Below are 64225 nucleotides of genomic sequence, written 5' to 3'. Positions count from 1 at the left end.
AGGGCAAATAAAAACAATAAAAGTTTTCATAATTTCAACGGGACTACATGAAAAACGAGTCATGCATCAGTGATTTTGTTTCATTCACGTAATGTCGGCATGATTCATATAGTCACGCATTCAAATCTTCATGTTTAAGAAATCCGTATTTGACAACAACAAAAAAAAAAAAAAAAAAAATCCGTTAAATACAATGAACCAAAAACTCAAGTAAATATCATACCATACACCACCACACATGTATGAATGATCATACCATATACTATTTTTTTTTTTTTTTTTTTTTTTTTTTGTGAACGGATCATACCGCACCATACCATACACCATACAATGAATTTAAATTCACTTGGATCTAAAAGTCCAATGTTTTTTATTGTTAAAAAAGGGTTTAGTTAAGTGTATATATATGAGAGGTTCCCACTTAGACAAATAAAATCCAATGTTGAGTTAAGTGCATAGTTACTGATGATTTTGGTTTTGTAATATCTTTCTTCCTCTCGCATCTGTGTGTTTCAGCAATTCATCATTTCAAAGTTAAACGTCTTTAAACTTTCTCCACTTCATTCAAAAACTCGTAAATGATTTTTATTTTGTCTGAAGAACCATTTGATACCTAAATTTAGTGTATTATTTAAGGGTGTGAAAGAGATACAGTATGGTTAAAACTGATAATTTTTTATCAAATTTGTGTTGAAAATACTCTATTTATAAAACAAAAATATAATTAAAAAAACTCTTTATTAAAGGGATGTAATATTTTCTACAAAAATAAACTAGAGTATAGTGAGATTTTCCTGATATATCTTGAAATAAAATCTTAAATCAAACATGGCATTTATAGTTTGGCCTAAATACATAGGTTTTGAAACATGTGATGAATTAGATTCAATAATGTTAGTAGGCTGTGTGTGTGTGTCTAACGCGATTAGGTTTATGAAGTTAATGACGAGTAGGGTCAAAAATCGTAAGGAAAATCCTCGTGATTGTCCTACAACGTGGGAAACCTTTTGTTATAAAGCAAAAAAAAAATAAATCAGTCACTAATGTTTTGTTTTTTGTTGGGTAGGTATATATAGCCTGTGAATTAAACAACGGTTTAAGCCTTTTCAAACTCTTCTTTTTTTACGAACCACACGACAAAAAGTTATATTAGTTTGCTCTTTAATTTTCTTCCCCATAATTAGGTGCTCTTTACAACATGGCTAGCATCCAGATACCCTCCTGTTTTGTAACTTAAACCGTCTAAAATTTAGCAACTTTTAAACTTATTTGAAATAGGACTGATATAAAACGCTTTTTATTCGAATAAATTTTACATTTTATTCAAAAAAAAAAATTTCTTCCCCGTAATTAGGTGCTTTCATTACCTTCCGACAGAAGAATTAAAATAGCATTTATAATAATAATAAAAAATGGTACTATATCACTTTTAAAAATTTTACGAAAAATTATTATCATTTTTTTACCAAAATATATTTCTACTGTTTATTTATATGCACTTGGCAATTGTTACAGTTTTCTTAAGATATAAGTATTCGTTAATCCATCAAACAGAAGCCATTTTTTTATTTTCTCGAAAGTGAGTTCAATATACAATAGATATGTTAACCTAAAAGAGTAGGAGAGTTTAATTTGTGAAGAAAGAAAAAATGCATGGCAGTTTGATTGACTAATATGAAGTCCCTATAGCTTTTCAAAGAGTCAAAGTATATTTTTGACCCGTGAGACCTATAAATAATATTCCTTACGACAGAATCATTAGATGGGTTAGGTTGATTTTTTTTTCCACTAGAAGTTCGAGAATAGAAACAACTGACGACATATCTAGCAAAATCTTGCATGATGAATGAAACCAAGCCCTTAGCTCATGACTTGTATAGTTTGGTTCTGATAAAAAAAATATCAAAATATGTAAACCATAAACTAAATCTACTATAAAACTATTTACACTAATGTTTTTTTTTTTGTTCACCTCATTAATGAATTTAAAACTATAAAACTATTTACACTAATTTTTTTTTTGTTCACCTCGATAATTAATGAATTTAAAGTAACAATTTGATTACATGATATATGTTCTGAAAATGATTAGGATGTATTGTTCCTTGAAATGGGATAAAAGTAGGCATATATATGATCAGTAAAACTATTGTATTGTGTATGATTTGACTTTCTTAATACTATTGCATCATCATATTTCGATTCAATCTTTGCAATAAGAATAATTACTATTTGACGAAGAATGCTTAGAAGAAACATTAACATCTAAACCATAACGGAATGTATAGAAGAAAACTTAATGAACATGGAATATTTTTGAATATTTTTGTCACACATTTACATCCTCAGAGAATCGAAACAGATGAGTGACTGATACATAGAAAGTGAAGATCACGATTAATTAAGGACATCAAACTTTTTTTTTTTTAACTTACTGTAACCAAATGATTTGACGTATTCACATTGATTAGGCCGAATATTTTAGTATAAGATAAAATTTATATTTTAATATGTCGATCATAGTGGGGAAATGTTTGTTGTTTTGTAGTTGGTTCTCTTTTGATCAAAGTTCTTTACGCCATGGTTGTGGAAAATCTAACTATGCTTAAGTTAAATCTCTAGAATGTAAAGGTGAAAAGAAGTTACAATATCATATTTTAATTGAAATGTGTTAGTAGATGGTAAGATGCTTTTTTTGAAAAGAAAAAAATCAGATTCACCATAAGGAAAATAAGATACCATGGTTGATAATGAAGCAACCCATGAAAAGTTTTTTTTTGGAAACTTGTTAAAGAATATATTCACTTTTTCTTATTAAATATTGTACTTTTTAGTGTTAATCTTTATGTATATAATAAATTACTGATATAAAAATATCATACTGAATATGAATTATGGCATGGTAACAATATAGTAGAATTAAGTGGACTCATATATGTTATGTTTATTTTAATAAAACGATTGTTAGTTTTATGTCATGTCTCCAAATTAGCTGACGGAAACATATATGATTCATAAATAATAAAAACATATATGATTCATACATAATGCTCAGTATAACACATCTTTCCTGTATTGAAACGATATAAACAAAATCAAGTTAAATTACATTTTGGGTACTGTTTTTGTCAGCTGGGAATGATTGATATTGAAGCAACTTTTATTTTTAAAAGCATAAAGACAAATTAATGGTTCTCTTGTAAGATTCACACATATCGTTCTGCCTTCTAGTCAAAAAAAAAAAAAAAAAAAAAGTGAGAGGGCTTCTGATTTTCGAAATTAGATGCAAAAAAAATTAAAAAGAACAAATGCGAAATTGTACAAATCTTCCTTACTAAAAACATTATTATAGTCTTCCACCAAAAGGTCCAAAACAAAAACAAAAACAAAAAATTATTATATATAGTCTCCTCCTATATTTTTGTCCCATATTTATTATTTCGACACCGACGTTTCTCGCCCCTATTATCAGGCAAGTTTTAGAACAATGATGGCAATGAAAAAATCATCAGTATGAATTATTTTGCCCTCGGGGCTTCTTGTGATGACAGTTTCGAACACTGAGTCTCACGTGGCTTCCACGTGGCTGTCAGGCTGTATGAGTATAGGTTTTGGATATGGTCAGCTCGACTGGTTACCAAATTTGAGACGACCAAAGACAAAAGAGAGAGAGTACTACAAGTCTCTTAAGACTGAAACAGTAAAACCCTAATGATTTTCTAAAACCCTTTTGTTGTTTGAACTTTTAGAGAATACAGAATTTTAATGTCTCTTTCTATATTTTTAGCAAAAAGTCTCTTTGTTACTTTCTTTGTAATTTCTCTAAGATAAATTGTTTTCAAAAAAGCACTACAAATCGGAATATGTACTGCATGCATATCTCATATATATCTACGCGAAAAATTGGAATAAGCATTGTTTATTATCTTTTGAAACGTTGTCACATTATACACAACAAATATGAAAATATTGCATTACAACTTTTGATTTTCTTAGAAGAATTAACCGTGTATATAAAACTATTCATATGAATCATATGAATGAATTCTTTTCATTTGTGATTTCTCGTACGGTCCGAAGTGTCTTTGAAGTTTCATAGGAAATTAGTACTTGATTATGTCGAATATTATCTATATTGCTAGTGATAATTTAGTGTTGTTACATCAAATATTCTAATTTAGAAAAGAAAAACAACATGTGTGTACGATATAAATTGATCGTGTTCAGGAAAAAAAAGCAATGAGATGCCTAAGAAACTAATATTTTAGTCATTAAAATAATATTATATAATAACAATCTTGATCAAACAATGTATTTATCATTTACAACCAAAAGTAAAAGAATTTGTACTTGATATGGACTCCATACAAATTGTAGAAAGAGAGTATAGAATATAAATGTTCCCATTTATTTGGTGGAGGACCAAATGTGGACCAAAAAAATAACTTAGCCAATCGCATCTTAAGGCAATCGAGGAGAAACTACATGGCCATGCAACTATAGTGTGTTTCATTTACTTTGAAATTCATTTGGTCCAAATTTATCTTCAATTCCCTTTAAACTAGATATACACAACACAAGGATGAAGTGGGGAATTCACTTGATAATATTATAAATTTGAACAACTATAGTTATTTAGTATTTACTTTTCGCTATATCAAATTCTATTTATTGTGGCAAGACCTTTAGAATAGGTCTTCACTTAGTTTTTAAATAGTACTTCACACTCTTAAAAACCTCTACGTACAATCATTTCGACGAATTATGTTGCATAATGCATAGTCGACGTACATATCTCAAATGTAAAAGTGATTATTGCTTACATGATTCGTCTTTTTATATGGGAAATCAAATTGATAGTGTTATACTTAACAAATCACTCTTGATTGGTCAGTGTCGACATGCATAGCGGTCATAAGGTAAATAATATTTTGATGATATGTTAGTGTGTAGATCAACATTCGTTTTAAGTGGTTGATAAGAGAGACTATAAAATTTCAATCTCCGAGTCATCATTCCAATACGAGTGTTCTATAGATTAGTTGCTCTCTTTCATGTCCTAATCGTCTAGGGTTCAAATCCAAACCAATGAACGTTCTAGTCACATCATTTAGAAATATGTTATATCTATCGTTTTTCGTATGACCAACACTTACAAATTTATTTTCATTGGATATATACAATCAAGTACTACAATGCCTACACATTATTAGTATACAATAAAAATACACGTTTAGCCCGAAGCTACAATTGTTTTTTTTTTTTTTTTTGGCAATCTCACTTATTATTTTCATAATACAAATATATGAACAATATTGGGCTATTGTAATTCTTCTTGAAGGGGATAAGTCAAGCCCATCAAGTGCCATTATACAAAATTTATCATGATCAAGTAGGGCTAATTTTATTTCTTCTTATGGTAGATAAATTATAAATATTCATGATTTGATCTAGATATATATATATACTAGATGAGGATCCGCCCGATATCCGGGTTTAAAATTTTTTAAATTAAATTAAATTTAATAAAAATATATTAAAATTTGTTGTATATTACTAATAAATTTTATTTTGTTATAATACATTGATTTATATCCATTTACGAATCTTTTATGTATGTTACTATTAAAAATGTATTTTTTACATCTAAATATACTCTATGTTACAAATAAATTCTTTATCACCACCTAGAAAATGTGAATATGAACACATTAAGCCAACTACAATATTTTATTTTCACTTCTGTATAGTATTTTATTTACTAAAATTGTTGGCTCAAAAAACATTTTGAATAAAAATATATTACATAATATACTAATCAATGATGTATTATCACAATAATGTATGACCACCATGGAGAAAAACCTCGACTCCACTCTCATCCCTTATGGAGAGAGCCTTGCGTCCAACCTCCTCCACCATGGAAAGAAACTTGGTTCCGCCTTCCTCAATTGGGGAGATAACCTTGCGTCCAACTTCCTTCACCTCCCTTGGGGAGATAACCTTCTATCCAACCTTCTCCACATAGAGACAACTTCGGCTCTGCCTTCCTCCTGTGTGGAGAGAACATGTTCACGTCTTTTTTCTATCTCAAAATGGGTTGCTCCGACAACCAATGAAAGTAAAAAACTTTTTTATAATGTTACAAAATCTTTTGATAGTAACTAATATTAAATTTCTCAATGTATTCGTGAAAGTAACTATGCAGAAGTGAAAGTAAAATAGTTGACTTATTGTGTTTATATATTGCATAATATACTAATCGATGATGTATTATCAAAATAATGTATGACCACCATAGAGAAAACCTCGGCTCCGCCCTCATCCGTTATGGAGAGAACCTTGTGTCCAATCTCCTCTACCATGGAGAGAACCTTGGCTCCACCTTCCTCCTTTGGGGAGATAACCTTGCGTCCAACCTCCTCCACCTTCCTTCCTTAAGGAGATAACCTTGTGTCCAACCATCACCACCATAGAGAGAACCTCGGCTCTGCCCTCCTCCTATGTGGAGAGAAATGTTCACGTCTTTTTGTTATCTCAAAATGGCTTGCTCTAACAACCAATGAAAGTAAAAACATTTTTCCAACATCATAAAATCTTTTTGATAGTAACTAATATTAAACTTCCCGATATATTTGTGGAAGTGTCTTTGACACACCATGATGTAGCATCTGTCTTTGTAACGCCTCAACCACCACCTTGATTAGTGAGCTTATGTCCACTCACAGTCCATGGGCCCACCTTCCTAAGTGGGCCCTACATCTATTCCCGGTCCGTGGACCCACTCATATTCGATGGCCGGTTTATTACGTTTGGGAGACTTTAAAAACTTGTTTACTGATCCTACAAATCAACAAATTTCTGTGTTTTGTTCTCACTCGCACAGTTCCGACAATCATTTCTAGGAAGGTCACCCATCATGAAGTTTGACCGAAAAAATAATTGCATTTTGATGACATATGTGGCCAAATCAATTATTTTAAACCTTTTTGTATACCAGGGTGTCACCGTCTTTAAGCTCCTATGGATCTGTCAACAATGATTTATGTTTTTCCAATCTATCTATCTATGTTTGTTGTAAAATTGTGTTTAATTTGGCTATTTTATCTATCTGTTAGGTTGATGAGCTTCTACTCGTTATCTCTCTTTGGGATTGAATGAATAATGGTAATATTTATGTTTGAAAAAAAAGAAGGGTTTATGACAAACCAATCAAGGTTGATAAATTAGAAGAAAATTAATTTGGTATAATTAAAGAAAAAAAATAAAATTATAGGCACGGTAATATATGAATCCCAAATAATGAAAAGACAAAAATATAAATTAAAGAAAATAATCTAAAAATACTATAATAAATTTTAAAATACAATATTAGGAAAAGAGGACGCATATATTTATCTTTTTTTGGGCCAACATATTAACATTACATATTCCAAGTTGAAAAAGGAGAAAGTATGAGAAACTTTTTGTTTAAAAAATTAGAATTTTTTTTCCTCCCATTAAAAAATATTCCAATTAAACAAAGTTAAAAGCAGTGTTTTGAATAAATTATTTAAATATGACCTACGTTTATATAGAATTGAGTATTTTTCAAATCTAGATTTAATAATTAAATGTAAAATTTCCTTAATACAAAGTTGAAAGCAGTGTTTTGAATAAATTATTTAAATATGACCTATGTTTATATAGAAGCAAGTATTTTTAAAATTTAGATTTAATAATTAAATGTAAATTTTCCTTAATCCATTTTTCTATATTTTTTTTAGAATTAATAACTTAAAATTAAAAATATAATATTAGAATTTCGAATTTTATGAAATATATATATAAAATCTCCTTATAATTATTTAAAATACTTTGTATTTTTTTATAAATTCTGTAATTTTTGATAATCATCTTTTTACGTTATTAATATTTTTTAAAACAAAATATTTTATTTTTATTGTAATCAAATTCTATCTATTAAATATTAATATCTACACATGTCAAAATCTTGTTAATGGCTAACTTTCAAAACCCAACTTTATATAATAAGATTCCCAGTTGAAAAAGAAGAAAGTATGAAAAAATTTTGGTTTAAAAAAATTAGAATTTTTTTTCCTCCCATTAAAAAAAATATTCCAATTAGACAAAGTTGAAAGCAGTGTTTTGAATAAATTATTTAAATATGACCTACGTTTATATAGAAGTGAGTATTTTTAAAATTTAGATTTAATAATTAAATGTAAATTTTCCTTAATCCCTTTTTCTATATTTTTTTAGAATTAATAACTTAAAATTAAAATATAATATTAGAATTTCGAATTTTATGAAATATATATATATATATATATCTAAAATCTCCTTATAATTATTTTAAAAACTTTGTTTTTTTATAAATTCTGTAATTTTTGATAATTATCTTTTTACATTATTAATATTTTTAAAAACAAAATATTTTATTTTTATTGTAATCAAATTCTACCTATTAACTATTAATATTTACACATGTCAAAATCTTGTTAATGGCTAACTTTCAAAACCCAATTTTATATAATAAGATTACAAGAGATTATGCGTTAAATTGTTATTTTTTTCTCTTTTCCTTGGGTAATCTCCATGTAAATGATCTTTTAAAGCAAAGTTTATGTTTGCGAATCACTATTTGTTTTGGGATATATGTTTTTTTTTTTTGTAATATATTTAATACAATAGTTAATACATGTATCGTGATATACAATTTTAGATTAATGTTGAAGCTTTTTTCTCTTCTAAATAGTATCGCTATATGTTTTGTGATATACCATTTTTATATAGAAAATGGAACATATCATAAATTTGATTTTTTTCTTATATTGTTACTTTTGTTCTTGGTTAATTTCTTGTAATTTTTTGTTCATTTTATATTACTATCTTTCATAGTTATCTTTTAAATAAAACACTTCTCTTCCAAATGAGTTATATTTTATTGGCAAAGTTTATGTTTGCCAATTACTATTTTTTTATTTTTTTTTACCTTTTTAGTGACTAACACAAATGTTGAAAAGAGAAAAAACAATCAAGTAAAAAAACACATATATGTATTCTTCTTTCACATTGCTTTTTGAGGCTCATTTTAAAAACTTATAGAATCGCGCAATCGAATTAGTGGTTTAGGTTCAAGACTAACGTCTGGATTGAGATTGTCTCAGTTTTAATATTACTGCTACCGTCAAAACACTTTGGATTGGAATAACATCACTTCTAACATCAATTCTAATTGCTAGTAATCAAAACACTTTCAACTATTATTATTGATGTTCTCATAGTCATATTGGTGGTAGCACTAATTCCCATATTCATTTTTGGCGATATTTTTCTTAGAATTAGGCTACAAGAAATTTTTCTGTTGAACAAATTTTCCACCATTGGATCTTACATCATGTAATAAACTAAATATGTAAAAAATATCAAATGTTATATAAAAATATCACATGAACATAAAAATAGAATAATTTATAAGTGAATAGAATATTTATAAGTAAAAATAATTTTTAATGACTTTACAAATATCATATGAACATATAAAATGAAGTCCTCCTGCTTTTCATACTTTTGGATTAATGACTTTAGCATCTCCATCCATAAGAACCTCTATTTTTAAAAAAATATATAAAATTTGATTATTTTAACATAATTTAGTTATAGAATTAACCTTAAATTTTTAAAACTAAACCAATATATGAAAAACATGAATGTGTTTCATGGAGCTTTTAAAAGCATCTTAAAAGTTCTTATTCAAGAATCCCTCTTCACTCCTTTTTTTTTAATATCATATTATTATTATTATTATTTTTTGTAAGAAGCCATCTAACTAAACCACATAATAGAGAAGCTTTTACATTAGTATCATAATGTTTTTTTTTTTTTAATAAGAAAAAAACGAAAATTGATTTCTAGATATGCTAACTGTAGGTATTAAAAGTAACCGATAGCTAACAAAGCCTTTTAAAGAAAATCGGGCTAATGAAAGCCTTTGAAAGAGAGGCTACTAGATCAAAACCCATCAAGTTACCTCGAATCAAGTGTCTAACCAATACGCCGCCGTTTAGTACCAAAATGACGAAATTAGCCCTTTGACCGTTTAGGAAAAAGTCTTTGAAACATTATAAAATTTGGAGAAGCGAGAAGCGCGTCGGCTGAGAGGTAAGAGGAAGAGACTCAAAAAGACGCAATCGAGGAGAGAGCGTGACGATTCTTCTCTCTTCTCCGGCGAGTCTTATGTCTTCTCTTCCTCTTCGCTCCGCCGGCAACATGGAAACCCCTTCCATCCCCGCCGCCGTTCCACTCCAGGCACCAGAAGACGCCACCGCGGATGTTTCCCAATCGCAATCGCCGTCACATGAAGTTGATTCGTTACCAGTTACTGGATCTTCCGATGATGTTGTTCCCTCCGAGATACCTTGTTTATCTCCGTCGGATGATGATTTTGACCACGAGCGAAATAGCGCCGAGGATCGCGATCAGGATCACGGCGAAGGTGATAATCTGGTTGAGACCGACGTTGCTGTTGTTGTTTCAATCGATGAGTTGAAGAAGAAGATTATTAGACAGGCAAGTGATTTTTGTTTCGCTTTGTAATAGACAACATTGATTGAGAAATTTTGAAATCCTTAGAACATTCTTACGGTTTTGGGGTTATTATTGGTAAGTTCTTTTGTAAGGTAAATTGCTGAATCTAGTGTGTGTTTTACTTGGTTGCAGGTTGAATACTACTTTAGTGATGAGAATTTGCCTACTGACAAATTTCTTCTGAATGCTATGAAGAGAAACAAGAAAGGTTTTGGTGAGTTTATTTTTATTTCACTTGGAATTAGGCATTAGACCCTTGATTTTATGCTAGTTTCTGAGGCCAACTTTGAGGTATTGCTATTGTATTATGACCTTTCTGATACTGGAAAACATGTGTCATTGAAAAGTGTGAAACTTTGTGACCATTGCGTATTGAATAGAGAAATTGCCACTGATATACGAAAGTGGTTACTTTCCTGTACTTTTTATTGCAAAACCATGCAAAGGAGTATTTTTTTTAGGAATAGGCATTAGACCCGTGGTTTATGCCATTTTCTGAGACCAAATTTTGAGGATATGCTTATGTAGTTACGGACTTTCTGGTATCTGAAAGCATGTATCATTGAATGTATGAAACTTTGTGACCATTACGTATTGAATAGAGAAATTGCATCTGTTATACGATAGTGGGTGCTTTCATGGACCAAAACTTTTTCTTGCAAAACCATGTTAAGTAATATTTTAGTTGGCTAAATCCGAATTACTGAAAAATTATTACTTGTTTATGGAATATAGTAATTTTTTGCTTATGTTAGCTTCATAATTTCATAGCCGTTGGAGTGTGGAACTGTTAAGAACAATTTCAATGGCTTTCTTTTCATTGTGCAGTTCCTATTGCTTCCATTGCTACGTTTCATAAAATGAAGAAGCTTACACGAGACCACGCTGTGATTGTATCAGCCTTAAAGGAGTCATCTTTTCTTGTAAGCTTTTTTGCAGTAGTTACAACTTACAAGTAGTATTCTTGGAAGTTATTGGAGTAATCAAATTGCTTCCGAAATGTCAAATCATATACAGAGGTTGAGAATCTGTTTGGTCAACCTGCAGGTTGTTAGCTCTGATGGGAAGAAGGTAAAGCGGCTGAGTCCTCTTCCTGAGATCAGGGATCCAAAGGTACCTATTGCCTCAAACATGATTCTTCTGACTACTGTGTTGCGCTTTTGCTTCCTTTGTAGCGTATTTGTTACTGATTTGTGCTCCATAGATTTTCACTGTTTTGGTAGAAAATTTGCCTGAGAATCATTCAGACGAGAATATTCGGGAGATATTTGGTAAAGCTGGAAGGTGTGCCATGGCTCTATCTTTCTTTTTTATCTAGTTACTCATTTCTCCTGTTTTATCCATCCTACATACTAATCAACATTTTTCTGCAATTGTAGCATAAAAAGTGTTTCCATATGTGATCCAAATGCTGCTGAAGAACCAGAGAAGGGTTGTAAGAAGGAAAAATTCATCAGAACCAGGGTATGAAACTTCGTGGAGAACTTTCTTTTTTGTAATCACAAGCATATAGTTGTATGTTTATGTGTAAGTAATTAGCCTCTTCTTCTTTGGCTATAGTTACATGCCTTTGTGGAATATGAAACGGTGGAGGCAGCAGAAATTGCGGTGAGTGTCAAAAAAATCTTAAGACCAGTATATTTTCTCTTTTCTAAGGAATCGGTGTGGTTAGCAACTTTTACTATTCGGTGCAGGCAGCTACATTAAATAATGAGCAAGACTGGAGAAATGGGTTGCGAGTTAAGCTTCTTGAACAAGCAGTAAGTAATCTATGAAGAATCCATTAATTTAAACACATATGGAAACAGATTATAACTTTGTTAATCGATTAATTATTCATCATAGGGAAAGTTTGCACAGAGAAGACCAGCTAGGAGGGAAGTCGATAAAGATAAGGATACTACAGGCCGTGTTCATGATCAAATTGGTGAAGAGAAGAACAAAAAGACGCGTGAACATCAGCCTCACCGTCACCATCATTCTGATAATCCTGCTGATGATGTAAGTTCCATCTTAATACTATTATTATTTGATCTCACCTTTCACGACTTATTTCAACGCTGTGCCATTATTCAGGATCCAAGAAAGCTGTCTATAATTATGTATTGTCTTTTAACCATTTTCAGGATGGTGGCAATCATCAGAAGGAGAAAAATGGAAACAAAGGCAGAGGTGGAGGACAAGGAAGGCGACAGAATCATCAAGGTGGTAACGGATTTGGTATTTTTCTTAGAGAAAGTCCATTTCATTCCACTTCTTGTACCTAAGGAGAGGAAAATATTTATTAAAACCAACTTTTTTTTGTATTTTTTGCCACAGGACATGGAACAGCACCATCAACTTCATCATCTTCCCATCATAATCATCATCCCATAGAGGTCTCAAAGCGTCCACCTGGCCCGAGAATGCCTGACGGGACGAGGGGGTTCACAATGGGGCGTGGTAAAGCGATCCCTCCTCCTCCCACATCTGCTCAAACCAATCATGAAGTTTGATCGGTTTCTCATCTCTGGTTGTAAGTGTGAAACATGTATGTAGTTATTAGAATTAAGATGTTGTTGTGGATTTGGGTTCCCTTTTGGCATATTCAAGTCCTCCCAAATCTTCACTCTGGTTAGTTTTGTGTTGTAAGTTTTGGTGAATGAAAAAAATGATCCATTTTATAAAACTAGAAAATATCACTTCATTTGCATTTTGTCTTATTGTTTTTTGCCCTTTAATTTGCTAAATTTTGTTGATTCCATTCAAGCCAACTCCATCTTTTGCTTGCTCTGTTACGTTTCCTGCTCCTCAATGTGTCTCTACGATGCAGTATTCAAACTCCCGGCCTGGAAAAATACATTCTCATCAACAAAGTATTATCTTGAGATTTTTTCATCTTTCGTCTTCACAAAGATGCAGCTTTTTTTGAACATGTTGCTGCAAACTTAGCAAAGCTCATTTGGTATGAACATTATTTTTTATTTGTTTCCTCTTTTCTCTGCCTCTAGACGCTTCAACGTATTCAGTCTCATTTGTCTCTATTGCTTGCTTTCATCGGAATTCGAAACACAAATTCACTAAATTAGTGGCTTGGCATAGCTTAGGTTTATATTCAAGTTAGGCCTGATTGCTTGCTCTGTTTCGTTTCCTGCTCCTCAATGTGTCTCTGCATCTGTCGTCTTCACAAAGATGCGGCTTTTTTTGAACATGTTGCTGCAAACCACGTTTGGCGTGAACATAAATTTTTGTCTGAATTTACAAGATGAAGCTGTTCATCATTACAATATCTAACTGGACCAATGGTAAGCCCAGCTTATAATATAAACACAAAGAGAATAAATAAAGAAACTGATCAGCATGGTATGAAACTACCATCTAAACCGTAACCCACTCTTTAGACGGTGGAAGAATCCAGACTGCACAAGTCTTTCTTCGGTTTCAGAAACATGTGGAAGAGTAGTGTCTGGATTACCAAGTCGGTTCTCCGGTGATGAACAGTCGTCTACCAGCTGTACACCCCATCCTTTTATACGGATACTTTTACCTTTAGTTTGCCTAATCCGGATAGCCACATGATCGTAGTTCCATTGAGGTAGAGGAGCATTATCTTCGTTTAGAGGGATACAGTAGTCCAATATAGTTAAGTCGTCTACCTTCCTATCAGGGTAATAAACAGGAACTACAAAATCACTTCTGTCATAATCAACGCTGATCCCAAATCTGTCTTTGAACTCACACTTTACCATGATATGTACTCGCTCCCGAATATTAGTTGTCACTAGGCCAACTCTAATTCTGATCATGAAGAAGGGTCGGGAGAAAGGGACGTGAAGTAGAGGAATGGTCAGAGAGGAGCTTCCACTAGTACGGTGATTGAAATATGATGGCACTTCTTGTTCTACCGCTGAAAATCTCATGGAGTTGATAGTAAATGATTGTTGGCGAAGGACATTTACTGGATCCAAGATGAAGCAGCCCATTAAATTGAGTTCAACTTTGGGGACACAACTATGAGGAAGAAGACAAGAGGAGGCTTCCAACATCTCCACCATCCCACTTGGATAGCCACTTAAATCAACTCTAGTCAATGCCCCACAATCTGAAAAGTTAGCTTTCTTAAGCTGTTTCATGTTAGAAATGTTCATGGATACAGATTTTAGCCTGCTGCAATATCCCATTCTTAGCTCAGTGAGGTTAGTGAATTTCTCGATCCACCAAGGAACCTCTTCAATCCCTGTGTCTACTAGATCGAGCCTTGAGATGTTGGTTGAGATATCAGGAAAGCTCCTCAACCGTGAGCATAAATTGAAACAAAGGTATTCGAGAGATTCGAGGTTGATTCCTGTGGGGAGAGTCTCCAGATTTGTGCAGTTTGTGATGGTCAATCTCTTCAGTTGATTGAGATTCCGAAATGAGTAAGGAAGCTCCACCAAACTTGGGATATCGCTGAGACTCAAATACTTCAAAGTGGGAGACAGCATCGACAGGAAGGGCGTAAGCGGCTGAACCAAATCAACAATTAAGTTTTCAGAGATTGTTATACGTCAGATATACAATTCGGAGATGTTAAAATTTCTACATACCTTCACTCCTTCCCATTCTTTCCCATCACTCGATATATTAAGCTCTGCAAGATTCTTGAGATGTAAATTAGAAGGGAACTCTTCAATGTTTGTATCTAACAGAGAGAGAGCTGAGATGTTGGTTGAGAATTCGGGAAAAGTCTTCAGCTTTGAGCATCCATCGAAATTGATGTAATCGAGAGATTTAAGGTTGAAGCCGGTTGGAATTATTTCCAGACTAGTGCACGATCTCATGAATAATTCCGACAGTTTATTGAGATTACGTATAGAGGAAGGAAGCTCCACCAAACTCTCGCAATCCTCAAGATTAAGTGTCTCGAGATTTGTAGCCATGGAAAGATCTGGAATTTCTTTCAGGTCTGATGATCCCGACAGATCCATTTCTTTTAGATATGTAAGTGACTGTACGCAACAACAATTAAACACAGAGCTCAGAAGATATTAACAAAAAAAACACTAAAATAAGAAGCATTATATTGTGACCTCCTTGATCATTTTGATAATAACAAAAGAAATTACTCTGAAAACTTACCACAACTCCTTCCCACAGCTTATCTAGTTTGCTCTCCTGCATTTTGATCTTGATAAGGTTTTCGGGACGAAAACTAGAAGGCATGCATCTCATTGGAAAATTGGGCCAGCACAATAGTTTGAGAGTAGGGGGCAAATAGTCGAAACTTTCAGGCAAGTGCAATTCCTTCGACAAATCAATTTCTAAGAATTGGAGATTAGGCATCCCTTTGAAGGCACTCTCATGTACATCCAACTTTTTGTTCTCAGTTGTATCCAGTGATATACCTAAAACCTTTTCAGTACCCTGATAAATATGCATGATATTAATGAGAAAGAAACAAACCCATACAATTCATCGTTTATGAACAGATGGCATATATTGAGTAATGAAACGAGCATTTTATAAATAAATAAATGAAAAAAACTTACAGTGCCTGCATTGAGTACATGACATATATCTTTTGAATCCACCAAAAATTCCCGTTTTCCAGGCTCGTCAATGGACTGCATGCGCACAATATTTCTACCCATTTCCTGTAGCAAGGGTTGCATTTTCACTTTACCCCTTCTTTCATGGATGAGTGCCTTATCAACTAGATGTGTTAGCCCAATATTAACTTCCATGTTACTATCTGCGAGCAACAACTTGATGTCTGTGACGTCCACATCATTGAAAAGACATGTGATATGACGAAATATGGCTTTATCCTTTTCGCTATCTAACCCATCATAGCTGAATCTCAGTGTCTTGTCAATTTTACCATCTAGACTATTTTGAAGCCTTGGCAACATATCCATCCAGTACTCTTTATCCCTCCCTCGCAAATACGAACCCAACACATTTAGACCCAAAGGAAGATTACCCGCTAGTCTTGCTACTTGAACTACGAGTTCCTCGTAACTTTCAGGTGGAGAGTTTTTCCTGAAAGCAGATTGACAAAATATCTGAAGAGCGTGATCCTCAGATGGGAGACGAACCTCATAAATACGGTCAATCTTATGGGCAATCAAAAGATGCTTATTATTCGTTGCTACAATGATTCTACTCCCACTTCCAAACCATTGTGTTTTGCCCGCCAAAGCATCTAAGACGAACTGATCATCCAAATCATCAATAACTATAAGAACTTTGCTTTGTTTGAGCCTCTCTCCCACTGCACCTAGATGATTTATCTTAACGTCCTTTCTCCTCAAAATTACAGATAGGAAGTTTCTTTGTAAATGCAACTTCATGTTCCAGTCATCTGGATTGGCCCTACCATAATTTTCCATACACTTAGACACGAAAGCCCTATCTATAAAAATACTACCTTGGAACCGACTAGAAATCCGGTTAAACAGAGCTCTTGCGATAGTAGTCTTACCAATCCCGGAGGAACCCCATATACCAACCATCCTCACTTCCTCAGATTCCAATTGCAACAAGACACTCATCTTTGCAATATGTTCTTCGATGCCAACAAGGTCTTCAGAATCCTTGGGTGTAGTTGAAAGCAGTTTACCCGAAACATCATTGGCTATTACTTCAATCATTTTTGCTTCGTTATCCCTAATAAGGTGAAAGATAACAATTTTATTTCAACATGTATCCAATTATATTGTATTTAAACATGTATGTAATTAAGCACATAATAGTGAATTAGCATTAATACCAGGTGGAGGAATGAAATCCAAGCCTATTAGATACATCAGTCAACGCTTTCTTCCATTCATTTTTCTTTTCCTCTGTATGTCTCTCGCAAGTCTTCTCAAAGGCCTCTCCAAATTCACCGATTTGATGCCTCACATGGGAAGGATCCAAACAGTAGAAAACTGGTATGACTATTTTATCTTTGCAGTTGACAATCTCCAGTAGCTCGTTAAGACACCAGCTTGAAGAAGCGTAGTTTTTGGAGAAAACTACCACAGCGATCCTCGAATTCTTGATTGCTTGTACAAGCTCTGGCGAGAGAGATTTGCTTCGCTCGATCTCATTGTCTTTGAAAGCGGTGATCAGTTTGCGGTCGAGCTCCTTGAGAAAGTGGCTACGGAAAGTAACGCGGACGTCTTCCCCTCTGAAGCTCAAGAAAACATCATATAGCCAATTGCGAGAAGCAGATGAAGATGCCATAGAGAGAGAATGGGAGGAGGAAACTAAGAGCCAAGATTTGGGAGATTGATAATATAAGATCTAAGTAGTGAGACGTTTATATAAAACATTAACATTGCATCTGAGTAGCAATATCACTACTGTTTCTCGGACGTTTCTCTTGCTAGCTTGACTTAATCACTGCCACACAAGTTTAATCATTTAGACTAGTACATCTGCTTTAAAGACTGACGGCCGAAGGTTCTCAGACTTTTCAGACGCAACTTGACTGATGTTTCCAGTTTGATGTCTTAGTCATCGCTGCACATGGTCACAGAGCAAATGTGTCATAGCCTCTTAAGTCTCAAGTCTTATCCTTTTTGGGTCTTTGTTTCCAAGATAACATTTATTGGCTGGTGGAGTCTTTCAATCTTCATTCCTTCTTAAGACTTTTCAAAGAATTCTTAAGCTTAGCAACTTGCTCGTGAGGAATTGAGGAATTACTATACAGCAAAGAAAGACACGGTCTCACTTTATAATCGAATTTAAGATTATTCCATATCGAACAAATAACATGTTTCCCTTGCTCATGGCCTTAACATTTCTCTGAGAAGCTATATTCTGAAGCAGAAACATCTATGATCCTAACTACGTAAAATTTATTCAGTAATTCAATTGTTTTGACCATCCTATTGATTTTAGAATCAGGGCTGACAGAGAAACGTGTGCAGCAAGCTAACAAAATAGATTTTGTTGAATTACTCTGTATAGTGTATACCAAAGCCGATTTCTATCCATCTTTGTGGAATTAAACCAGATTATAAAATTAACTTTGGAAATCAGACTTTAGAATTCATCATGGACGACACACAGTCACGCTTTGGAAAAAGAAAGTTACAGAGACCTTTTGGCAAAATATCGATCTTTTAGACTACTAGAGAGTTCTAGGTCGTCATAAACCTAACATAGGGTTCAAACTTTAAACATTGGGAATAAGGGCTTTAGGAATTAGCACAAATCTCTTTTTACCATTGGGTTTCCCCAGTTTGGTAATCAGATGCGTTTCTTATACATTTACTAATCACTTAATAAACGCATAACTTATCTATATTAACATTTTTAAAATATATTTTGGATTATATCCTTCTACTAATGGTTATTTAAAATTTTATTTACAATCTTATTCCTTAGAAAATTGACAAAAAATCAAAAACTTAAATATGGTAAATCGACCAAAATAAGATTATTTAGATTTCTAATTAAATATTTAACAATTATCAGTACCAAAATTATTTCCTAATGTTTATATATATGCTCATTTTACATACAATCCACTAAATTTAATTATAATTATATTTTCCACACCAAAAAATTATTACCATAAAATAAGAATCTACTGAATAGGCAAATTTAAAATTAGTATTCAAATCAACTCGTAAAACGCCCAAAAATGTAACATATTTCTATTTCGTGTCCATGTTCGAACCCAAGAATGTCAAAGAAGCTCTCGAGGATCATTTTTGGACTCTTGCTATGCAGGAAGAGTTAGAAGAGTTTGTTAGGCATGAAGTTTGGAAACTTGTACTCGTCCTCCGGATGTAAATGTAATAGGAACGAAATGGATTTTAAAAAACAAGAACGATGAAGAGGGAAATATCACCAGGAACAAAGCTCGACTAGTTGCACAAGGTTACACACAGGTTGAAGGTGTTGACTTCGATGAAACCATTGCTCTAGTAGCAAGGTTGGAGTGCATTAGGTTCTTACTTGGTAATGCTTGTGATATGAAGTTCAAACTCTATCACATGGATGTCAAAAGTGCCTTCTTAAATGGATTCATTCAAGAAGAGGTCTATGTGGAGCAGCCTAAGAGATTTGAGAGTCTTGATTTCCATAATCATGTCTATAAACTGGACAAAGCCCTGTATGGTCTAAAACAGGCAACATGTGCATGGTATGAGCGCCTCACCACCTTTCTGATATGTCAAGACTACGTGAGAGGAAGTGTTGACAAAACATTGTTTGTCAAAAACGATGACAAGGGTCTGATCATCATACAGATCTATGTCGATGATAAAGTTTTTGGAGGGACATCCGATGAACTGGTCAAAGAATTTGTCAAGACTATAACATCTAAGTTGAAGATGAGTATTGATAACATCATTATTTTACTCATATTAGCTATAGTTTTCATATGCATTTAGGAAGAGTTTGATGAGATTTCAAGTATAAAAGGTCTATTATCAAGTATTTCAGGTTTCAACAAGGTTTTATAGCAATTTGGACCAAAAGAAAAGGAAAATACGTTTTAGGAAAGTTTCAGAGCTTTTCAGTACGGGCCACTTTCGAAGACCTTCCCGGACTCATATTTTGACGTGCTTGGTGTCTATGGAAAGCTAAAAAAGTCATATTTCTCCTCGAAGTGGAATCAAGTCAAGCCATTCAGCCATCCGGAAGATATGACCGATTTACCGAGACGTGTTATAAACCGACGTAAGAAGAACCGACCTACGGATGGGCTTTTATCCAAGGCCTGACCAGCGACCATCACGGCGGCCCAGTCCAAGCCTCCTCCATGGTCCATAAGCCTATTTCGCCTCCCCTTGTCCTGCACTCAAGAAAAAAAGACGTTTTTAACCTTACAAACCCTAAATCCAAGACAAAACCCTATAAATACTCTTAAGACCTAGGGTTTCAAGTTGTGCTTCTTTTGTGCCTCTAAGTTCTTCATCCATGCCACCAGCAGCCAAACTAGAGACGACCAGAGACTCCTTTACCGCCGTCGAAGCTCGTTCTCTCTCACCTCCTCTTAGAAGCCATCGCCGAAGTCACCAATCTCTCTTTCTACTCTTTCTAGTTACTTCATACTATCTTTGCTTTGGGATCAAGTTACTTTTGTGACAAATAGAGAAGTCTACTTTGAACCCCTTTTTGTTTATTGATTCACTTTTGATGATATACTTTATAATATCAATGTCGTTTCTTTGCATCATGAGCGAGTAGTTTACTTTGTTGGGTTCTATGGGGTGATTCAAGGGGAATTCATAAGTCCGCTTCAATTAGGTTGTTAGATCTTATTTTCGGTTTTATATTAGAGTTCTTTTGGGACATCTTTATCTTAATGCTTATGCTTGGATTGATCACCAAGTACTGATCTAGAGAACGGGAGCGCTAACCGTGTTATCCTACTTCTCCGAACTAGTGTTATACCGAAGCCTTGCTCGTAACCTGCGTAAGTTGAGTTGCGAAGTTTGGTGAATATATCGAACTTGTTTAACTAGCTGGTTGACATACGTCGTTGCCTGCGAAAGTTGAGTAACAGAGTGTGAAGACTTTAGACTTTCATTCTATGAGAATAGCTTGTTAGTTCATTAGTGTTTCATAGTTGAGAACCTAGACCGAAAATTAGTATTTACTTGTTAGATCTTACACTTAATATTGCTTAGAACCATGAAAACCCTAAGATGACTCCCAAAACGCCCAACGCCTTAGCCTTATAGTTTTAAACCGTTTTATTTATTTGCAATAGTTTTTAGGAAAACCAAAACCCCAATCTCTTATCTAGTCTTAGCCATAGTTCTTTCTCTTTTAATTAAATTTGTGTTTGCTATTACTCTCTGTGGGATCGATCCTAAAATACTACAATTGATTAACTGTGCACTTTCAGTCGTCGTGTAGTCTTTTCAGGTAAAAGATTTGGAGTGAAATTATACACACATCAAGTATGGTAGGAGAACTCAAGTATTTCTTGGGGCTGCAGGTCTGTCAAACTGATTCAGGAATCACCATATCTCAAAGTACATATGCTTTTAATCTGATAAAACGGTTTGGAATGTGTTCCAACAAGGCTGCTAGAACACCCATGAGCACATCAAAGTCATTATCTATAGATGAATCAGGTCAGAAGGTTGATGCTACGCATTATCGAGGTATGATTCGAAGCTTACTCTATCTAACTGCTACAAGCCCAGACCTATGTTTCAGTGTTGGACTATGTGCACGCTATCAAGCGAATCCAAAGTTGTCACACTTAGTTGCAGTGAAGCAAATTATCAGATATGTGAAAGGTATTATAAACTATGGTCTTCACTACACAAAGGACACAAAAACAAGTCTCGTCGGGTATTGTGATGCTGAATGGGGAGGTGCTCTAGATGATCGAAAAAGCACAACAGGTGGAAGTTTTTTCCTTGGAAACAACCTTATCTCAGGACACAGCAAGAAGCAGAATTGTGTCTCCTTATCCTCAACGGAGTCTGAGTACATCACTCTTGTAAGCTGCTGCACCCAGCTGCTATGGGTGCGACAAATGGGATCAGATTATGGTATGTCTATCCCTGCACCTCTCTTGATTATGTGTGATAACAAAAGTGCAATTGTACTATCTAAGAATCATGTTCAGCATTCTAGAACTAAGCACATTGATATTAGGCATCATTTTGTTCGAGAACCAGTTGAAGAAAAACAAGTTATTAGTGAGTATATATCTACAGAACTTCAACTTGCTGATATATTCACCAAACCCTTGGACCGCAACACGTTTGTGCACTTGCAAAAGTCCCTGGGTGTATGTGAATGTGAACTCTAACCATCTGTGTGTGCTGAGACAGGGGAGATTGTATAGTGTTTCATTTTGTTTTCTAAAAAAAAATCAATCGAGGAGTTTTCTAGACTGCTGAACCGTTCATCAAGAGAAATAGCTACCCTTCATGATTTAGAACTGCTGAGTGAGTGACATGTGTGACAGGCAACATGTGGAGGATGAGTAGGAAGCAGTAAAATGCAGAAAGGAGCAGCAAGACGCGCTTTACTGCATAAGATGAAGCATGTGCTTGTCTAAGACTCGAGGGACAAAGGAGAAATCTTGTCATTAACTCGAAAGAACAAAGGAGAAATCTTGCTCAATCCATGGGAGGAATCAATATAGCAACAAAAAAACAACATTGCTGAACATCAAAGCAAAAACAAAAAAAACAATCAAAAAGGAAAAACATCAGCAGCTCATTCATATTGGCTGCAAGGTCACTTTGACCTCCTCCCATTGCAGAAAGGAGCAGTAAGAAGCATATTTATACAACAAAAAACCAGCCTGCACTTTGCTTCACAGTCTATCACACTTCCTCATTTAAGGACTCTCCTGCACTCTGAAGTATGTAGGTGTGAAGACTACTCTAGATGGAACAGCACTTGTGTTGTTATATTATATCAGTTGTTACTAAAATATTTTTGTGTGAAGTGTTTTGTGGACTGTACAATCCTTCCTCGCTTGTCACACACCTTTGCTATGGGAGAGACGGTTGATTTCGAATGTACTGATGGGGATTGGTGTAGTTTTGCGGTTCTCATAGGCTCTAAATTGTTCAGTTAAGCTCGTTAAACTTGTTTTTCTGGCTCTTTCTTTCTTTCTTTCGTTAAATTTGATGCTCTGTTTTGATTAACAGATTTTTCTTTTTTGAATGCGAGGCTTGGTTATCTTCGGTTTAATACCGGTTTACACTAAATTTTGGTTTTGAGTTTCTATTGTTTCAGGTGGTTTAACGGTTCGCTGATTTATGATTTGTATGAATAACTGGTACGCGGGGTCTTAGTCAAAATTCCCCTCAACCCTAACAATACCGCGAACCTATGCATCTCTGAAACGCTTGATTGCGAATCGAATGACGCTGCGAGATTCGGATAGTTCAATTGAGGAGGTGCCGCCAAAGATTCCTTGGCGTTCTCCTTCACCGACGACATTTGTTTCCTCTCCGTCACCGGTCAATTCTCCGTCGCCACCTGCTGCTCCCCAGTCCTCCCAACCCCCAATCAATGATCCTTACCCTGATTTGCTGCGAAATTACTTGAATTCAAGAGGTAAACCTCCGTATGATGCATCGGATCGGAGCAGTATTCATCAGTATCATCAATCAAAGAAGGATGCAGTGGATCCGTCACTTTAGCAGCCGCCATATCAGCCGATGAACCTTCGTTTCCTCACCTCTCAAGGTATTGCTCGATACAATGATTTCCAGCGCAGAGAGGTCCATGATCAAAGGTATGTTCCTCGTGGTCCTCGTGAAACTGCTGATGTTATGCGTGTAATAGAGGAGAATCACCTAATGGACACTGTTGTTGATATAGAGCCGTATGTCAAAGAGGTGGTTTCGGAATTCTATTCCAATTTACACATCTTCGACAATGTGACGCCAGCCCCTTAGTCGATATAGTTACCAAGCTTACCAGCTCTTACGAAAAAGACTCATGTTTATGTGCGGCGGAAGATGTATGAGTTTTTCTCTTCAGATGATCAACAAAGTTTTTCGGACTGGCACTCCAAGTCTGAAACTGACTGAGTCACTCTCATCAAACATGCTCTGGCAAAGTATCTTTCTGGAGAGAAAGTTGTGACTTGGAAGGATCTGTGGACGTCCATGATGTCTAAGACACTGGCTGGGTTGTATCTGATGTGTTGTCTAAATTGGATTCCCTCGACTAACAACTCCAATGTCACCATTGATCGTGCCAAGCTTCTGTATCTGCTTGACAATAAGATTCCTTTCAACTATGGCAAGTTAGTATACGACCAAGTGGAACGAGCAGCTCGGTTTCCTAATCAAATCTAGAATGTCCTACCTTTTCCAAACTTGATCTATAGGGTCCTTCGGTTTCAAAGGGAGATTGACCTTGAGCGATATGAAAAACCATCACCTCGTCCAAAAAAAAATCAATCCTGAAGTTCGTGGGGGTCTAGGTGGTGATGCCAAACTGGTTTCTTTGTCTTTGGACGCTCTTTGGTTGCGGACGTGAGGCACACATCCTCTCTGCTTTTGGATATGGCAACACGCTTTTCAGGTTAGTTCTATTTCCTTATGGTATTTGTTATTAGTATATGTGGTGTTGTTGTGGTTTTTTACTCAATTGTGTCAATCAAGCAGGGGGAGATTATGGTTTTTTCCCTCACTCTTCAAATGATCAGACTCATAGAGTGAATGCTGATAGTGAGGCTCAAGGTTATGAACCGGAAGCTGATGACACTGATGCTGAAGCTGAGCCTATTGATGAAAATGGGTCTGACACCTCCTCTGCTCGTAGGAACTTTGAGGCTGAGTATGATGAAGAGGGTTTTGAAGATGATGTGTCTGAATGATAGAAAACTAGTTCTTGTGGGGGAGTCTAGAACTTAGGGGGAATGATCAGTTGTTTTCTGTTTTGTGCTTTTTGTTCTGTCCCATTTTTATTTTGAGATCTTTCGTGTGTAATGATTAATTTTGAACCATTTTATTTTCGCAATGAAGCTAGTGTTAACATCTTACATACTTTGGATCTTGTTATTGTTGGCATGGTATGATGTGTGCTTGTGAGTGTCCAAGAATTTTTGCCTGCAGGTATGCTTGAAATGACAAATTGAATAAAAAAGGGGGAGATTATGAGTGCAACCTTTATGGGCATCATAATTGTACGAGTTTGCTGGAACAAGGCGCATGCTGTTCCAAGTCAAAGGAGTATTCAACAAGGATTAAATGATGACGTGGATTTGGCGCCAACTGAAGTGATGACGAGGAGGAGATCATGGAGCACATTCTGGTTGAGAGGAAGATATTCTCTTGAAGATTTGGAGGCATCCAAGATCGTGATATCTAACCTAGAAGATTCATGAAGACCCATGACTATAAAATGGAGTTGAGTGGAATCAGCTAGGGTTAGCTGTTTTGAAGTGAAAAAGATTGTGAGAAGCTTTTTCTTGAGAGAGATTAGGTTTACTCTGTATACAGTGAACTAGAAAGATAAGAGAGAGTGTGTTCTTTAGATTTATTCTAGTAAGTGGTAGAAATCTCAGGTGGCAAGCTAAAAGTAATTTAGTTGTTGTGTAAACCCAACTAAGTGAGTTGTAATCTATTTAATCAGATTTCTAATAAAGTGAAAAGCCCAGAGGTTCTGAGTATTTGGTTATAGATCTCGAGTTCATCCCCTTTTCATGTACGAGTCATGACTTGTCGACTAAGACACAATCATTGGTAACGGTCCGTTCGTGTACGACCATAAGACTTGTATATAACTATATAAGGGGGTGTATTGAACTTGCTATATTTGAAGATTTGATGGAATATTAATATTTTAGAATTTTGGGAGATTGAAATATAGTTTTAAGAGATTTTAGTTATTTGGTAGAGATTTTAAATGATTTAGTTAGAAAATGATTTGGGATTACTGAGATTTGGTTATTGAATTTTAGGTGAATTTAGGATCTTTAACATCTTCACTTGTTCTAGTGTTATGTATTAGTGAGATTTCTACTTCTTATGCATGTACACACAGTTCACACTGTAGTTTCAAAACATCTACTTAAAAAGATATAAGAGTACTACTTAATAAAGACACACAATTTAACACAGACTGACACTATATATCAATTTAAGCTCTTCGAGTCATTCAAAATGGAGGAGACATAGATCCGGTTTCCCTTCTACAACCACCTTCTCCGAGAGTGAATAAAACAACCATTTCTCCATTTAAACTCTTTAACAGCAGTTGGCCTCTTATGAAACCCACTCTGCTCGCTATTGGAGTTGATGGCGGACTTGATAACAATGAGCGTATGAGGAGTCTTATAGCATAGTCATACTTCCCAATTTTGTTTCACTTCCATTTCCTTCTGTTGAACTACCAAAGAAGGTGAGGATTTCAGTTGATACTGTAGTGAATGCCGTAGGTGCTGAGCGGAAAGAGCTGTTGGATGTTGGATAATTCCAACTTGAGGAAGAAGCTATCTCCTAGGAAATTGACAAAAGAGATAGAATAGGAAAAAGGAAAAGTTCCTAAAATTAATAAGTTGTATAATGTTAATTCTAATATGTTTAGAAAAAGCTTAAGCCTATAAATAGAAGAGTCTATGGAGAGGTGTTCCGTAAGACTTGAGAGAGATTTAGTTTTGAGAAGTTTCTAAATCAATAAGAGAGGTGTTCTTAATATTTCAAGTTCTTTAAAACTAGATTTGGTATTAGAGTTAAGGTTGTAGTTCCGATCAAAGGCCGTGGAGAAGAAGTTTTTCATAACCAAGTATGGGGGACGAACAGAATCCACCGCCGCAAACCAAGGACCTTGGATCACCATCCATCCAATGTCCGATGTTAACATCGACAAACTATACAGTTTGGTCGATGCATATGAAGATTACACTTCGAGTCAGCGAGGTGTGGAATACTATAGATCCTAGATCTACCAATCAGAAGAAGAACGACGTGGAGACTCCTCTCTTGTTTCAATCCATCCCCGAGTCACTTATCTTGCAGGCTGGAGACCTAGGATCAGCTAAAACTCTGTGGGAAGCCATTTCTGCACGTCACCAAGTTGCAGAACGTGTGAAAGAAGCAAGACTTTAGACTTTGCTTGCTGATCTTGATCACGTGAAGATGAATGATAGCAACACTGTTGATGATTTTGCCGACAGGATCTCAGGCTTGGCATCTCAATCAACTTATTTGGAAGAGAACATTTAAGAACCAAAGTTGGTGAAGAAATTTCCAACAGGACTACCAAGAAGCAAGTATATACATATCGTAGCATCTCTGGAACAGGTTCTAGACCTAAAGAAGACCGGATTTGAAGACATAGTCGGGAGAATAAAAGCTTATGAAGAGCGTGTAGGGGAGGAGACCCGTAATGAAGATCAAAGAAAGCTTATGATATGTTCAAATTAACCCTAGAGCTACTCTCTCAAATTAAGAGATCACTGTAGTACATAGGGATCGAATCCACAAGGACTCTAGACTCACAAAATAGATTTAATAATATTTTAATTAAGCTAAACATAAATATTATAAATAAATTACAAGATAAAACAGAAAATAAAAGAGTTTTAAATTCAGATGGATGAAACGTTAGGCCTAGGAAAATTCTCAAGAAATCATGGAAAATCATATCAAGAAATTAAGCAAGCAAGATTCAAGAATTAAGCACCGTTCTTGAACTCTAAACACAATTGTAAAATAAATCAGTTCTCACTGCAAATATTATCTAAGTTTAAAACCCGAAAATCTAAATCTCTTTGTAAAATCCAAGTTAAAACCAGCAATAAAATCAAGTTTAGATTTGTTCACAAAATCACTAATTCAAATCTCTTTGCAAAAAGTAATTTTGCTCACCAAAAGTTTTTGTCAAGAAAATCAATTATATTAAAAAATTAAAAGAAGAAGCAAAGAAGTTCTGAATCATCTCTGAAGGAGTCTTGATACTTCTCTCCAAAAGTTCTCTAAAAATCTCTCAGGGTTTCGCAAAAATAAAGCTTAGGTCTAATCAATGACCTAAAAATCCTATATATATTGTAAAACACGAATTGAAGCTTAATTGCGAACAAGGGGAATTTCTTGGCCGAATTTAGAAATCTTCTAAACTTCAAAAAGATGAGATTTTCAATTGTCGTCAGAATGACGTGTTGCTCGACACAGGGTCTGCATCGACCAATGAACTACACCAATTCAATACCCCAGTTTGTTTCCTCGACATTGTTCCTCCCGATGCACCAAAATGCTCCAAAATCTACAAATAAGTCGAAGACGTACCTAAACCTGCAAAGACACAAAAAGACTCTAAAATTACCAAAAAGACTATAAATAAGATTTATATAATGGCTAAAAACACCTAAAAATCATGATATATCAATTCCCCCAAACTTAGCTTTTGCTTGCCTGAAGCAAATGAAGAACTTAATATGTGGAAAAGGTTTGAGAATGTGTGTAACACCCCCGAACCGTTCTAGGACTAAGAACGAATCGGAGGCGTCACGTGTGATGCCCATAGACAATCCAACCGAGGTTATTAGAACAAATCTAATACCTTAGTCAGTCCATCCGTGGGTATCGTTCCTCTCGTACACGGCCTAAGGCTTTTAACCCGTACCATGTCTGCGAGTTATGTTAGTCCGGACAAGACTAATATCGAGTGGAACACAAAGCTTTAAAAAAATCTCAGTTCATTTATTAAATAGTTGAAAACACTTACAAAGGATTGGGATCCCAGAGCCTAAGGCCTAAATCGAGCCAATAACAATAAATCTAGTTTTACAAAGGCAACAAACTCTACACCGGTGTCTAGCGTCCGTGCTTTCCCAAAAGGTCTCCCAACTACGGTTACCTGAAAAACAAAAGTAGAATCTTGAGTAATCTAAGATTACTCAGTGAGTCCGAGATCTAACAATCAACAACCCCAAACCCAATCCCCCAAACAACAATCAAGCACACAACAGACAATCAAGCTTAAACAAGCAATCATACTCCATACAGAGTATTCACAACGGAAGCTAACTAACACTACAAACAACATGGCACAGCGGCCATTACCTACTCACTACTAAACCTAAAGGCCTTTACTATTAATTCGACTCTGATTTCCCACAAGGCAATGTCTTCCGACCCTTAGCCACAAAGGCTAGAAGGATCATATGCCTTCCCCAAAACCGTGTACAAGGGACCTATTCTCTTACGGCAAAATTTACTACTTCGTCAAGTAGTGCCCGGTGGTAGCGAACCGCTCCGAGCCGCTGGGACAATCATGACCTCGCAACGCATTAGCCATATAAATGACTAACACCACACTACTTAATCAAGCCTAACATAATGTTAGTACTACTCGCAACAAGATCTACTAACATAAACACGCAATAACAAGATTAACTAACAACAATCAATCAATCAATCAATCAATCAATCAATCAAACAAACAAACAACAAACAAACAATCAACCAAACAAAGTAACAATCAACCAAACAAATAATTAACCAACAACACACACAACGCCCGGTTATCATGCCAATAAATACCGATTATTGACCATGAACAACCAAGCAGCATAACGGCTATACCAACGCTAGCCTAACCTCATAAAATTGCATAAGCAATTTCAAAACATCAAATATATCTCGAACCTATACCAAGTATAGTTCCTAAACCTCACACAAACTTCACAAAATGAAAATAAATCAAGCAAGAATGCTAGATCTAAACCAACCAAACAAATCGATCTAACGTCAAAACGTAGATCTAACTATCATACACAAGTATAAACATGCAACCTCAATCCTAAACTCATACAAAAAATAAAATCCTAGTCATGTGCTACTACACATGCTTCAGTATTCACCTTGGCCTTAACGTCGAGAAAACGACATTCTACCCTTGCTCGCCTATTGATCTCGATCCGACTAGCTTTCTCTAAGGATGGATCTAAGCTTCGGACCGAACCAAAAACTTAGAAAAATATTCTAAAAAGAATAGAAGACTAAGGGTAGAACTTACTTACCGGAAACCCGACCACGACTCTCGACTCGACCAACTTCTACCTGAATCGCCTTCAAAAGCTTAACGATCTAACTAACTATCTAAGAGTGGGATTTTGGTGGAAAGCTAATGAACTAAAGCTAGGATTTTGTGGCTTTATATAGGGAGAGGAGACTTAGCACCCAAGCAAAGGCAAGCACGAGGTGGTGGATAAGCATTATCCAAAGCTTATCCTTATCCACTTTCATCCTTATCCAAACTCAAGCTTGTGCTTATCCTTGGACATCCTTATCCAATTGTGTGGCATCTTGTGGTCAACACACTCCAAGCTGGTGACACAGCTACTTGCACCACAAGCACCTCCACGACAAAGCAGCTTCGCGGCCAAAACTGAATTGAGATTTCTTCGACCGATTTTTACAGTTAAACTCACGTAATGTGGCTTGTCCTTAACCACTTACTAACCTTGTTGTCTCCGTATCCAAACCCGTTCGATCATCGCTCGCTTTTCTCGGCCATAACAGCTCATTCTCGATAAAACTAGTTTTCTCGGTTCAATTGATCTCTCCATCGACCAAATTGTTGATTAACCCTTGATAGCCAACTCCATAACCTTTAGTAAACACTTGATCATGTCCTTTGATCGAGTACGTATCATCTTTTCGTAGCCTTACTGCCCATTGCTACTGATAGTCGGTCCTTCTCTTCTTGATATTTGTCGGTAGCCGATAGAAATCTTTAACTCGCTCATGGCTTGATCTACTAACAACTCCATCAAATTTTTCTTTTCGAAAAGTTTTCCAAGTCTCGGCCGCACATCTATGTTCGCGACCTTCCGTCCGCATACTAGATCAAAATCTGGGGTATTACAACGTGGAAACTCTTTTTTTTTTTATAATAATGTCATGATCATTCAAACCATAATCCATATGTTTAGCAGACAAATCCAAATCAAACCACCATGTACTTCTCTGTAGACATTCGTATCATCCCAAATTCAAACAAGTATTCGAGCAGGTACTCGATGATTAACACGATCCAGGTGATCGAGTGACTGATCGGGTTGATGCTCGGGTTGTACCTGAAACGCAAAACAAACAAGCAGAAGAAGCAAACAAGTCAGTAACGGATTAAAAAACAAAATAAAAAAACTTGATCTAGCAAGTTTTGAAATTCTAAGCGTAACAAAGAATTTAACCGAATGGTAACGACGCCAAATTGATAATAGGATTTTCACTCAGGGTATCAATTCCCTATGCAGTTGTAGTACAAAGGGTTATCAATCTAAATGGTTGTTGTTAGCAGATAGAATGCAATCAAAACTATGCAAGTCTAGCCTAGAGGTGTCAAGCGAGCATGATGCCCGCGGGCTTAGCCCAAACAGTACCTCAGCGGGGCGGGCATGGACACTAAATATTAGGTCCGTTAAAAAGCGGGCCTTGCTGGCTTAACCCAAACGGTTGCGGATTTTAGCGGGTTAAGCCCGCGGGTTGGCGGGTTGGCCCGCGGTCTTCAAATATTTAATAAAAATAAATATTTCATATAGACACATAATTATTTTATATAATTTTAAATATATATCTTTTAAAAGTATGTGGTAACACAAATAAATTTAATGTAAAAAATTAAAACATCTATAAAAATCAATATAAACATTAATTTTATTGAAAATTATTTTTAAAATTATTATTTATTAATTTTTTAAAATATATATTATTTAGGCCTCGCGGGCCAGCCCACTATCTCGCTGGACTTAGCGGGATGGGCTTGGACATAACTTTTATGATTTAGTGTAAAAATGATTTAGAAAAGCTGCTCTACACTACTACCAAGTGGTGAGTGATCCAGGATCCAAAAGATTCAGCCATCTCAAAGTCGTATCTTTTAAAGAGAATTGGAACAAGGTCAGCATGAGGTAGTCATATGGAACTCCATTAGACCTTGTCGTACTGGTCAACCTCTCAAAGGCTTCAATGTGGTCCAACGGGCTCTCTGATGCTAGTCCATTAAACACTCGGTTCTGAACCAGACTGATGAAACTATGCTTTATCTCGTAGTCTTGTCTTGCAGGAGAAGGGGGTTGAATCACATATCGATTCGCAAAAAGCCTATTGCTAGCTTCTTCATCTCTCAAACTGGCACGCCTTGCTTGCTTGTGTAATAATGACTCATTGGGGGTTAGGCTGATGACCATCTGCATTTTGTCCATCATCCATCTTATCAGCTTTGGCTTTCGCTTTTCTCTTTTCTCGTTCAAGTAGGGCTAGTAGCTCTTCGTTACGTAGGTTGCGCAAACCAATAGACTTTTGGTTTCTTGTTTGCAGAAACCTGAAACACAAAGAGAAAGAGCACAAGATCTAATTAGTAAATAAAACATATCTTAGACTAAACTTAAATCTAGAATCTCAAAGGCAATTGTTTTGTTCCCCGGCAACGGCCCCAAATTGAATTGCAAAAGAATAACATGGAGATGAAAGAATAACAAATCAATGATGAAGAAGACATAATTGAATTGCAAAAGAAAAGATTAGAAGGGTTCATAATTCTTCTCTAAAGTGTTAAAAAGGATTAGAGATCTTCTCCCAAAGCTTATAAGTACTCAAAGGCTGCATAGAATAAAAGTTATGTCTCTGGAGGCCGAGCCTCTAGCTTAAATATTAAAATAAAACCCTAAAAGTAGGTTTAAAAAAAAAAGTAAAAGTTGCTTCGGGTACGGTATCAGTCAGTCCTAAGTGAAGATTGGTCGATCCTAGGTGCTTCTTATGCGTCTGCTCAATATGCTTGTTAGAATGATCAGTTTTCACCAAATTAGCTCCAAATTTTCATTCCAAAACATTCAATTTCCTTCCAAAATAACTTAGAACTTGTACAGACTCACAAAGGACTAAAAAGACTATAAAAGAATTCAATAAAATACTCAAAACAAATGTAAAAGTTATGGTTAAAATCCTATAAAATACGGACACATCAAAATATGTCTATCAAAACACAATCCACTCAGTGTGGCAAGAAAGAAATACTAGGAGACACGGTGAACAACCAACGCCTACGGAGAAGCTAGTCAAACTCATAGACAAGAAAATCTGGAACCGGTTAAGCACTATCTCGGAGGATGGAGGCTCGAAGTATGAATGTGGAATCCAAACTTGGTTTGCATTAAAACTGAGTAGCAATTAGAATGTTAGGGGAACTTTTTTTTTTTTAAACGTTATTTTTTGTTTGAATATAATTTAACATTAATTCAAAAATATATATATATATATACTCTAACAATACTGATGAGTGTCTCGCTGCATGTCCTCTTTTGATCTTGTTGTTCCATAATATCCGGCAAAACAACTCATTGCAACATTAACGCATTGTGGTCAGTTCATTCTAAATGCTTACACGCATTGACTTCCTGCTTCTTCTTCAAAAAGCGTATACCCCATATTGTCTTCAATTCGGCTACACCGACATGTAGAAAACGGTAATCCAGTTGTCAGTTATACAAAAAACATTGAGAGATGAATATTAAATTAATATTGTTACCCGCATTCGCTTCGTGCTTCTCTCTGTCTCTACATTAATGTTATCTCCAGCCTCTTCACTGTGTTCAATCTCATTAACAAGTTCTTGAAGAGGTGTATTGGCTTCTTCGGCTTCAGAAACATGTGGATTACCAAGACGGTTCTCCGCTGATGAACAGTCCTCTAAGAGTCGTATACCCCATTCTTTTAATTCCAACGTAGATGTCAAATGTCCACTTATATGAATCTTCATATCCACGTGATGGTAGTTCTCTCGAGCGAGATGAGCACTGTATTTGTGTAGAGGGATACGATAGTCAAATATCAAGAGATCAATACCCTTCCGTGCTTCCATCATTCGATGTCGGTGAGCAGATGAATTAAATCTGTTGCCAGATATGCATTTGAAGCAACTATCTACCCGGATGGATACTCCATATAAACCAGTTACCACCAGACAAACCCAAAATCTGAAGAACGGTTGAGAGAGTTGTGTGGGAGGTAGAGGGATATTGCGGAGAATAGTGGAGGTTCCAGTATTACGGTAAGTGAAATATGATGGCACTTCTTCCCCTGAAAATTTGATGGAGTTGAAAATAACCGATTGTTGGTGGTGAAGGACAGTTTCTGGATCCAAGTTGAAGCAGCCCAAGAAATTTAGATCGAGTTTAGGAAGAGAAGAAGAGGCCTCCTGGGAGACTGTGTCAATATTGTCTGCTTCCATCTCCACCCTATACCCACTTGGACAGCCACTCAAATGAACTCTAGTCAATGCCCCACAATCTTTAAAGTCAGCTACCGTAAGATGTTTCAGTTTAGAAATGTGTAGGGATACACATTTTAGCCTGCTGCAACCTCGCATATACAGCTTAGCCAGGTTAAAGAAGTTCTCGATCTGCCAAGGAACCTCTTCAATCCCTGTTTCGTCTAGATTGAGAAATTTGATGTTGGTTGAGATTTCAGGAAAGCTCGTCAACCGTGGGCATCGTTTGATTTCAAGGAAACTGAGAGATTCAAGGTTGATTCCAACTCCGGGAAAAGTCTCCAGATTTCTGCAGTTTATGATAGTCAACTTCGTGAGTTGATTGAGTTTCTGAAATGAGGAAGGAAGCTCCACTAAACATGGCATATTATCGAACTCCAAGGTCGTCAAAGTGGGAGATAACATCCTCAGGAAGGGTGTAAACGGCTGAACCAAATAAACAATTTAGAGATGTTAAACAAACAACTTATATTAATTATGCCAGTTCTTGGCTAAAACTCATACATCTCCTAGAGACTTTTTAATATCTCTCCCAGTTGGAATCAAATTCGTGTCTTCCTAGCTAGTTGCCAAACTCCACTTTAGTTTTAAAATAAATTCAACAATAACATAATATGTAAAATGTAAATAACATATATAATATATGTTATTCAGAATTTTTAAATCTATATTATTATTTTCACAGCAACTTTAGCAAAAAAGGCTTGAAGTTGAAAATTATTTACATTTCATGCCATTGTAATTTAATGTTTTTTTAAAAAAAATTATAAAACAAAAAAAATCAATTCAACTCTTTTCCATTAACAAAAACAAAGATTTTCTAATTTGTCTCCCTATTAAATCTGAAATAAAATTTCCAAATTTCATTCTCCTAAAATCTCTCTACAAATTCTTTACAATAATCGATTTTAAAATATAAATTTATGAGGAGCCTATAAATCAGCTACATTTGATTTTCTATCTTCCTAATTAATCACCACATTCGATTCTAAAATACAATAATTTTTTCCCGAATTTCTATATATAAAATCTTATAAAAAAATTAATGACTTAAAATCAATCAAAATTAATCTAATAATATAAACTTGGCATATTCCCGTATATATATTATGCGATTTTATAGTTATTAATTTGTTTTTTATACGATTTTTATATATAGAAATTTGGGACAAAATTATAGTATTTTAGAATTGAATGTGGTGATTAATGAGATTAAGTTGAATATGTCCACCTATAAGTTGAATATATCCACCTATAAATAATGTTGACCCCTATTCTCAAGTTAGCATCACCAACAACATAAAAAGATGCACCTATTTGCTATGCTCATTTGGCAGCTGCACATATACAACTGTGATGAAATATGTCGAGATGTCATGGAGGGATCACCAAATCTGGAGCAGTCCCTATGCCTGCCATCATCCCATGCCACAGCTGAATGATAAGGTTGTGACCTCTATGTTCTTTTGCTGATGGAAAATAGTCTAAAGTAGCTGACTTTTAAAAGTTTTTATGCTTTATAAATGTATCTCCCCCTCTTTTTGTTTACTCTTCTCTGGATTCAATACCTCTTATTTTATTTTTGGTCTATCCTTCAAATTCATGGGGCTATATAGCTTCACGGGTTTGGATTAGTATTAATGTAAATTTGAAATATCATTATGTTGGTACTACAAAATTATTCATTAAAGTATTTATCAATATTAAAATATTAGACATATTTAATTAACTTGATTAAATTATTATTATGTAAAAATAAATTATTTCTCTGTATACTACGGGTTAAATCCTAATATTAACTATCAAAATACACTTATACAATTTTAAACACTAAATAAAACAAACAAATGCAGCTTATAATTTTCATATTTTAGTTTAAATGTATCTTCTCGCGGTGTACCGCGGGTTAAAATCTAGTATATCTATATAATACTAAAGAAATAAAACAATCATATTTAATATACTTATGTTATAAATTTGAGTTGTGTTATAACTTATAACTATAACTATTTTCAAATTATACTTTGAATGTTATCATGTCCTCCTTCGTTCTGGGAATACGACAACTACTACTTTGATTGAAAAATTAGAACGACTGCTGAAAGGCCTTATACAATTCAAGAGAAGGAAATGATGGTTGATGTCCATTGCCTACAAGTTTGGTGGCATTATCTCTTGGGATCCCATTTCTCAATCCGGATGGAAAATTTGGCAACGAGCTATTCTCAATCCTAGAAGAAACTATCATTTGTGCTATTGAAACTTGGTCAAGTGTATAAAATTAGAGTCAACGACAATGAATTTTTCATAATTAAAAGTGTACGTTCAAAGAGGTTTAAGAAAACGTTAAGTTCAGAACTACATACCTTTACTCCTTCCCATTGTTTCCCATCACTCACATGTTTTGAAATGTGAAACTTAACAAGATTCTTGAGATCTAAACTAGGAGGGAATTCCTCAATGTTGGTTGTTCCGTACAGATTGAGATATGAGACATTGGTTGAAAATTTCGGAAATTTCTTCAACTTCGGGCATTCATTGAAATAGACGTGGTCCAAAGCTTTTAGGTTGAAGCCGGTCGGAAGAATTTCCAGACTTTCGCAGTCTCCCATGTCCAATTTCAACAGTTTATTGAGATTTCGTATAGAGGAAGGAAGCTCCTTCAAACTCCAGCAACCCTCAAGATAAAGTTTCTCGAGATTAGTAGCCATCGAAAGATCTGGAATTTCTTTCAGGTTTGAAGATCCCGACAGATCCATTTTCTTTAGACATGTTATTGACTGTAGTCAACAAAAATTTAACACAAAGCTTAGTAGAAATTACACATAACCTGACATGATTTTGTCATCCAAAAACTAAAATAAGCATTCTGACCTCCCTCATTAATAATAACTTGAGAAATTATCCTAATTATAAAACTTACCACATCTCCTTTCCATAACTGATGTAACTTGCTATCCCGCATTTTGATCTTGACAAGGTGTTCAGGACGGAAATTAGAAGGCATACATCTCATTGGAAATTTCTGCCAACGCAATAGCTTGAGTCTATGGGGCAAATAGTCAAAATTTTCAGGCAAGTGCAATCTGCCTTCTTTTTGAAAGTTCTTCTGTTCAATTTTTAAGAAACTAAGATTACGCATCCCTTCGAAGGCGCTCTCATGTACATGCAACTCATCAATCTCACTTGTATCCAGTGATAGACCTAAAACCTTTTGAGTACCCTGAAAAATATAATATTAATGAATAAGAAAGAGACATACACTATAAAATTCATCGTTTATGAGATGATAAAAAAAACTTACAGTGCCTTCACTAAGTACATCATATATATCTTTCGAATCCACCAGAAACTCTCGTCTTCCAGGCTCGTCAATGGACTGTGTGCGAACAATTTTTCTGCCCATTTCTTGTAGCAAACGGTGCATCTCCACATGACCCCATCTGACATGAATGATGGACTTATCAGACAGGTTTTGCAGTGCAATATTCACACCCAAGTTACTATCTGCGAGCAACGACTTGATGGTTGTGACACTCATATGATTGAAAAGACATGCGATATGTCGAAATACCGCTTGATCTTCTGCGCTACCTAACCCATCATAGCTGATTCTTAGTACTTTCTCAATCTTATCGTCTAGACCATTCTCAAGCCTTGGCAGCATATCCATCCAGTACTCCTGATCCCTCCCCCGTAAATACGAACCCAAAACTTTAAGACCCAAAGGAAGACTGCCTACATGCCTTACAACATCAACTACAAGCTCTCTAAAACCTTCGGGTGGAGACTTTTTCCTGAAAGCAGATTGACATAACATCTGAAAAGCTTGCACTTTGGTTGGGAGACTAACTTCATAAATATGATCAATCCCATGAGCCCTTAAGAAATGCTTATTATTTGTCACCACAATGATTCTACTCCCACTTCCAAACCATTGAGTTTGACCCACCAAAGAATCTAAGATCACTTGGTCATCCAGATCATCAACTTTCTGGTGTTGTAGCCTCTCTCCTAGTACACCTAGATGATCTATCTTTATGTCATGCATCCTAAGAACTTCCGAGAGGAAACTCTCTTGTAAATGTAACTTCATGTTGTGATCGTCCGGATTGGCTCTAGTATATATTTCTCTACTCTTATATACAAAAGATCTGTCTATGAATTTGATAACTTGAAAATTCCGAGAAAGTTGGTTAAACAGAGCTCTTGCGATGGTAGTCTTACCAATCCCCGAGGAACCCCATATACCAACCATCTTCACTTCCTCGGATTCTAAATGCAACAATTCACTCATATTTGCAATATGATCCTCGATGCCGACAAAGTCCTCAAAATCCTTGGATGAAGTTAAAAGCAGTTTACGCAAAACATCTTTGGCTATTTCTTCAATCATTTTTGCTTCGTCATCCCTAATTATAAGGTGAAAAAAGATAATTTAACAAATATGAAACTTGTATACCAATATATTTCAAGATATATCTAATGAATTATAAGAAATCATACCATCTCGCAGAATCAAATCCAAGCATATTAGATACATCAGTCAGTGCTTTCTTCCATTGACTTTTCACTTCCTCTGAATATCTCCTGCAAGTCTTTTCGAAGATCTTTCCAAAGTCACCGATTTGATGCCTCACTTGGGAAGGATCCAAACAGTAGAAAACTGGTATGATTATTTTATCTTTGCAGTTTACAATCTCCAGCAGCTCGTTAAGACACCAGCTTGAAGAAGCGTAGTTTTTCGAGAAAAGAACCACAGCGATCCTCGAATTCTTGATGGCTTGTAAAAGATCAGGCCAGAGAGAGTGACCTCTCTCGATCTCATTGTCTCTGAAAGCAGTGATCAGTTTGCGATCGAGCTCCTTGAGAAAGTGGCTACGGAAAGTAACGCGGACGTCTTCCCCTCTGAAGCTCAAGAAAACATCATATACCCAATTATTACTGCGAGATGAAGATGAAGAATCCATAGATAGAGTGAGAGGAAGAAATAAGAGGAGAAGTAGTGAGGTCGTTTTGGTGACTCATATAAAACAATAATATAGTAGCAATTTCACCATTGTTTCTCGAACACTTTTCTAGCTAATTTGACTTACTCGCCGCCACACAAGTCTTATCTTTTCACTATTCGAAAAACGAAAAGTCTTCAATATCGCTATGGTTTCTTACACATTTCAGACGCAACTTGACGTATGTTTCCAATTCACTCTCAAGACATTTAACATTTCTGAGAAGCTCTAGTCTGAAGCAGAGACATAAAAGACCTAACTACGTAAATTTATTCAGTAATTTAATTGTTTTGACTATCATACTGATTTTATAATCAGTGTTGACAGAGAAACGTGTGCAGTAAGCTACCAAAACAGATTTTGTTGAATCACTTTGTATATCAAAACTGATTTCAACCCATCTTTGTGGAATTTAACCCCGATAATACAAGTTCAGAAATTAGATTTAGAAACGTATGTGTAACATCAACTTATCTGCTGTGTATAGACAAATAACATTAGATGATGGAAGTATTTCATTCTTGGGTTGTGCTTTGCTCAACTGTTCTGCTGTGTATCCTTCCACCATTTTGTAATCAGATGCGTTTCTTAAACATTTATCATCACTTCATAAATGCAGAACTTATAACTTAAAATTGTATGAATACACATTTTGCAAAATGATAGTTTGGTTTCCAAGAGTTTTCTTCTCCTACTACACTATTTTTGAATTCTAATATCATAATGATAAAGATGATGGATTCCTTCATGATCAAATGATGTGAACTTTGCCATCGCTGATCATCACTTTGTTATCATCTTGCAGTTTCTGCACAAATTCCACAATAGAGTAGAGTTATGAAGAAATTGTATAAAAAGCAAAAGAGTGAGAAAGCTTTTTTATTGATTTGTGATTTACCTCTAGGAGAGCCATTATCTCATCTGCAGAGTAACGAGAAGCGCCAACTCCATTGTTGTTGACAACAGTCTCTATATCTGCAATAGAAATGTCATCAAGCCTGTGTGTCCTCATGTGCTGCCCAAACACTCGTTCAAACACTTCAATCCTTGCTGCAGAGACCGTGCCACTGAACTGCTCTACTGGAGGTTCATCCACTTCCATTGGATCTGCAGTTTCACTGAATTGACCAGCAAAAAGAAATAAAACAATGTATATTAGGTTTGAGAAAAATGTGATATGAGTTTCCAGGGAGGAGATCAAATTAGTTACCTGTCGACATTCGCAGCGTCATTCTCTGCTCCATCTTCATTATTACTACGTTGATTGCCTCTACGGCCACTTGGTGTTCTTTCTTGTTCTGTTTGTTCCCTTTGACGTTCCTCTTGCTCGCGTTCATCCATCTCTGTTAATTCTTGATGATATATTGCAAAGTTCATAAGCTTCAAGGCAGCCTCTGCATCGGTTTTAGTAACCTTTCAAAAAAAAAGTTATTACTTTAGAGTGAATCTGAAGAGAACATATTCACGACCAGGTAATAAACAGAAGATTGTTTGTTACCTCTCTGCTCAACTTCATTTTGGCATGTGCTGTGGCAAGACGGATTATTGTCTCCAGAGTTCTGGCTGTTATCGGAAGAGTACCTCCAGTCTGCAGAAATGTAGATGGTTGTGTCAGATACAGGTTCCCAAGACAAAGGCAAAACACTCAATGTAAGGTAATGTTATGAAATGAATTACCTTGGTATCGGAACCTGCATTTCTGAGATCTGCATATGCTTCTGCAATACGTTCTGATGCCTGCAAATTTAATAACAAAAGAGAGATTTTAGTGATAAAGATAATCAGATACGTAAAAATTGATATATTTGAGTTCAGTGTCTCACTTCATCAGTGAGCTTTGGCGTGATACGGTGCTTGGCATAATGAATGTACTTCTTCAAGAACTTAATCGTAAGGGTTTTGTCATATGTTTGGCCTCTTTTCCTCTTCCCATGTAGAGTTTGGTTATACTTAACAAATACTTCACTCTCACCATCGTCCTCTCTCGTGTATGGCAAGCTTCCATCTGGCCCTGCCTCACCTATGATCAATCAAAAGACATATATGTTTCAAACCGTGGGTTGTGAAATGTTTGGTAAACCACAGAAGCATGATTTGTAGGCTACCTCTATCGTTTTTGTAACGATGCATGCGCAAGACATGTTCTGATATCAGGCGGTCGACACCAGCATCCATTTGATCCAACACAATAAACAGTAGATCAAAACGAGAAAGCAGCGAGTCTGGAAGTCCAATGTTCTTTGTTGGAGTCAGTGATCTGTCATACTGCAGGAGCAAGAGTAAGATATTAGAACAAAGGGATACTAGTCAGTAGAGTCAGCAGATTAGGACATGTTATGTGCGGACTTACAGTTCCATATATGGGATTTGCAGCTGCAACCACACTGCATCTAGCGTTCAGTGATGCATGGATACCGGCTTTTGCTATGGTTACAGTCTGTTGTTCCATCACTTCGTGTATAGCAACTCGGTCCTGATCGTTCATCTTATCAAACTCGTCAATGCACACAATACCTTTATCAGCGAGGACCATTGCACCAGCTTCTAGTCTTCGCTCCCCTGATGAAAATGAGAAGTTGATTTTTCTGAGAAATAGCACTATGACCTTTTCCAAATTTTGGTTTTAGTTTTTGAAACAAAAAAAAATGTCGAAACGCATCTGTGTGCGTTTTACCTGTTTCTTGGTCAGAAGTCACAGCAGCAGTTAACCCAACACCAGAAGAACCACGACCTGTGGTTGATATAGCCAATGGTGCAATATTCATTATCGCTCTCAGAAGTTGAGATTTAGCAACAGATGGATCACCAACCATCATCATGTTGATGTCTCTGAAAGCACCAAATTTTTTTTTAAGTGGAGAAAGAAAAAATCACTTAGACAAATAGTATCCAATGAACCGAAGCTGAAATCTGTTTTCAAGAAAGACTTACCCTCTCAAGTGGGTACCATTCTTGAGGTTCTTTTCAACACCGCCAAGCATCAGTAAAACTACTGCTTTCTTTATCCAAGTGTGCCCATAGATAGAAGGTGCTAAGGAACGAGCCAGGAGATCAAATGCATCATCTCTGCCTGCAATCTTTTTAATGTACTGTAGGTCTCGTGGTTGGTATATAGGTGCATTTGCTTCTTTGTTGAGCAGAGCGATATTATTGGCTATGAGGATAGTCCTACACAGCAGAAAGAGCTTGGTCAACGTTATCGAGGTGAAAATAACATTTTGAACTTAGGGATGTGTGAGAGAAAACGCACCTAAAGACTCCATTTACACTACCCTTGCTTTTCCCTGGAAGAGCTTTGTAAATTCCAAAAATAGCGACTCGATCTCCTGGCTTGCATGAGTCAACAAGGTCATCCTCAGCTATGACATCCACGCTTCGTGGGAGCTGACCAGGAGCAGCATTTTCAGGAACTTCTTGAATTGACAAGGTCTGATGATCTTTGTATTTGCACAGCCCATACTCAGTCACCAATAAATTGCCCTTATCATCCTGAAAATACAAACTCTGTATTCAGTAACAGGCAAATCTTCCAGATATAAAGGTAGAAAAACAAGAAAAGAAACATGTAATTACCCTTGTGGGATAGACAGATCCAGTGGGTAAACCCGCATGAGATGTTATGTCTCGATATTCTCGGTTGGTAAATTCACCGGTTGATGGACAAAAGTGTACGCTTTTAACAACCTTTGGCCTCACAAGAGAGCCTGAAGAGAAAGAAACAAAACATGCGTCAGAGATTTTTGAACTTGAAGATAAACAAGAAAACAGCATGAAGAAGGAAGAGGAAAAGAGTGAAAATGCGTACATTTGGTGACAATGCCCTCAACACAGACTAAAGATCCGATAAACTCAGAGAGAAGCTCTCTAGGAGTGACAACACGAGAGACGAAAACACCTTCAAATCCAACAAGGACTTGCTCTCCTTCCTTCAAGTATTTAGGGTCAATACCTCGGGTAGCTTCAGTAGCTGCCTCACAAAATGATTGCATGTACTCATTTGGATTTCTCAGTATCCTATCCCCAAAAAAAAACAAAAACTCCAATTCATAAGACTTATATATATATATATCTAAAAAAAGCACAAACCTTTAAAAATCCCCAAATTCACAAAACCCTAAAATCTCCAATAAATTAACAAACGTAATTGAGAATTCATAACCTTTGTACAAAAGAACCGATTAAAAAATTACGAATATTAAGAACGAACCTAGAGGAGGAATCGCGGAAGTAGTCATGAATGTGAGAGATATCGACAATGAGACGGTGACGCTTCTGCTGTACCAACGCCTTGATTTCTTCAATGTACATCTACACAATTCAATCAATTTTCCCAATTTACATCTAGACAAGAACAGAAGAAAGCTCGAGAAAATGTCTGGTTAAAGACAGGAGGAAGTGATAAGAGTGAAGTCGACTTACGCTATCGAGGAACTGGATAAAATCTCTCTTGTGGCGAAGCCTCGTCTCCTCTGGTACATCCATTTTCTTAACAAAATCTGGGTTCTTCGTTCAGCCCTTCTTCGTCTTCTTCTATGAAAAAAAAAACCTGATTTAGTGAGTTTCGATTTCGAGAAGCATAAAGGGAAGGTCTTGCTATGGCGGGATATTGTGAGATGACCTGTTCCCTTTTTGGCGGGAAGAGTGTTATTTTGGGCCGATATTGATTGGGCTTTTGGTTGGGCCTTCATCGACGCGCTTAGAGATTTTTTGTCGGTGGCGCCAACGCGCTCCTCTTCCGCATTGAACTAAAGGCGATAACACCAAACCGGTACGGTATATCTGGTTTACCCTGCACGTACCAAATCAATTCAACTAGATTCGGTTTATTTTTGCTACTGTGTTCCTTATTTTCAAACCAGTGAACCGGTATATATAAGAAATTGTATAAAAACCAAACTAAACCAGTGACATTTGTAAATGTAACTCATTGTAAAATTAAAACTTTTTTCTAAAGTATTGTTGAGAATCCCACTAATTGGATTATTCTGAAACTAACACCATTGCTACAAAAGATTCTCAGTTCTGTTTATAAATTACTCAAATATGAAACGAACTAAAGATACAAACATTGCGCGGGGATAAGAGGGGGGTAACAAGCAAAATCTGAAATCTCAGTGACAATAAGAAAACAGGGAATGAAAAATGAGATTCGGAAATGGCCAGAGGAAGAGCTCCAACTTGTTAACAAAGAAGAGCTGCAACTGGTGATGATGGATGACGATGGTGATGTAACAGATGAGGCAGAGAATTTTTAAAAGGTATGAAAAATCAGGGTTTGAAGGCAGAGAAGGCGACGACTGAGTTGTGTCCACCGAACCCGAACGAGTTTGATATGGCTGCAGCAACAACAGAAAGACATTATTAATCAGAGAAATCGTTTTCAGTTTAATCCAATGACATGGTGGGCATATCGTCACTTACCAACATCAACCTCGTGCTGCTTCTTCTGGTTTGCGACCGTGTCAAAGTCCACAGCTTGTTCCGGGTTCTACAATGAAAAACAGAGCATAAGCGTCTAAAACAAAGCCCACAGTTTAAGGAGAATCAAAAGAAGCCTTTTCTTGACTCCTTGTTATACTGTGATGTTGAACTTGTAAATGATTTTATGTTAGAAAAGGAAGATTATACGTACAAATTGGTTGATGGAAGGATGCAGCCATCCAGTGTTGATAGCCTTCACGACGGCGATGGCTTCTAGACCTCCAGCTGCACCGAGGCAGTGACCTATCATAGACTGTAACAAAAAAAAAACTGTTATCAACAGGAAATGCAAAGCAAACAAATACACAAAAAGGAGGAGAAGAAGAACATTCAATCGCAGTAGCCTCGGGGACGAACCTTGGTGGCGTTGATTTTGATCCCTGAAGTGCTCTTGAATACCTTTTTAATGGCATTAATCTCAGCAAGATCACCAGCAAGAGTGGAAGTTGCATGAGCGTTGATGTAATTTACCTGAAAAACGTGAAGTGGATCTAAGTAGGGAAGCAACCGACTAACAGGAATTTAATGGAAACCCTTTGTTTCAGATTTGGAAGCATGAAAAGTTTGTGGTTTTACCTCCTCAGGTGATACACCAGCATCTTCAAGACATCTCTCAATACATGAAGAGACACCAAGCCCATCAGCTCTTGGATCAGTCATATGGTGAGCATCGCAATTAACAGCACCTCCAAGATACTCAGCTACAATAGGAGCACCACGTTTCATTGCATGTTCCAAGCTTTCCATCACCTAATAATAAAGAAGACAATAATATGTATGAGCCAATATCATGATGAAACAAACAAACTTTGTAGAGTTGTAAAATTCAAAATGCAAAGATACTTCCGCAGCTAATCGACTATGGGAAAGCAAGTTTCATAATTTAGAGGTAAGAACCATTCAGCAAGATAACAGTGTACCAAATCCATTAGGCCAAAACAGGCTAATATATATAGCCAGCCAACTATATGTAAATCCATAATTCCAAATGTAAAGAGTAAGAATTTCTGAAACATACCAGAACACCAGCTCCTTCGCCCATAACAAAGCCATCTCTTGCTTTATCCCATGGCCTTGAAGCAGTCTGAGGGTCATCATTTCTCTGTGACAATGCCCTACAAGCAACAAAACCTCCCAACCCAATAGGAATAATAGCAGCCTCGGTTCCACCAGCAATCATCATATCAGCTTCACCACGACGAATGTGGTTGGCAGCAGCGTAAAAGCAGTAGTTAGAAGTAGCACAAGCAGTTGAGATCGAGTAGTTTGGACCCATAAGACCAAGATCAATCGCCAACAAAGCAGAACCCATGTTTGTTATAGCATAAGGTATAAAAAATGGACTAATCCTCCTGTGACCCTTCTCAATCAGATTCTGAACACCTTCTGAAAACACAGTTAAACCTCCCATACCAGTCCCAACTAGTACTCCAGCTTTCCTCTTATCAATCTACAAAACACCCAAACCAGTGATGTAGTAGAGCTAACTAATTCAAGAAAATGTTCAATCTAATCTGAAATTTAAACTCTTTATGTGTCTAATTCAAATCTAAGACAGAAAAATTGAAACTTTATGATCAATCTAAGATGAAGAAAGAGGTTACCGAGTTAAGCTTATCACCACCAAGATTAGCACTCTCAAGAGCTTTCTTGCCAGCAACAATGCAATACTTCAAACAATCATCAAGCCTACGCTCATTCTTGCCATCAATATAACCTTCAGAGCTAAACCCACGGATCTGACCACCGAATCGAGTGGGGAACTTGGACGCATCGAAACGGTCAATCAAACTGATCCCACTCTCACCAGAGAGCAGTTTCTCGTAGTAAGCATCAACGTCGTTGCCAAACACGGAGACGAGACCCATACCAGTAATCACGACTCGTTTCTTCGGATCTGTTTCGCGTTTGGGAGCGGAGACAGTGGCTGATGCTGATGCGGAGATGAACGAGCGTTGTCTTCTAAGGGGTCTGGCATTTGTAATCTGATGTGATTGTCGATTCGAAGGTAAGCGAAGTGGGTTCGGCGGAGAAGCGCGGAGGGATGAAGATTGAAGAAATTGCATGGTGGATCCAAAGAGGGGGAGAGAGAGAGAGAGAATGGGAGAAGAGGCGATAAGTACGATGTTGTGAGAATGGTGTGTGATGTGTGTTTTGCGAAAGCGCTTCAGCTCGTCAGATTTCGGGACGCACTTATAAAAACAAAAACAAAACAAAACAAAACAAAACATAACTCAGAAATACTTTAGAAGTAAAAATTTGAGACAATAAAAAAAAAAAAAAAAAACTTTTCTTTTGAAGTCCCTGAATGGTTATAGATGTTTTAGTTTTAGCCTTATAGTTTTATAATTCTACTATTTCATCCTCTAAATAATACTAGGGATTGGGTAAATTATATATAATTTTTTTCGTTTTTTATCCAATTGTCGATCCATTGTAAAATATGATATTTTACATGGCATCCAACCGGATTTTACTGAATAAGAAAAATCGTTCTAAAAAAAAATAGATCGGTTTAAAACAGACTTTTTTAATTCAGATTTTATGTCAAGATTTACTTTTTTGTAGCAGTGTTCAAGAAAGTGGTCTAGGCGGCCGTCTAGGCGGCCGTTTAGGCGTCGTCTAGGCGCTAGGCACTCGGCAGACGCCTAGATGACCGCCTAACCCGTTTAAAATTACATACATTTTATTTTAATATTTATTTTTGATTTTTAAATTACATATAATTAAATTATTATGTTTTATATCTATATACGTAATTATAAACATTTATATGTTGTTAATATAACTTAAATAAATGTATTTTTCTTACCGTTGTTTATATTTTTTTTATTTTTATAACATATATTTTAATATAATTATATATATATAATGTTTTATGTTGTAAACGCCTAAACCGCCTAAAAATCGTCTAGGCCCCGACTAAGCGTTCTAGGCGCTAGGCGTTGGGTCACCGCCCAGATACCCCCTAGCGCTTTCTTGAACACTGATTTGTAGACATATAGAATCGATTTTTTTTTTTGATAAAAAAAAAAAAAGAAAAATAGAATCGAACTTCAAATATCATATGTGCTAGCGTAGAAGATGTAATTACTACTTGCCAAACTTAAAAAAAAAAAAAAAAAAAAAAAAAAAAAAAAAAAAAAAAAAAATAATCAATGTAATAATGAATTAATAGAGGTGAACCCAAGTTTTGTTCACTTTATAGGAAACCAGTTTTTTTAAAAAAAATTGAACTTACATTTCAGTTTAATTACTAACAAATATAATTTTAAGGTGAACAAAAAAAACAAATCTAATTTAATTTGCAAAATATATATATTTTTTTCTTTTTTTGGTCAAACATTTGCACAATAATTTTAATTTCAATCGAACAAGCCAATGACTCGTTTAAGTCCACTAAAAAAAAATACAGGGACACCGGACACTCGTGCTCAAGATAAGAGATGGGAAGCCAATTGCCAAAAGGTTATTCGCTCAAACTTATCTAAAATGCAGTAAAATGCTTACAAGTGTTCAATTTTAGCATCGTAGCTCTTCAAGATGTAGTAGACTCCGTCAAATAAGAGACACTTCAAAGTTGAGCATGAACTTTTCAAGAAAATTGTCATCTTTCAATTCAAGGAAAAGATATATCTTCTAAACTTGAAAACATTTACGCAAACTAACCTAAAACGGAAACAAGTGACTGGGATACGAATTACTCGAAATGCAATTAAATGGAAATAGGTAGGGTGGGTGAGCCAGTACTCACGTGGGGGCATTGAACTTTGAATAGCCGAGAGACAAACAATGAAAGTTGCAAGTAGAAAGCTGGTATAAGTTGTTCACCACCCAAGTTCTATTCTCCTTTACCAAATCTAACACTTCTTATAAAGTCTTGTTTAATGTTTACTTGTTTGAATGATTATGTACAATTGTCACTATCCACACACAAAAATAGCTTTACAATTCGATTGCGTTTTACATTATTGTCGTACGGTTGTCACTCACAAAATTGAAAAAAACTACTAATCCGTTTCGTCAAGATTTAGCTTACCGCCAATAACGTGACTCCTCCATCATTCTTTTATAACAAATAAACGCATAAAGATAAAAAAAAAAAAAATTGCTTTCTCAAGTGTATATATCAACCATCAGTTTCTCTAGGCTGTATGGTATTATAATTAGGTAGAATCATCTACGGGAAATATATTTTGACTCTTTATAAAACTAATGCTTTACTTAATTCTGCAACCTTTTCCCCCCACTAGGTTTTGAACTCACGGGTAGCGTCGGTTTATTTGATATATTTTGATGAAAATTATATATGATTGATGACGGTAATAAAATATTATCTTATAAAAAAAAATTAAATTTCAGATACACAATTTTTTAAAATATAAAAATCAGTTGTGTTATAAAATCAAATCTGATAAAAAAATCATGAATTTAACTCGACGTCGAGGCGAGGCGAATCAAATTGATAACCTCACATATTCTAAACCATTTCTTTGACCACCAAAAAAATGAAAGAATTTTATCATCATGAATTTAACTCGTTTTCATATTTAATTGATCGCTAACACCTATATTTTCATGTTTTTTATTCAATGTTGTCTTATTCTTCATATTTTTTCTTTTCATTTTCAATGTCAAATTTTTTGGTAATTGTCATTGTTACTTTTACCGTCTGGTTCTTTGTTATACTATTTTTCTACTTCTTCCTCGTCAACTTTTTCACATTCTTCCAATGAAAAACATTTTTTTAAGACTACCACACAACTTGTTAACCCATCAAACTCCAAGAACAAAATCAATTCTTTTCTCATAAAAATAAAAAATAAGATATAAAAATAAAAATTAATGAAACAATATCAACTCATCAATAAAATCATACACAAAAAATATATTTTACGGCTCATAAGAAATAAATAGCACAAACGTAGATAAATAAGATAATTTTTGTATTACATGAATATTTTTAATATTTTTAACTTTAAAATGTTTCGAAATATAAAATTTGAACCTTTTAAAAAGTTTCAATATTTATAATATTTTAAACTTTTAAAATTTAAAAATTATAATATTTAAAAACTTTTTAAAAGCTAAGAACTTTTAAAAGTTTCAATATTTATATATTTAAACTTTTAAAATTTTTAAATATTATAATATATTTTTTTGAAACTTTTTAAAGTTTTAGTTTGATCAAATAAAAACCGGATCAAACCGAATAAAACTTTTAAACTTGGACGCTTGATAAATCAAGCTTTCCTGCTCATTCGTTGTTGGAAACATATTAATCTTATTTATACTGGTTCTGAACCATTGTCTAAAAATTTTCTAGCCAATGTGGGATATTGTACATATTTCTTTATTTCCATAAATTTAAAATTTTTCTTTTTCTAAAAATTCTGGAAATTAAGAAAATGTTAATGAATGACATGTCAAATTCTGATAGGTTGTTTAAAATAATTTTTAATAAATAAAATTCTGAAATTTTTTAGAAAATGTTAATTAGTGAGGTGTCTAATCACTATTGGTGGTTTTAAAGCTTAGGTGGACGCGTTAAAGAGCTTATAGCTCCTACTTTTTATTAGTATAGATTTTTTGTTTGAATAAGTGTTATTTTAGTTTCAATAGTGATCATCACGAACAGAACGTACCGAACAAACAAAACAACAAATATATTAGAGTTTGGTTCTTGACAATTAAATCGTATAAAACTAATAATACTTAACTGGTTTTAATTAAAATTGTAGATTTTTTATGTTAAAAAAAATTGAAGATTTTTAATAGAATATAATTTATAATTTTATACACTAAAACCCCCTAAACCAAACTATATACCAATATATATCCACATTTGTTAACGTTTGTTATGTTTGATGAAGAAGAAACAAATACTAGTCCGTTGGTTGTGTACTCGGTACCCCCCAATGATACCAGCCTAATTCACATTGACTAACACTAATTATTTTCTTTCTTTGGGCCAATTAATGCATATTGGCTTATTGACAACCCACATTTTAGCAGTGTTTATAACTTTCATAGACCATAGTTCGTTTTGAAAAGAATTGATGAACACAAATGTTCTTACTTTACGTTTAAAAAAAAAATCCAAATCAGACGACAAACTAAAACAGAAACGAAATATAGATTATCTCTATAGGGATGATCATATCACTGTGAGTTTATCTCAAGAATCTGGGCATAGTCTATATATAGGAGACGAAAAAAAAAAAAAAAAAACTAAGTCCTCAAGAAGAGATGTACGTATTTTAGTTAGACGTTTTAGAGACTCAGAATTGGTTGGAATCACAATAATTCTACTGCTTTGTTGACTGATTCAACATTCGTTTGTTTTAGTAATACAGTTCTGCGTTACATTGACTCAAATCTTGTAATTATTAAACAAAAATTGCTGGCAAATAAAGACTTTTGAGTTTTGACCCGGCCCTATCTATCTATGGACCATATAACCAACTTTTTATAATTTGACTTTATTTGGTTGGAATCATCACATGATTACTATAACGTACAGATTATCACATATATTTAGTTTGAACTTTAATATAAAATTCGATTGGAAAATCTACATGCAAGTTCTTATAGTAGTATTAAAAATTTACGCACTTACTCTTTCAATTTTCACTAAGTAAGCTTTTTCAATTTTTCTTTTTTCATAAAATTGATTGAATTTTATCATCAAAAGTACGAAAATTCTTTTGAATCACTATAGATCACTGATAAGTTTACTCAACTCGACTAACTTTTCTAATTTTAACTTACGATTTTTCAGTTTCCTTTTTCAGATTTTTAGTTTATAAATAGTGAAACCTTAGTTAATAGATGATTTGATACAATTTTGGTTTCACAATTCGAGTTTAAGTTTTTACTCAACTATTGAACTTTTTAAGAAACTTGGATTTTTTAGATTTGTTTTACTTCAGTTCAGTTCAAGTTTGGATTCACTTTTTTCAATATATCAGTTCACTTCAACTCTGCAAATCTGATGATTTATTTGGATCGAACACATTTTATAACTTCTCTTCACATTTTAAGAAATATCTTGCAAAATTATAAACTTTTCTAATTAAATATAAGATATAATAGCAAAATTTATATACAAACTCTTAAAAAAAATCTCAATATTATGATATACATAGAGAAAAAAAACATAGTAAATGATAGAAAAGACCCTTTAGAAAGCCCAATGAACACACCTCTTGAAGTAGAAGCTGAGGCGTTAAGATCAGCAATATATCATGTTCACAGGCTTGGTTACACTGATGTGTTGTTCTGCCGAGATGCACCTAACTTGTATGAAAAGCTTCTACGTTTCTCCCAGGATAAGCACAAGGATCAATGTGAACTTTCAACTCTTGCCACTCACATTTAGGACATTTGGAATCTAGGACGATCTTATGACAACATTTCTTTTCTGAAAACTCTACTGCGGATAAGTTAGCTAAAGATGCTAAGATAAGAAAATTAAATTATGTAATATCATAGTTTGATGTACGTTGAAAGTTTTATGCAGTGAAATGTTTAAGGTTGACAAAAAAAAAAATAATAACCAAAAAAAGCCCAAAAATGAGTCACGCCCTCACGTGAATAACACGTGTTAGTTTTCTTCAATCTCGTGAGACCTAATTTCAAGGTTTTTTCATCCTTTCGTTAACACCAAGATGATAAAATTTGCAAATTGGAGTCATTATTGGTAGAAATTTTCATTCATTTATTGAACTAAAAGAATTAACAAAATCAAATCTACATATAAAACTATACATATAGTACAACAACAACAACAACAAAAAAAAAAACAGAGTTGACAAAAAGAAGAAAACTAAACTTTGTTTAGAATCTACAACCGCAACAGAGAAAGAAGAAAGCAAGCTTAGATACCAAAACCATAGCTTCGATGATAGACATGATTCTGTATCTCAAAGTTTCCAAAAACGACATCTTCTTGAAATTCAATCTCTTCCATTTTATCCCTCCAAGTCCCAAAAACTTCAACCTCGTCCTCTCTTTCGTCGTCTTCCACATCGAAATCTTTCCTTTCGTCCCCATCATTTTCATAAATATGAGCTGCTGCTCCTTTCAACACCGAAATGTACAATTAGGGTTATGTTTCTGTTTTGTTCTGTTTCTGGTGTTTGTGGTTATGAGTTTTTTTTTATACGACTTGAAGTAAAGGGTAGTTTGGTCTTTTTCAAGTCAATAGATTCGAAGCGCGTTACAAAACTAATCAACGTAGGTGTTCTGACGTGAGTGCGTTCTGTTTTGTCCAAAGAATTTTCGTGGATATATCTTATTTATTCCTCTATATATATTCATATATTCACTAAAAATAATATATATACAGTTGTTGTTTTTAGTGAATATTTTATTCAAATATTTATCCTTTTTCTTAAATAAGTTGATTCATTTTTTTTTTTAAAGTGAGATTGTTTATTTTTATCCGGGGGGATAATGCCAGATTGTTTATTTCAGCTAATTTTTTGTTATCAATCTACTTTAAAAAAAAAAGGTTTTGTATTGAAAATTAAGATAGTTATAGGAACAATTGAAGCCCATGGAGGAATGTTTGAGGTCCATAACAATTAAACAATATGTGAAATAAACTCTTTGAGTAGATGAAGTAAATATTATCCTTCGATCAAGCCAATCCAAAACCGCATATTATGTACTTTGTGCTAATTTTTAAAAGTGTCCACAATTTAATTTTATTATAATTTAGGATTTTGAAACTTTTCAACAGCATTACTAGTTATGAGTGTTTAAAACAAGAAACTGTGTACCAACAGTTTCCTAATTAATATGTGGTATCGCTATTGATACAAAGTTATTAAAAAAACGAAGATGAAAAATTAAACAAAAACACCAAACCAATGACTTTTGACGTAAAATAACATCAATATGAGTAGATATATATAACTTAATGCTCTTCTCACTTACTTGACACAATACAAATTCATGCATCTATAGACGTAATTAATTAAGACATTATTAACAGAAAGGAAGAAAAAACTCAAAGAAAAAGTTAGCCATTATTACTCTTTTCATTTTGTTTTACTACACGACACCACAAAATTAAGAGAATTATAAGAATTAGTGTATTTGATCATCATCAGCAGGAATCATTTATATATGATCAAATACGAAACCGTAACATCTTTCTTAAGTATTAATGCATGGTTGAGTAAGTTATGAGTAGGTTATGTAACTGGTTGATTTACAAATTTGATGATTTTTTTCATTCATGATATGAGTAAGCTATGTTATTGGTTGATTTACAAACTTTTACTGTCTATCAGACATTATGTTACTTTCAAACTATTTATTTATGAGATGTCATGCACTATATGGTATATGAAAAAAGTATTCTAAGTGGCACGCGGTATAACATCTTTTTATATATAGGAAAGACATTGAAATTGAAATTATGATATTGCACACAAAGTCGAAAAGCAGGAATTAAGATAAAATCAGTTTTATCCTAAGTGCTTATAAATTTATAATGTATAAATTGCAAATCTCTTCTTTACATTTATTTTTTTGAAAATCTTTCTACCGAGTCAAGCTCAAGAAGAGTGACACGGTGACGCATTAAAAGTTCACTAATTCACTAGTATTCTACTACTGAGTACTGACTAGATACGATCTTCCTCATTTCAACAAAGAGGATTTTCATGGCTATCAAATAAGTTTTCCTTTCTCTAAACGTCGGCGAGTACATCCAAAACTTTAGCACTTAGATGGAGAACTTTAAATTAGGTTCGTTGAAAAATTAGTGACAAGTTACTACATTGTGACTTTATAAAAAATTAGTGACAAGTTACTACATTGTGACTTTATTAAAAAAAAGTGACTATATTAGTATATTTCGTACTGGAGCTAACTTTCTTAATTGGGACATTTGTGGTATTACTAATTACTAATAACAGAAAAGAAGATGAAGAAGGGTAAAAATCAAATATTTTTTACAGATGGGGTTGGGTTACATTATAATTTTATAGATTTCATAAATATTTTCAGATTTTGATTACAGTTGCAACATAATTTCGTAATATGTCTTAAATATTTTGTTTATACTATATAATAAAAGCTACTTACATCATTCGAATACTTTAAAGTATTCAAACATAGTTACTGAATGTATATTTAAGTTCATCCACTTACGCTAAATGTATTCAAACATAAATTATACTAAATGCACTACAACAAATATGTACATTGTTAGCCCGAGAGAAACGCTATAATATGTAATTCATAGCTCTTTTACAAACGCTATGTTAGGCCACTGTTATCATAGGTACCACACATACAATAGCGCCAGATATGTATGCTATGATAAAGTCTTCTACCATAGCAGTACCAAAATGCTCTGTTATGGGGCTTTTCTAAAATTTTAAACTAATATTATAAGTCATTTTACACGCTATGTTAGGAGTTAGTGCTATTTTATATAATATGGTAATATCTTTTTTTTCTTTCAAAATTTATTAAATTAGATTTTATATTTTTAAATTTCATAAAATAATATTACATTAACCAAAATAAGTCTTACATAACATCAAGTGTCACCAAGTCTTAAATAAAATAAAACTAACATTACAAAGAACAAAGACAAACTTTACATGTACATGTAACCCATCCAAACCTTTCTTCTGCTCACTTTGCCTTGAAACAATCCAATGAACAGCCACTAGTTCACTTTGAATATATGAAAAAGATATGTTCCATGTTATCCTCTCCATATGCATCTGCTCATATGAAACAAAAGAATCATGAGAAGCCACAATCTGCCATTAACCCTATAAGCACATACCAATCACCGAGAGATAAATAAACCCTAAATTGTAATTGTAACCAAAACAAAAAAAGAGTCAAAAGTTGAATCGGTTCACAAGCAATGGTAAACATCTTATTTTTTGTACAGTTGGTGAAGTCGTAGGACGCACAAAGGATTAAACAAGAGAAATGAAAAACAGGAAAATATATTCAAAGTGTTTACAAACCTGGTCAACAAAAAGTCTAAGAGAAAAGCATCTTACCTGAAACTTGAGCTGCAATTTCCCTATCCTTCTGCTGGAGTTATGCTTTGGCTTCAAGTCTAGATATATCCGACTGTTGTCAATACACAGCAAGGAAATGCAGATAGATCACAATTAACAAGTATTACTTCTCTGCAGGTTTCTTCTTAACGAGTTTGTGTTACAACAACTTGGGCTTCTGAAAAAAAAACCAAGTTCATATTAGAGAGTGAGCAACAAAATTCACATAAAAGATCATTGTTACAACAAGAACCTACACATGAAGAAGAAATGCAGCCAATTAAACCTACCCTCCATTGTCCAATGCGAACAGACCAGACCAGTTTTCCGGCTAGAACAGAGAGCGACTCTGTATGACTGTATCTACTGCACGACTTTCTCTATAACCACCAACACAAAGACACATCAATCCAGACACAACATCCAAAAGTTTTTGTTTATAACATCAACAGAGATCAATCCAAAAGAGAAGTTTACCTTAGAGTTAGAGCAAGATCTATAATGCGGCCAAGCTCAAACGAGGGATTAGCCATTGGAGAAAATTCCGTGAAAATAGAGACCATATTCCCTATTAAAAACTCACACATATATAAATCTGCCATCAGTTCACAATATTACAAAAACCAGAGAAATCAAAAGTAATAAACTGAAGAGACCCAAAACTAAATTCATACATCTCACAAAAATCGAAGCTTTCAAGCTAAACAACATAGGAGAAAAGAGTAAGAACTAACTTGCCAAACTTGATAGTATAGCTTGTGGTAATCATAAAGGCCACGACCATCCACTCTGAGCTCAAAATTCCAACACAAATTTCACGAATTTACTTGGATTAACAAGAAAACCCAGATCAGTACGGATTCATACAGCGAGAAGAGAAGTGAATCAACACAAATGTTGCAGAAACCCCTAAAATCTGAGAGTGAATCAACACAAATGTTGCAGAAACCCCTAAAATCTTAGAGATGAGCAGAAGAAGATGAGATTACCGATAGAGACTTAGAGAGCCTCTTTGTGACGATGGTGGTGGAATTGATATAAATCAATATGGATGAGTTGGTTCAGTGATAAACAGAGTCTCAAGTCAGAGAGAGAAAGAGAGAGAGAGAGTACCTTCGACCAATTTTCCTCTACGCTTGCCGGATTCTGGGTCCTCCACTTCTGTGGTTTTCGCAGTAGTGAGAGATTTTTCCGGAGAAACCAAAGCTGCATCCTCTAAATTCAGATCTGTTGGGAGAAGGGCCAGATTCTTCGCCTTGGCAAGAGATTGGGCACTAATCTCAGAAAAAGAAACCAATTTGGGTCGGGAGAGAGTCGAGAGACATTGGATTAGACTTTACTGAATCTCCAACAACTAATGTCGTAGATGGAGACAACGACGGTCTCGCAGATGAAACCCTTGAGGAAGGAGAGTTTCTAATTTTTTTTCTTTTGAGATATGTTTAATGTTTTAATTTTTAAAGGTAAGTTTTTTTTTTTTTTCTATGGACTTGTTTACATACGACGCTTAAGTGAAAATTTTCCCCAAATATTGGCGGAACAAGTAATTTTAACTTCCCGCTTCATGATTTTTTGTTATAGTGTTGTTTGAGTGCTATTATAGAGTAATAAAAAAAAAAAAGTTATCTTTCATAGCAGTTACAAAAAATGAGCTATTGTCTTGTGCTATCAATGTGGATATTTCTTGTAGTGATGTATCTTTAAGTTACTTTGATTACATCCAGGCATCCACACGTATTTTATGTTGAGATCATTTTTCACTTCAAGTTATGCATTGTCTAGTTAGATGTAATGAAATAGATATTTTTACATATAATAAATATTTTATTCATATAATAAATTGTGAACTAGTTGAGAAAGTATTGCGTGAGTGTTAGACACAGCACATCAATAAATAGAGGAGAACTTTGTAGAAAACAAATTTAAAGAGAGAGCTAGCTAGTGATCATAACATTTTCCTATCGATCTTGTCCTAATTGTAAGAAGAAATCAAGAAAAATGGATCATGACGAAACGAAGCTTGTATGCGGATACGAGGATGCGATCCAACAAATGCAAAGAAAAGAAGAGCTGAAGGTAAAGTCTTTGTTTCAAAAGATTTTATATATTTCAGTTTTTTTTTTGTTTTTTGTCTACAAAGTATTAATATTTTCGTTATGAAAAAAAAATCAGGGTCTTGAGACGAGGATGAAAGAGTTTATTGGAGAGAAGAAGCTTATCGATCTAAAGTTGAGAGAATTGATTGAGTTAGACAAAAAGCTCGAAACTTTACTACAGCCTACGGTAAAAGTAGTAGCTATAGCGCCCAATTGTTAACACTCTTTTAAATATATTTTTGTTTATGTTCATAAAAGTCTTTTTTTTTTTTTTTGGTTGTGTAGAAGAGCATGGAAAAAATTTGCGTGAAAGACTTGACAGAAGAAACCAAAGATGCTATGATTCTGAAATCATTTGTGACGTATCGGCTTGGAGAATTGGAGACTAGGATTTACGACCCTCAAGACGAATTTGATGTTATAATGGAAGCTATAGAAACAAATGAAGGGAGTGTGAAGGTAAAATGTTGGTTGATTTTTCTTTTCTTTTTGTCCACGCAACATTAATTATAATGTCTTTAAAAAAAAAAGGGTTTGAAGATGAGGATGAAAGTGTTCGTTGATGAGAAGGAGTCTGAAGACATACACTTGGACGAGTTGTATGAGTTCAATAAAAAGCTTGAAGCTCTTCTTAAGTCTAAGGTTGGTAGAGTTTAACACTTTCTTTTGTTATATATTTTTTTTGTTAACAAATTGTTCTCTAAATTTTTTTTTCTTCTACAAGGGCGTGGAAGATATGCATTTGGAGGACATGAGAGAAGAAGTTAAAGACACAATAATTATGAACGAAATTGTGAAGAAAATGATCGCAAAGAGGGATCCAGAATCGTCTAAACCAACGATCATCAATAATTATTATATTTAGAAATTAGTAACATATAAATCTGTTATCATGGAGCATATATATATTATCACTTTATCGCTTGTTTCTCCCTTCAAAATAACTATAGAATAAGTTGGGATTTTCTTATCATGTCAATATGGAAGGAATTTATGTCGTTACTTTATAATTAATCGGATTCTTATAATTAATAGATATATTTTCTAATATCTATTGCATAAATTTTCATACATTGGTTGTCAAAGTTTATATGTATACACGAATAATTGAATACTATCACTATGTTGAATTTCGTTTAATATGGATTTATTGTAATGAAGTTATAAGAAGATATGAGATTTCGCCTAAAGGTTACAAATATTAAACATGTGTCTGTAAATGCGTCAAACGTGAGTATTATGCCTTTATAGAAAAATTTGAAGATGCGTTTCGACGTTTCAGCGTTTAAAACAAATTTGTATATATCACACATCATAGTGCATTTTTTTTTAATAAAGTTATTGTTTGAAAATTTGAGTCGCTAATTTAATCCAATATACGTAAATTTTTCTAATAAGAATAACAAACAAAGGAGTTTGGTAATAAAAGTAAAGTTGTGGGTTTCAACAAATAAATACTACATAGCAAAGACTTTTGACAAAGAACAACACCAACATGGAAATACATTATTTACATGTCTTTACGAATTCCACATACATCTATAAATGGAAGAAAGGATTAACAAGAACGGAGAAAAAATAAGAAAGAAAAATTAGACATCCAATAATGAAAAAATATAACCATTTACATTTTGTTTATTAATTATTGAAAATAATTTTTTCTTTTTCTTATAAGTGTACGTTTTTTAAAAATTCTGATAGGGATTAGGGTGTAGCTTTTTAACCCTATAAAATGTATTAAAAATACACACACATATACAATTTTCTCCCCAACAAATGCAGCATCATGGGTTCAACTCTGGAGAAGTGGAGAGTGATCAAACGAACTAGTCAAACTTACACAATAGAAATAAAAGGTTGTGAGTTGATTTAATTTAACTGTCACTAATAACTACTTCAGATTGTAATCATTTTTATAACTAAACTTATGTAAGTAATATTCCATCATCATAACAAATTTTGTGTACAGAGTTTATTTTTTTTTTGAATCATGAAACTGTTAAAAAATTCAAACTATTGGGTATATCAAAAACTGTTATTATCTCTCACTACTCTTATATGGTATCACATATTCACATGCCTCCAAATTTTTATCTAAAATTCAAACTCGTTATGCCATTGAGATTCCCTTTACTTTTTGTTTCTTAATTTGATTTTCTGATTTTATTTTGGTCAATCTCTTAGCAATGTTCTTTCTTTTTTTTTTTTTTTTGAAAACCATTATTAAGAGATCTCCGATAAAACTGATATTTGTGTATATCTTCTTATTGTTAAATAGGTAGAATCTGAATTACCATTATCATATATGTAAATAACTTGTTAGTCAAGTTTGAGACTTTGTATAAATAAGGCTAATGAATGTTATTGTAGTAAAATAACTTGTATAGATATGTTATTGTAGTAAATAAGTTACTCCATGTATACTGTACAAGGTTAAACCGTAACGGTTAATGTTAACATAAGACTTCTCTAGCCATAAGTTTCGTGCTTAATCCACACTACTCGCCAGTTACTGCAGCGGACAAATGATGCAAACAACTTTAAAGTCTTTTTACCTAAAGCTGTTTTTCTTTGCACCAGCGACGTCGTTTCCTCAATCAGAAAGAAGCATTTTACGTAAGGTCAACAATTCAATATGCTAATGGACCCAAAGAAAGGCCCATTTAAGCTGTAAATTAATAAACTAATAAGTAGAAAAAGTCCCACATCGTTTCAGTTAGACAGACGAAGCTGTGTTTATATAGCGTTAGAGTCGAGTAAGTGATTGTCCCTTCGGGGACATCTGATAAAATTGGAACGATACAGAGAAGATTAGCATGGCCCCTGCGCAAGGATGACACGCACAAATCGAGAAATGGTCCAAATTTTTTTTTCCCCCAAAATCTTCAACGGATTTACTTGACGAGGATCAGAGCTTTCTTGTCTCAGATTGTGATTTAGCCCCCTTCTTATGACTCGGGTAAACTGCTAAAACCCAAAGAGCTAGGTTCGTATACTTTTTCACCTCATCCAGTCTTCAAGATCCAAAGAAACTAGCTCCGTTTTATCATTATGATCATTAATCATGACCAACTAGGCAACCACTACTAGCCTCTTATGGATATTGAGCACTACAACTCGACTCATGAATCTATACATGGCATGGCAGACTGAATTGTAATTTGTAAATAAGCATTTGGTTTACCAGTGAATCGCGGAGATGAGATGTTCGGTACGTATAAGTCACAACCTTAAGTTTGGGGCTTAACTTGATTTTGCAGCAAAGACGAGGCTTTTTGTGTTTCCGGTTGGTTTGTGAATAGGCTCTGGCGGAGAAGAAAGTAAACGTGCTTGCTTTCAATTGGTAGGGAGTTTCTGTTTTTTTTTTTTTTTTTTTTTTTTTTGTAAAATCTTGAATAAGTAAATTGGTTCATAGAAATTGTCCGTCTAGTGTACGATGGTGTATGTGTTTACTCGATTCTTTGAATTTTTATGGTACTTAAAAAGAAGTTTGTAGAAAGTTGTTAATAAATTTGCAAATAAATCAGTAGAATTATGCAAATAAGAAAAAAGTTCCGAGCATTTTTGCATACGAGGGTAACAAATTTTTATGTTGTTACTTTTAAATAAGGGGGTAAATGATTCTGTTCATTTTTATATTCTTCCTATTCAAATTATTATTCTTTTTTAAAAGTTTTTATATAATTGAAAAAAAAATACTTAGGACCAAATAGTTTTAATAAATAAATTAGATATTTGATCATAACCTGTTTCCAACCTCGTATGACCATATTTATTGGTAGGAATAAAATCGCGTGAAAGATTGAATTAGACGCGCAGGGAGAAAACCATCGAGGTACAACCATTCTCGTATCAAAAGCCCACATAATTGCATCTATTCAATGTCGATCTATGTTGTATTATTCTTTACTCTATATTTGAATTATATTATAATTGGTATTATTTTCTTTGGTAATTACTCGTTTGTGACGATATATATAATACCAAAACTATGCTAAATTTTGACTACTTATCTTAAATTTATTAAGATTAAGAAAAAAAAATATGAATGTTGTAACTATTGGATATATACCTGTCTATTCTAGATTTCATTCAATATACAAAATACTATCTTAAAATGATAGCTCACACGCGCGACACGGGACATGCGATGCATGACATGTGATGCGCCATACTCACAAGAAAAATAAATTAAAATAAAAATCCAGTAAAAGTTACTGCATAACTTTGTGCAAAAATAAAAAAATTAGTCTTTAATTTTTATCAAAATTAAATGTTCCAAATATATAAATATTAGTAAAGTCTTAGATAAACAATGAAGTTTTTTTAAAAGCGGACCTCATAAAACCTACTAACGTTTGTTTTACCAATCCGAAGATATTATTTTAATTTTGAACCCTATATTCTTTTTTTTTTTTTTTTTGAACACAACAACTTTCATTAAAAACTTAAAACCTCAAAGGAGAGATGTTCTTACAACTTAGAATTAAACGGTTACAAGAAAGGTAAAGATAAAGACTACATGAGTATTCCAAAGAGATGCACAACCTTGAGGAGTTTGCAAAAGGTGGAAGATCTTTTGGTGTCTTGTAGGATTCAAATTTGAAGGCAAGCTTCAGGAAATCCCTGACCAAAAGGTGGTCATACTTTGCTCTTACGGTAGACGCATTGGAGCTTTTGAAAGTGTGCTCCATGGAGGAGACTAAGGGGTGAGATGGTTGCAGAGTGGTCATGGCGGTTGAAGAAGATGAAAACGGGGCTCTCATTGGGAGGGTAACAGGCCGTAACAAAACAGGTGGGTCATCCCTCTCATGGCAATGGAGGTAAATGAATTCCACACAAAGCTTGTAATCAGTTTGTTCCTGGACTAGATCAACATACCCAAGTTTTCTATCTAATGGTGGTAAACGAAGCAGGAGTTCAAAGGGTTCAAAGATAGTGTTCAGGCAGGCTGTCGGATCAGATTCAAAGATATGTCTACACAACGCAAGCATCCGGACAGGGTTAAGAGACTGACCTCGACAAAATAATCTAAGAAGCAACTTTGGAGCCACCGATGTTCTGCTACCGAGAGAAACTCGTCTTGACCAAGCAGAGATAAGCGGTATTTCCATAGAGATGCAAAAAAGTTCATGATTGGGTTCAGGAGTCGGGTGAGGTGGATAGAAGATGCTGGGGAAGGCAAGGTAACCCCAACATTGTAACGGTGGGGTCATAATGCCAAGCTTCACCAAGCAGTCTTCCTCAAAGAGATCATCCCTGGAATCACATTGAACTCGACACAAAGGGTTCTCAAGCAAATTAAATGAAGCCAATGTTCCGCTATCGAGGGAACCTCGTCTTGACCAAGCAGATAACACCGGTACTAAGCAATTTGATCTTGATATAAAGCAAGTATAGGCGGATCGAAGGAGATTCCAGTGCAGGGATGCATCATAGCCTAAGTAGAGTAGACTATCTACCAGGGTTCCAAAGTAAGATTGGGGAGCAAACTTGGGCCAAAGAGATATCGAGGTTTAAAGGCTCCGGCGTCAACACAGAGCTCCCGTCCAGCTGCAGCCAAGTAAACCACTTGGAGAGAGGATATAAATCCGATGATCGGTGAGATGTTATGGTTGACTGTGGAAGAGGCCAGATCGAGAGATTAACACCAAGGAGATCAGGCCATTCGGGGGGTTGAGGGGTGAGTTCAGGCAGTAGGGTACTCAGTCGAGTAGCTACGCTGAGAGAGGAGAGTGGATGTAGAGGAATGATGGACAGTGGATGAAGCTGATGCATAGCCGGAGCAGAGATCTGAATTCTCAAGAGGACTCCGGTGAAAAAAACCAAAAACACAAACGAGATTTGCAGACAGAAGTAGAGAGGGATCGGAGATACTGAGAGATCCCGACGCCGGCGAGCCGGAGCTCTACCGGCGTCGGAAGATGATGAAATGAGCGGCGCCTCGATTATCGTGTCAGAGAGAATTAGGGCGAACGAGTTTTTTGATCATACTACTTAGTAGTCATAATTTTGAACCCTATATTCATGGACAAATACTCTAGGGGTGAACCTCTTCATTCACCCCCTTATAAAATAAAAAAAATAAAATTTGTATACATTATTATAAAATTAAAAACATAAATCGCTATTTTATAAATCCAAACCGATATATAATTTCGTTCTAATTGTAAAATTTAAACCCTAACTATTTCATTTGTAAACCCAAACCGACATATAATTTCGTTCGAGTTGTAAAATCTAAACTCTAACCATCTCATTTGTAAACCCAAACCGACGTATAATTTTGTTCTATTTGTAAAATTTAAGCCCTAATCATCTCATTTGTAAACCCAAA

The 64225-nt window shown here is 34.8% G+C and overlaps 8 protein-coding genes, 1 long non-coding RNA gene and 1 other non-coding gene across 18 annotated transcripts; 4 read left to right on the top strand and 6 right to left on the bottom strand.

Moving 5' to 3' along the window:
• The first annotated feature begins 10070 nt into the window (after nt 1-10070).
• Nucleotides 10071-13258, top strand: LOC104760274 (la-related protein 6A). Of its 4 annotated transcripts, none has more exons than XM_010483175.3 (11): nt 10071-10572; nt 10723-10804; nt 11419-11513; nt 11638-11703; nt 11795-11874; nt 11970-12054; nt 12151-12198; nt 12285-12350; nt 12436-12591; nt 12717-12795; nt 12910-13258. In XM_010483175.3, the coding sequence occupies exons 1-11, from the start codon at nt 10240-10242 to the stop codon at nt 13083-13085; spliced, it is 1266 nt and encodes a 421-aa protein (XP_010481477.2). In that variant the 5' UTR covers nt 10071-10239; the 3' UTR covers nt 13086-13258. The 4 variants fall into 4 exon arrangements, with proteins under 4 accessions (XP_010481477.2, XP_010481474.2, XP_087355936.1 ...); XM_010483172.3 differs by having other exon boundaries at nt 10105-10572; nt 12717-12810; XM_087499810.1 differs by having other exon boundaries at nt 10134-10572; nt 12442-12591.
• A 539-nt stretch (nt 13259-13797) lies between these two features.
• Nucleotides 13798-18132, bottom strand: LOC147921362 (protein VARIATION IN COMPOUND TRIGGERED ROOT growth response-like). Of its 2 annotated transcripts, XM_087499809.1 has the most exons (6): nt 17321-17993; nt 17033-17217; nt 16098-16923; nt 15688-15972; nt 15156-15557; nt 13798-15074 (listed from the first exon to the last, which is right to left on the bottom strand). In XM_087499809.1, the coding sequence occupies exons 2-6, from the start codon at nt 17050-17052 to the stop codon at nt 13941-13943; spliced, it is 2667 nt and encodes an 888-aa protein (XP_087355935.1). In that variant the 5' UTR covers nt 17053-17217; nt 17321-17993; the 3' UTR covers nt 13798-13940. The 2 variants fall into 2 exon arrangements, with proteins under 2 accessions (XP_087355935.1, XP_010481471.3); XM_010483169.3 differs by having other exon boundaries at nt 16098-17217; nt 17321-18132.
• A 5182-nt stretch (nt 18133-23314) lies between these two features.
• On the top strand, nt 23315-25027 carry LOC147921361 (uncharacterized). Of its 2 annotated transcripts, XM_087498117.1 has the most exons (3): nt 23315-23770; nt 23857-24567; nt 24651-25027. In XM_087498117.1, the coding sequence occupies exons 2-3, from the start codon at nt 24549-24551 to the stop codon at nt 24860-24862; spliced, it is 231 nt and encodes a 76-aa protein (XP_087354243.1). In that variant the 5' UTR covers nt 23315-23770; nt 23857-24548; the 3' UTR covers nt 24863-25027. The 2 variants fall into 2 exon arrangements, with proteins under 2 accessions (XP_087354243.1, XP_087354242.1); XM_087498116.1 differs by having other exon boundaries at nt 23315-24567.
• Nucleotides 25028-33168: 8141 nt separating this feature from the next.
• On the bottom strand, nt 33169-39344 carry LOC104760273 (protein VARIATION IN COMPOUND TRIGGERED ROOT growth response). 2 transcript variants are annotated; one of them, XM_010483171.3, is made up of 6 exons: nt 38767-39344; nt 37565-38672; nt 37184-37483; nt 36627-37040; nt 33520-34686; nt 33169-33435 (listed from the first exon to the last, which is right to left on the bottom strand). In XM_010483171.3, exons 1-6 carry the CDS (start codon nt 39228-39230, stop codon nt 33427-33429), a joined length of 3462 nt encoding a protein of 1153 aa, XP_010481473.2. In that variant the 5' UTR covers nt 39231-39344; the 3' UTR covers nt 33169-33426. The 2 variants fall into 2 exon arrangements, with proteins under 2 accessions (XP_010481473.2, XP_087355934.1); XM_087499808.1 differs by lacking the exon at nt 33169-33435 and having other exon boundaries at nt 33502-34686.
• A 509-nt stretch (nt 39345-39853) lies between these two features.
• Nucleotides 39854-43884, bottom strand: LOC104760270 (DNA replication licensing factor MCM3). Its single transcript, XM_087499807.1, has 15 exons — nt 43689-43884; nt 43477-43577; nt 43075-43283; nt 42843-42973; nt 42520-42758; nt 42201-42437; nt 41944-42098; nt 41620-41828; nt 41375-41534; nt 41093-41289; nt 40947-41006; nt 40768-40857; nt 40480-40682; nt 40168-40387; nt 39854-40077 (listed from the first exon to the last, which is right to left on the bottom strand). Exons 1-15 carry the CDS (start codon nt 43749-43751, stop codon nt 40021-40023), a joined length of 2331 nt encoding a protein of 776 aa, XP_087355933.1. The 5' UTR covers nt 43752-43884; the 3' UTR covers nt 39854-40020.
• A 341-nt stretch (nt 43885-44225) lies between these two features.
• LOC104760269 (3-oxoacyl-[acyl-carrier-protein] synthase I, chloroplastic) lies at nt 44226-46969 on the bottom strand. Its single transcript, XM_010483165.3, has 7 exons — nt 46355-46969; nt 45769-46200; nt 45327-45500; nt 45108-45221; nt 44902-45003; nt 44691-44757; nt 44226-44605 (listed from the first exon to the last, which is right to left on the bottom strand). Exons 1-7 carry the CDS (start codon nt 46814-46816, stop codon nt 44538-44540), a joined length of 1419 nt encoding a protein of 472 aa, XP_010481467.1. The 5' UTR covers nt 46817-46969; the 3' UTR covers nt 44226-44537.
• Nucleotides 46970-52449: 5480 nt separating this feature from the next.
• LOC104760268 (uncharacterized) lies at nt 52450-52870 on the bottom strand. The gene has a single exon (XM_010483164.2). The coding sequence runs from the start codon at nt 52812-52814 to the stop codon at nt 52590-52592; it is 225 nt and encodes a 74-aa protein (XP_010481466.2). The 5' UTR covers nt 52815-52870; the 3' UTR covers nt 52450-52589.
• A 2380-nt stretch (nt 52871-55250) lies between these two features.
• On the bottom strand, nt 55251-57045 carry LOC147921360 (uncharacterized). The gene is made up of 7 exons (XR_015589421.1): nt 56906-57045; nt 56527-56618; nt 56270-56360; nt 56083-56172; nt 55921-55970; nt 55793-55851; nt 55251-55501 (listed from the first exon to the last, which is right to left on the bottom strand). It is a non-coding gene; the product is annotated as an uncharacterized LOC147921360 (long non-coding RNA).
• A 493-nt stretch (nt 57046-57538) lies between these two features.
• LOC104760267 (uncharacterized) lies at nt 57539-58938 on the top strand. Of its 3 annotated transcripts, none has more exons than XM_010483162.3 (5): nt 57539-57868; nt 57965-58075; nt 58174-58347; nt 58420-58530; nt 58613-58938. In XM_010483162.3, the coding sequence occupies exons 1-5, from the start codon at nt 57791-57793 to the stop codon at nt 58751-58753; spliced, it is 615 nt and encodes a 204-aa protein (XP_010481464.1). In that variant the 5' UTR covers nt 57539-57790; the 3' UTR covers nt 58754-58938. The 3 variants fall into 3 exon arrangements, with proteins under 3 accessions (XP_010481464.1, XP_087353690.1, XP_087353688.1); XM_087497564.1 differs by having other exon boundaries at nt 57545-57868; nt 58177-58347; XM_087497562.1 differs by having other exon boundaries at nt 57545-57868; nt 57965-58081.
• Nucleotides 58939-60654: 1716 nt separating this feature from the next.
• LOC147921359 (U6 spliceosomal RNA) lies at nt 60655-60757 on the top strand. Its single transcript, XR_015589761.1, has one exon. It is a non-coding gene; the product is annotated as a U6 spliceosomal RNA (small nuclear RNA).
• Nucleotides 60758-64225: the final 3468 nt, after the last annotated feature.

The sequence above is a fragment of the Camelina sativa genome, chromosome 18, assembly GCF_030686135.1.
Source record: "Camelina sativa cultivar CO46 ecotype springtype chromosome 18, ASM3068613v1".
In the NCBI taxonomy this organism is placed as follows: domain Eukaryota; kingdom Viridiplantae; phylum Streptophyta; class Magnoliopsida; order Brassicales; family Brassicaceae; genus Camelina; species Camelina sativa.
Note: the sequence above shows the minus strand (reverse complement) of the source record. Positions and strands in the feature narration are given on the sequence as shown.

Coding starts and splice junctions, on each gene's coding strand:
- LOC104760268 (XM_010483164.2), bottom strand. CDS start 52,814: ATGAAAATGATGGGGACGAAAGGAAAGATTTCGATGTGGAAGACGACG.
- LOC104760267 (XM_087497562.1), top strand. CDS start 57,791: ATGGATCATGACGAAACGAAGCTTGTATGCGGATACGAGGATGCGATC. Junction 57,869..57,964: donor AAAGAAAAGAAGAGCTGAAG/GTAAAGTCTTTG, acceptor AAAAAAAATCAG/GGTCTTGAGACGAGGATGAA. Junction 58,531..58,612: donor AAGCTCTTCTTAAGTCTAAG/GTTGGTAGAGTT, acceptor TTCTTCTACAAG/GGCGTGGAAGATATGCATTT.
- LOC104760274 (XM_010483172.3), top strand. CDS start 10,240: ATGTCTTCTCTTCCTCTTCGCTCCGCCGGCAACATGGAAACCCCTTCC. Junction 11,514..11,637: donor TAAAGGAGTCATCTTTTCTT/GTAAGCTTTTTT, acceptor GTCAACCTGCAG/GTTGTTAGCTCTGATGGGAA. Junction 12,199..12,284: donor TGGAGGCAGCAGAAATTGCG/GTGAGTGTCAAA, acceptor TATTCGGTGCAG/GCAGCTACATTAAATAATGA.
- LOC104760273 (XM_087499808.1), bottom strand. CDS start 39,230: ATGGATTCTTCATCTTCATCTCGCAGTAATAATTGGGTATATGATGTT. Junction 38,673..38,766: donor GGATTTGATTCTGCGAGATG/GTATGATTTCTT, acceptor CCTTATAATTAG/GGATGACGAAGCAAAAATGA. Junction 34,687..36,626: donor AACAATGGGAAGGAGTAAAG/GTATGTAGTTCT, acceptor TATTTGGTTCAG/CCGTTTACACCCTTCCTGAG.
- LOC147921362 (XM_010483169.3), bottom strand. CDS start 17,778: ATGGCATCTTCATCTGCTTCTCGCAATTGGCTATATGATGTTTTCTTG. Junction 17,218..17,320: donor GGATTTCATTCCTCCACCTG/GTATTAATGCTA, acceptor TCACCTTATTAG/GGATAACGAAGCAAAAATGA. Junction 15,973..16,097: donor ATGTACTCAATGCAGGCACT/GTAAGTTTTTTT, acceptor CATATTTATCAG/GGTACTGAAAAGGTTTTAGG.
- LOC104760270 (XM_087499807.1), bottom strand. CDS start 43,751: ATGGATGTACCAGAGGAGACGAGGCTTCGCCACAAGAGAGATTTTATC. Junction 40,858..40,946: donor ATGCAGGTTCCGATACCAAG/GTAATTCATTTC, acceptor ACATTTCTGCAG/ACTGGAGGTACTCTTCCGAT. Junction 40,388..40,479: donor GACGCTGCGAATGTCGACAG/GTAACTAATTTG, acceptor TGGTCAATTCAG/TGAAACTGCAGATCCAATGG.
- LOC104760269 (XM_010483165.3), bottom strand. CDS start 46,816: ATGCAATTTCTTCAATCTTCATCCCTCCGCGCTTCTCCGCCGAACCCA. Junction 45,222..45,326: donor CTGGTGTATCACCTGAGGAG/GTAAAACCACAA, acceptor CACGTTTTTCAG/GTAAATTACATCAACGCTCA. Junction 44,758..44,901: donor ATCCTTCCATCAACCAATTT/GTACGTATAATC, acceptor TTTTCATTGTAG/AACCCGGAACAAGCTGTGGA.